Source organism: Paralichthys olivaceus, chromosome 12 (genome assembly GCF_024713975.1).
Source record: "Paralichthys olivaceus isolate ysfri-2021 chromosome 12, ASM2471397v2, whole genome shotgun sequence".
Lineage (NCBI taxonomy): Eukaryota > Metazoa > Chordata > Actinopteri > Pleuronectiformes > Paralichthyidae > Paralichthys > Paralichthys olivaceus.
Genome location: NC_091104.1, coordinates 19,471,262 through 19,543,350, shown reverse-complemented (window position 1 = coordinate 19,543,350; position 72,089 = coordinate 19,471,262). Strand labels below are relative to the sequence as shown.

The 72,089-nt window shown below is 42.3% G+C and overlaps 2 protein-coding genes across 5 annotated transcripts; both read right to left on the bottom strand.

Annotated features, from left to right (window-relative positions):
• Window positions 1-41,533: 41,533 nt before the first annotated feature.
• Window positions 41,534-47,910, bottom strand: bsdc1 (BSD domain containing 1). 4 transcript variants are annotated; one of them, XM_020085160.2, is made up of 11 exons: window positions 47,819-47,910; window positions 47,165-47,219; window positions 46,364-46,480; window positions 46,100-46,267; window positions 45,791-45,845; window positions 44,932-45,047; window positions 44,773-44,841; window positions 44,146-44,230; window positions 43,562-44,053; window positions 43,292-43,395; window positions 41,534-43,051 (listed from the first exon to the last, which is right to left on the bottom strand). In XM_020085160.2, the coding sequence occupies exons 1-11, from the start codon at window positions 47,827-47,829 to the stop codon at window positions 43,022-43,024; spliced, it is 1,302 nt and encodes a 433-aa protein (XP_019940719.1). In that variant the 5' UTR covers window positions 47,830-47,910; the 3' UTR covers window positions 41,534-43,021. The 4 variants fall into 4 exon arrangements, with proteins under 4 accessions (XP_019940719.1, XP_019940718.1, XP_069391711.1 ...); XM_020085159.2 differs by lacking the exon at window positions 47,819-47,910 and adding an exon at window positions 47,373-47,685; XM_069535610.1 differs by having other exon boundaries at window positions 46,100-46,480.
• A 3,984-nt stretch (window positions 47,911-51,894) lies between these two features.
• On the bottom strand, window positions 51,895-53,230 carry olig4 (oligodendrocyte transcription factor 4). The gene has a single exon (XM_020084784.2). The coding sequence runs from the start codon at window positions 52,991-52,993 to the stop codon at window positions 52,220-52,222; it is 774 nt and encodes a 257-aa protein (XP_019940343.1). The 5' UTR covers window positions 52,994-53,230; the 3' UTR covers window positions 51,895-52,219.
• Between the last annotated feature and the right edge of the window lie 18,859 nt (window positions 53,231-72,089).

Genomic DNA, 72,089 nt, shown 5'->3' with positions numbered 1-72,089 from the left:
TTAGCAGAATTAAAACCTTGTTCCGCAACTGGTTGACCCAAATCACATCTGTGTGCGTGTGGCCTTGTTGAATTGTTGCAGTTTTGCATCGCAGACGTGTGTTTATGTGCACGGCTGTGTACATTCTCCACTGTCATAATCCCGTACAATCTCCCTCTTACGTAAAACGCTTTATGATCCACATCATCTTTTTTTTATCACTAGGCGCATCAGAGGTTCATCTGGGGAAAGAGCCGAGTCACACACTGTCTGCCCTCTTGTCCAAATATCTATTTCAAAAGTGTCCAGCACCAGCAATAAATCTCATATACGTGCAATGGTGCTCTCAATAGTCGTGTAAGCTGCTGATGAAAAAGGCTTTGGATAAAACATATTGCGTAAAAAGCACATCGGTGGCTCATCAATGATCAATTCAGACGATGTTTTCTCTACACACACTGCAGGGACTTCTATTAAAGTCAAGTGCAAGACAGATGATTCTGTTTACTGAGCTGAGTTGGTGTGGATTAAAACAGACACTTCAATTTGACTTTAGTTGGATACTAATTCCTCCTATGCTCAATCTATTGGTCAATCAATGAAGGTAAATGCTTTACTCACTAAAAGTGCTTTGACTTTGATAAACATGATTTCCATTGGGAAATGAATCATTATCATGAGTAGAAGTACAGTGTGGTTGAGTCTGTTGATCGGTTTTTCTGTCCCAGTTTAACTGTACTCTGCTTCAAACTAAATGTCGATGTAGGCATGTTCACAAACTAACAATACTAATGTGCAACTAATCTTCACCAAGTCCATCATCTTAGCTGCAATTTACAAACTCCAAATGGGACACAGTCGAGCAAATTCCCTGCCAGTTTAGTGGAAATGTTGGTGATGGGATTGGGCTTGGTTTAGCAGTTTTGGCGTGAACAAAGAATTAGCCAACAAACTCCTCCTTACCGAAGGTATTTAGCACTAAAAGAAAAGCTGCAGCTAATGGGAATGTGATTTTATTCCTGTATTTTATCACACACCTGAGGTACTGGACAAAGTGAAAGTTTGACTTGATGGTGGCAGTAGATAAAGTAGATGCTTAGCTATCTACATATATATATATATAAAAATATCTGTTGATTTGGAAAGCATGTTGTGAAATGTTGAAGCTCAGTGTTGTCAGCACTCCTGACATTCTGTGATGCCAATGAATCATCTTTCCTGACAAAACAATCTTTCTTATATTCACTATCTAAATACATTTATAAGTAAAACAACTATATGACAAATGTCTTATATAAGATTAAAATTGAAGCATGGATTTAAGCAGCCATCAACCTGGATTATGATTTTGTATTTGTTTGTAAGCAAATCTCCACATCTTGTTATTATGTAATGAAGAATTTTTGCAATGGAGAAGTTGAAGTCGTACTAAAATATCCTCATTTGACCTTACACTTATTATAAGAACATAAATAGAGTGTTTGTTTGTGATGCTTCCTCACATGACTGGATCTCACAACAGTGAGTGTGTGTGTGTGTGTGTGTGTGTGTGTGTGTGTGTGTGTGTGTGTGTGTGTGTGTGTGTGTGTGTGTGTGTGTGTGTGTTCCAATCTCAGCAGCAGGCTGCATCTCTGCCACCTCTGCTCCCTTAAAACACAGAGGTGACTGCTCAGTGTCACACAGAAAAGTTAAGAGCATGAGCGAGATAAAACCTGCTCCCATCAGAGCTCCATTCAGTCAGTAATACATATGCAGTAACACATATTTGCCCCCCCTGCATGTCTGAAAACTATTTATCCATACTGCAAAAAAAGTTCTTCTTAAAGTTATTGTTTTGTCCTACCTTGCCTTTCATTTCCTAATTAGAGCTGTAATACCAGAGTCATCCACTGAATGTAAATAAATTATACATTAAAGATCTGTACGACGCAGGTGTGTAGCACTGAACAGTTCAGGAGGCTAAATCATGCCCCTGACAAACTTCTAACCTTCGTTGAACTTCACCTCCAGAGTGACTGTAAATAAACTGCAGGAAAAAGTTGAAATGATATTGTAGGCAAGTGTTGTATCAATGTCCAGCCCTCTGCTTCCCATGTATATGAAGTATATATATATAGTGAACAACACTAACACAATAAACATCATAGTTGCTTTTTAGTGTGTGTGTTGTTGTCGTGATATTAGATCTTTAAACTCAATGCTGGCTCTTAAGCCACTCTCAGAGACTTGTTGAGTTTCTACTATCATGAAATCTTTTGAAAGATGAGCTGCAGCTTTTAGACCTTCACTGAAGTCCTTCCTGAAATTTTCCATAGTGGCTGTATGAGAGAATTAAAATGTCTGAGTCAGTTGCTCCAGAGATTTTCCAGAACTTTTGCTGCCAATCCTCTAAGACTTGAGAGCTCTTGGCGATCAAGGCCGAAGCCAATGTCAATGTGATGAAAACAAAACACATGAATATTCGGGACATTTTCCTGTTGTTGTGAACATGTCTGACTCATACGATCTCCGAACCGAAAACATTTTCCAGAATTCACCACGAAAACAGCTGAAGTTTTGGTATGTTGAATTCAGATTTCTGTCTAAATGTAATTGCTTCCTGGACATGTTCTGTGTATCATGCACTACAAGTGAAATGCTACAGTTTTACAAGAATAGGGAACTTAAAATACATAATCATCTGTAGGGCAACACAGGAAACGTGTGCTGCCATAACCTCCCTCACGTCACTTCCAGTCTTCAGGGGCAAACCATGGACAGACTAAAGCGACGACGCTTGAGGAAATCCACTCGAACTGAGGGAGCTGACTCAAGTAAAGAAAGTTTACTCTGGAGCAAGTCCACTGTCATCACTTCCCCCTTCTTCTGAGATGCTGTGTCTTTCTTTAGAAACGTAGGAAAATCTTGAGCTCAGCAAAAACTCAAATGTGGTTCTCTCGTTTCCTTCAAGATTGGCTGCACCAGTGGAACGGGACTGGGAATGGCGAGTGTTTGCTTTGGTGGTTTGAAAATCTGTATCGTCAATGGGTCCCTGGAGGAGTAAAAACATTCTACGTATGCGTTAAAAAAAGTTGAACATCTAGTGAAAGAATTCATTTGATTTGCAGCAGATGTGCAATGAATCAACATTTCCCCAATTTCAATGTATAAAGTTTTTTTGGATTTGCCCTCATCATTGAACCTTGTGTGTGCGGCTGCTAACAGGTCTGTTATAGCGGCTATGTGTAAAGACATCTCTGTGAGATGTGGAGATAGCGTTGCAGTTGGAGCCAGATGTGATCACGCTGCCATCGTGTCTACTATGTGTCACTCTTTAAAACCATCTGAGCGTTGCAATCAGAGAACAATTGAGTTACATTGGTGACTCTTGTTTCTCTGAGCTCCGAGAGGCTAATTTCTGTCTCTGGGTTGTAGTGTGATGTGTTTAGCTCACCCTCTGCACTCTGATCCTCTCCCTTCTCTGTCAGTCAGGCCTGCAGAGGTCAGGGGGTTCCACTAGTGCTCAGCAGCATCATCCATTACCTCACTGTCGGCTTATAGAGCACAATCAATCCACTGCAGCCGCGCATCGGTGCACGCTCACTCACACACGCACCCAGAAGCTAAAACGCTCTTCAGAGAGACTAATTATAGCCTCGCTGCAGCCCAAAAAACACGCGTGCATCAAAGTGTGCATACACGCAAACGAGCAGCGAAGATACGTCTGACCTCTTTCTGGCTGTGCCCCCTTGAAGCGTCTGCTTTGTAGCGGCCTGTTGTACAGTAGATAGTGACTGGGCTCGGTCTGTGTGGTGTAATGAAATGAATGGGTCTGTCGACCGTCCAATGAATTGCGCTGTCTCTTTACAGGGAGGCTGAGGGAGTCCACTGTCCGCTGAATAAATGTCCTCGCCGCCTGCCTGTGAGGATTCCTCCTGTTTATTAGGACATCAAGGAAACACTCCACGCTGCTGTGGTGCAGCAAATATTAAAGGTAAATACCGCACACGTGTTGTCTTGTAGCCTGGGGCGAACACTGTCAACACTCTATGCATTAGTTAACACTTCTTCTAAGAAGCAAGGTTGAGAGCAAACAATGGAGTAACTCCTCTGATTATGTGATTGTAAAACTGCTTTCACAAATGCACTGAATGCCGGATAATCACCTGACATTATGAGTTTCTCCTGCCAGCTCCCTGGTATAAGCTTTAAAACATTGTAGGAGATCCTGTGCATGATGCACCGTGAGGGAGTGAGCGTGTTGATAATGTTTCTAACACACGACTGAGAACTGAAAGAAACAAAATGAATACAAATATCTCAGAATGAAGTAAATGTGTTTCATACATAGACGATGCTGACGAAGATGTCAAGAGAGCTTTTGGCGATAACGGCCTTCGCTGGTTTTCATATGCTCTAAACAAAAACACGAACAAATGAAATGTTTACGTTACCTCCTGCCTGAGTGAGATTCCTGTTCGAGCAGAGAATCTCCTGCTGGGTTGTTCATGTGTGAAGGGCAAACTCTGTGGACCTTCTCCACATGTCTGAAAATGGCTTTTGAGTGTTTAAAAAAAAATCTACATTCACTAAATTATATCCAATGCTGTGATAGGTACTCTAATGAGATGAAAACAGTAAAATTATGTTTTCATATGGAGAAATTAGAGGCAAATTAAAGAGGAATTTCTTGACAGTTAAGTAATGGATTGTGCAAACATCTTGTATGGAATATAGTAAAAAAAAATTGGCTTAAATTCCAGAGCAGTTTTAAACAGGAACATCTGTTAACATTCCCTTCAAATGAACCTGTGGCTTTCACTGTTTCATTAAAATATTTTCCAATTCACTGCGTGGAAGAAGCAGCTGCAAACTTTGTTCCCCAGCAGCCAAACACACTGGGGGCTAAAGAGAAAAGCACATTTCAAGGCTGATGTTTGGTGGCATCACACTGGACTGAGATTAATGGCACTTCAACAGAGAGAAAGTGGTGCATGAATCAACATTTGGCATTCTCAAAAAAAGGTGATTATAGGTCTCAACAGAGGGGGAAATGAAATGTGGTACATTCACACCCGTATGTACTGCATTGCACCATATACCCCCCTGAGTTTTCCAAATTATGAACTAGTCAGACATGTCAGGACTCTGACATGACTGAGTAGTTCAAAATAAAAAATATAGTTCATAAGTACACAAAGGACAGAAAAAAAACATCTGCCTGAACACTCAATTTGTGAACAACCTCTTTTAGGCACATTCGTTCTATAGGTGAAGTGAAGAGGTAAAATTCTGCTCTAGGGCATGTACAAAAAAGTTGTGTAACTGGTAAAATATGTATTTATATAAATTCACGGGTACCGGCACAGGTGAGAACTGAAGTATATACTTTTTCTGGAGAAAACAGGAATTAAATTCATTGTGCAATATTTTTAATATCTAAATCAGCTTATATGAAGCCTCAAGGATTTGTTTTATTATGAAAGCTTATGACACCACCTTTGACCATTTCACTTAATGTCTCTACCGACAGCGATTCATCAAAATGAATTGCATGAAGACAAAAATAGCCAGCGATGAATATGGTCTCAGTGGTGTTGCTGCATGTAAAAAGTGCAAAGAAGTATTATAGCAACATGCTAGGTAAGTCGTTGCATAGGAAAGACATTGACAGCTGCAGGAGCACAGGTGCTACAGTTCAGATATTTTTCTAAGAACAACTCATCCACTAAAACAGGAGGGGTTTGGATGTGAGTGTGGATGTTGTGTGTGTGTGTGTGTGTGATGGGTCGAGACCAGTCTGGATTTGACTTTGAAAATGGTGGGTCGAGGGTCAGGTTCAGAACAGAGATTGGCAGGTGCAGGCGGGTGTGGGTTTGCACAAATGAAACCGTGCTGGACTTTGATCTAATCAACAATATTGAAGTATTTTGATTCAAAGTATAGCTGTATTTAATTAGGTGCTGATTAATCCTTTTATTTAAAAGTAGTAGAAGAATAAAGAGATGTTACAGATTTTTTCTCACTTTACTAGACCTGGATTTATCAGCATTAATCAGTAAAAAAAACAGCCAACGTATAAAATACAGACATTCACTTCAATCCTCAGGTTATATAAAGGTCAAAGCCATTTGATATGAGACTTAGATAATTGTCCCCATTTTTGGTTTGCAAATAGTTGGCTCAATGCAGAAAAACTGCAGTTTCCCATAGGTTGCTCAGGAGATCTGTGTGGAAACATGTGATAAGCTATATTTTTATTGGTCTCATTACTATTTCGTTATCCCTTCCTATTAATCCTCAGTCATTTATCAAATAACATGTCGCCCCCCCCCCCCCCCTGCCGGAGAAAAGCTTTGGATGGCCTCTATTTTTGGGGCCTAATCTTAATTGGAAACTGCTGTAGGGAAGATTGGTGTAGAGGGGAAAAGTGCGAAACAAGAGGAGGGAGGGAAGGAAGAGAAAAAGAAAAGAGACAGACAGATAGACAGAGAGATGACAACATAATAAATCAAATATGAGGATCTCTGTTAAAGCCAGACAAGCAGCAAATCACTTCTACCACACGGCTCTCTGTTCTGTGCTCTATTCTTTCCTCCTTTAGCGAGAGTGCAGCTGCGTCCTGGACCACATACCAAGTTTTTTTCTTTTAGTCGGAGGCCTGGTAGTGTATGTGTGCGAATGAATATGTGGAAAGACAAGGTCAAAGGTCATCCAGTCACTAAAGGTCAGAGAGGAATGATATGATGGGGACTGGCACTGGGGCGAACCCGATTAGGTGCTGAATGTCCGGGACAGACAGCAACGTAAACAGAGATTACAGAGGGGACAGAGACCCCCAGCATGTCAGCACCCAGGCCGACATCGGCCCCCAAAGCAATGAAGGGAAAGAGGAGCAGTGTGTGGACACCATGATAGGTATAGAGGCCTGGAATGTCAGTATTGGTTTGGTTTGATATTGGTGTTTTAATATAAATCACAAACTTGCCTCTGTGTGTCTTCCCCACACCAGTGTTCATCTCATTGTGAAGATGTTTGCAGATGACACTACACTAATAATGACAGTCTTGCATTTCAGTGTCTGTTAAGCTGTAAGCTAATGTCACTAGTGGGTGAGGATGTATCCAAACATCCCTTTTTATTAGCATCTTTTAATATAGGGTAGAAATAGTGATAGCAATGAATGCAAAATGAACATAGGCTGTGAATAGTCTGAATTTCTCAATGTTTGATCATTCTTTAAAACTAATATTTTCGGCCACAACACTGAAAAAAATCATATGATGGATTTAGCAAAGTTTAGATTGTCAATTGCTCGCACAAAATAAATTGATCAAAATCAAGATGTGAAGTTTAGTGTACACATTTTTCAGTTGATTATACTTATTATATATGTACGGTTCAGTAGCAAGCTAAAATCTGTTAAATGAGCCAAATAAAAACATGTAATAATTACAAGGGGTCAGAATCCATTTACTCTGTGTATGGGGAGAAACTGGTTGAAAGCACAACCCTGATGATTACATGCGGCAGATCTGAGAAACATCAGCATTTGTTAGAAACTATATTTGTAGCTGAATTTTTTATTTCCTTCAATGTCTTTTTTCGTCTCTAATGTGGATCATCAGCTGGTAAAAAATAAATACATTTATTAATGACCTATATTAAAGACTACAGTGAGTTTAAGCTAGTAGGAATAAAATTACAAAAATTTGAGGACTACAACTAAACAAAATGACCAACACCAATATGATGTAGGATATAATCTAACTCGAAATTTTTAGGGTTTTCACTCAGTAAAACGTGTAATAAAAACATGCTTCACCCTGCCTTAAGGCGCTGCTAACACAAAGTTCATAACTTTATTAGAACGATTTTCACTGCACAGTTTTATTGCTCCACAGTGGGCGTTAATGCATACATTTCTCCACCCTATGAAAAGTAAATTAATTTCTTGGATTTCTGGCATGAGATTATCTGTACACACATCACTTCTGACATTGGGTGTGTCAAACACAGTTTGGCTTCAGAGCAAACACACATAAATGAGGTTTTTTATGAGTGTGTTTGACCGTATCGCACAGCTTCAACATGATGCGCCCGATAGGCGAGCATAGGAGGTGTCTCCTAAATCTTGTGTTTCATATTACCCTCAGACTTTTATGAGATCATGCCCCAACCATGCTACAGATACGATCATGACTGACAGCTTTTGTTGCGAAAGAAGAAGAGCAGCCTTTAAGATCCATGTTTTTAAATCAAACTATTATTCCAGCATATGAGCTCCAGCTCGGCTTAACAGCTGCTGACGTTCAATCACGCTCCCTTTAATGGAAAAGAATTTGTGAGTTAGCAAACATGGACCCTGTCTTGTCCTGGCAAGCGCACAACTCGGCAGATCCAGCTTTGGCCTGCGTTAGCCGCCATCTGCTTTGAATTGTGAACAGTTGAGACAGGGCTGTGGTCAGGGGGAGGCGGCGGCGGAGAAGGCTCGGGTCTCATCTGGATCTAATAGGTGATGAGAGGAAACCGAGCCATTCTGAAGAGTGCCTGAGGGCCTCATGCCAGAAGTGGTCCGTGGAGGTGGGCGAGGGATAAACGGAGGGGTCACTTCTATAACACTGACGTGATACGTTACTGTACGAGGTATAAGAAGGAAATGACTTTTTAGCATCACAGTCCAAAGCCTAGAAAATATCGGCAATCAAGTATAGTGTCAGCTTACATAACTGGAGATATGTGCAGTATTTCCCCCATCTCATTTACAAAGAGCTTACTGCAGGAAATCCAATATCACTGCTCCAACAGAGTGAATACATCTTTAAATGAGTTTGCTGTCAGTTCTGTACACTCTAATAGATTCACTGTTTAATAGCCAGCAAGAATAAACACTCCCCTTCCCTTCAACAACAAGTTATCTACAGCTCAATGCCAACTCATTCTCCCATCTAATGCTCATTGCTTTGGAAAAGAACAAATAAGCGCGAGGAAACAGGGACAGTGGCCATTATACAGTCTCGTCAGAGATGTCTACGATTCATCAGTCGAAAAGTTCATCTCCATTAGTCAGCATTACCCTGCTACCTCAGCTGAGTCCATAGAGTAATGGCCCATAGATAGAGCCCATTCACAGTCATTACCAAAGGCAGCTCAGCCAAGACCATGGTGCCATACGTCACTCTGTGGCTGGCGGCGTGCCACGGGGACAGATAGGCTCCGATCTGCACCTCCCAGTCTACCTGTCACACCACATCAGAGGCATCATCTCTCTGACAACCATTCGCACTTTGTGGGATGAGGCAGACAGTGAATTATGTGAATATCTTGTAGATTTAGAACAAGGCCCTCTGCACAGCCCTTGGATGTGCATGAGATGGGATGACCTGACCGTCAGGGGCAGGGAGCTCTGCCTCGGCTGCTGGGACAGAGGAGGAAAACATTCCAGACAGGGCAAAGGGCAAATGCTTCACTTCCTGCCACTCTGGATGTTGGGACTGGAGGAGCATGGAGGGGAAAGTTGGGGGCGTTAAAAAGGAGGGACATGATATGATATTTGTTGCAGCTGTGACCATGCCCCCATCTTTCTCTCCTCTCCACCCATCCTGCCCTCCTCGTTTCCTTTTCTCCTGCTTGGGAGAACAAAGTCAGCCAGGATGAACTTTTGTGTAATGTCTGTGTCACGGTCTGCTGCCTCCTGATCTCCCAGCAACATCGCCAACTGAGACTTCATCCATTTATTAGGTTTGCATTTGAAAGCAACGTTTTCGAACTAAAATGATCTTTGTCCATATGAGGGATTTGGCCCCATATCAGAATTTATCTCTGTCAATACCAACACACCTGAAAACGCATCATGTGACCACTCACATACACTGGGCATGTGTGTGCTGGTGTAAACAGGAAGTGCTCGAATAACAGCTTGTCTCCTACACATGTAAAAAGTTGTATTATTGTAAAATGCAGAGTTGAACTCCACAACTGCTGCAAAGACGACAGGGTCAGTAACGCTTGTAATTGATTATCTGTGTTACATAAATAACTGCTATCCGAGGCTAATGCTCGTTGTTTTCTCCCAGAAGGGAGGGGTCATGTGATAGGAGCCTGACAAATCAGCGAAGGAACAAAAAGTGACTTATTGTCTATGTCATTGTTTCCAAAAATCTCCAGACTAAAACGAGGCCAGCAGCATTTCCAAACTTCTCAATTTTAGCGTCTCTAAAAGTGGTGGTGGTTGCTCGGCGTATCCTTTGCAGACTTGATGCGTTTTTAAACAAAACATATCGTACTGATGTGGCCTAACAATATGTTTCCTCAGCTTTATTGCCGGGACTTTGGGCCCCTCCGCCCTGGTCCTGTGAGTCCTCCGCCCTGGTTTCTGTTTCTCACAGGGCCTCCCAGTGCCATCCAATCCCCAGTGAGCTGCTGCGGATGGAGGTGATTTACTGGTGGCCCCTGTGTTTGTTTTCCCTTCCCCTGCTGTTGGTCCTGCTAAGCACCCTGCTTAGCTACTTATCTGGCGAGGGGTGCCTCTGTGTGTGCATTTGTGTGTGAATGTGTTATACGTTCCACTCGTCTCCCCCCATGAGCAAATCTCTCAGCATATGCAACTTATTTACAGTAAACTTAAGCAATTGCGTTTCCAAAATGGCTGAAGTTGGAGGTATTCGTTCTTTTATTGAAATACCCTGGTCTAATAGAGGATCCATGGAGCGTGACAAATTTGATTTAGCTGACAAAGCTGGCTCACACACTCCGACAGTATAGACCTCAGGGTGGTCCTGTGTATCAGCCGTACAGCCAGTGGTCTATAAGAGGTGCTAATGTCATCATTTGACATATGCTGCCCTGAAAGTGTTTCCTGCGCAGGTAGCAACGTCTCTATGAAGATCTACACACTAACACACAAAACTACTCACACACGCATGTCAACGTAAGCGCTCTATCTATTTCACACAGAGATAAACAGAGCGGCACTGCATTACCCAGTGTTCATCTAATTGGCCACATAGCCAGAGGGGAGGGGCTGTGGAGGTCACGCTGCTCTCTCTGGGCACCCATTACTCGCTCAGTTAAGCCCAGCACCACGTGGCACGGCCTGAGAAGGCTGTGGATACACTTGTCACTGAGACAGCCTAATTAGAAGCAGCCGCCCAGTGCCTGAACCCCACACCCCACCCTGACACCACCTGAGAGGCAGAGCCCCGACCCACCTGTTCCCTGCGGACACGTCGTCGAGAATGAACAGTTCCTACAAGGGTCGTCTGTCTCTCGCAGTCTGCCTCATTAAATATTCAGTATGGTTGGAGTCAGGTTGATGGATTCTCACTGATGCAGCTCTTGCTTATCTAAGATCACTTATTTAAAAAGTCATAGTTTATAACGGCTCTGTAAATTATATTTAATCTATTAATGGTAACTCTTTTTAATGCTTTATATATGTGTAATAAGTCATTAGCAACAACTTCTGAGTTGCCAGGTAAATATATAATGCATTATACATTTTACATTACATATTACACATTAGCTGTTTCATTATTTCCTTGAGAATATCCATTATTAATTTAGCTGATATTGACACAGTAGCTGCAGAAGGTATTGATGTATATTACATAGAGTGAGTATGGCATCAATAAAAGGTCATGATCTGTTATATTTTATTTTTTACAACCTGTTAACTCAACTGTTATAAGTCCAATCAAACACAAACCAAAGATATATACATTGATATAAAGGGTCATAAGTGCTTCATTCATCTTAATTGCAGCAATGAGACACAGTGTGCTCAGTTATAAAGATGGCCTCATAAAAACTGGTAGCTTTTGCTTTAATGAAGATTTGATATAAAGTAGAAATTTTAACAGCTGACCAATAAAAATCAGCTGATATGAGCCTGTGACAGATTTATTGGTATCTTTATTACTATGTATTATGTAGAAGTATGACAAATTGGATGTATAATAAATAATAATAATATAAAAGAAAACAATAGCAAGACACCTAGTTTGATGACAATGTGAAGCAGTGTGGGATTATGGAAGCTGTGGTCTTCACCACCCTTGGCATGAAAATCTTCTGGATGTTACTCAAGAGTAAATCATGTTCACGGATGAGTTAAAGTTAAACTTGCCTGGTTATAGTTCAAGTGTTATTCATGTTAATGTACAATCTTGATCTATTATGAGTGACCATCAAAAACTGTGGGAGGAAAAACTGTCTTACAGGCAAGAAGAAGTTACAGCAGAGACCGACAAAGCCACGGGCAAAGCAGATATGATACAATTAAAAGAGGACCAAATTGTCTCCCCACAATTTTGAATTCAATTGTGGATTTCTCTGGGTTTGGACATTGTTGGAGACATTTTGGAAAAATCGTAAAGTACAAAAGTCACCAAAATATTTAACATAGGTCTATAGTCCTTATAAGACGTTTTACTGAAGAATTGTTAAATATTATATTTACATTTAAAATCTGAATATTCGGTCGTACTATATAAATATTATGATTACACTGCAACTGTTTCTATGTCTCAATGACATTTATTTGTGTAAAGGGTTTGACAACAACAGGAATCAATACTCAAACAATCATATTGGCCGGCTTCTGGTTTACAACTGTCATGTTGAGTGTCCACCAGAGTTGCTGTGATTGGTGGACAAATTATATCCTTTGTATTTAGCCTCTCTGCTTTGTTGTAAAAAGCCTGCAGCACATTTACCTTTGATTTTTATTTTCTCATTTACCACTGACGGTCGCACCGTCTCTGCCGCTGTGGAGCCGCGTTCTGAGGACAACCAATTACTGATGCATGAGTCATTTCTAAAGGAGCACTTTGAAATAATGCCAAACATGAGAAACTTTCGCCTGCTCAGTGGAGCGAACATGATACAGAGGCACTGATGCGTGTGGAGGTAAACACTCCTCTGACTTCGGGTTGGCTGGATGAGACACAGGAAGCAGGAGCTGACTCCGGCTCAGAGTCAACTTTGTGTAAACGCTGCGACATGCGTTTACATGCCAGCAGTCAAACATACATTCCAGCGTTGAGAGGAATGCAAACATGAAAACACACTTGCACACTGATGCCTATAAGAAGCATTCATGTGTGAAGTCAATGTTCATAAACCCCCTGAAAGACCTGCATACATCAACTCTTTGTTCTCGCTTTTATTCATCAGACTCTTAAACTCATGGAAAAGAAAAAAACTCTTGCTTCTTTGCAGGGACGTGCAAGGTCTCACCTCCTCCACAGTCGTTTCCTTTGCATCATCACTCGCCTCCTCAAAAGAGAGGAGGTGTTTTAAACATGACCACGAGCACATTTGAAACCAACAAAAAGGTTACAGGGTCATCAGCACTGCACAGGGATGTTACAGAATCAGGTAAACATGAGGAAAAGCCAAAGAGGAAGAGAACTTAACTGCACTGCTACATCCTGCTCTCCTCTGACTTCTACCCCTACAAACCCCCTCGCTTTCTATCTGCTCCACAGATGCTGCTCTGCCTGATGTGATGGGACATTTATTAAAAGTCCAGCTTCCAGGATCGTTGATGGATAGATCAGTGGTAAGAGGAAGCAGGAAGAGGAGGAGGAGGAAGGCATGTGCTGTTTTCAGACACAAACTTTCACACTGGACTTTCACACATGAACAACAGTGTCAGTGTCTTCTACATATATATGGCTCCTCTTTTTCATCCTGAGATGTATGTATTCTTTTTATTTTTTCAGTTTAGTGTTAATTGCATATTAGAAACATCATCAACACCCCCACTCGCTGGGGGTGAATCCCCCAGAGGATCTCCTGCCTCACATTCTCACATGGGCTCATTCTGACAGATGTTTTACTAGGGAGGCCTCTCCCCTGAACTGTTGCATTCTCACAGACAGCCCCTCTGAAGAATGTCCAGAGATTATCCAGAGTTCAGTGCATATCTGAAAGCAGCTATCGAAAGAAGCAAGGTGGTCACTTATCAGTCTTTTTACAGAGGAAGGGATGATGAAAGAAAGAGGAGAAGCAATGGTGGTGGATATGGATCGAGCACCCAGGAGGAGGAAAGAAATTATTAGTATTAAGTATTAAGATGGTGTGGCATAAGAGAAGAAAGACATCAGTGTCTAATTCTTGTGTGCAAAAGGTTAGGCTGTATCTGTGTGTGGATGTGTGTGTCTCGTTTTGTTGATGAGCCTCTTCATCTGGTTCTGCTGGAGAGAGCAGGGGTGTCGAGAGGAGAGAAGGATGGAGATGGAAGGAAAGGAGGGAGAGGTGGTGCGGGGTGAGTAGATCGAGGTTCGGCTCATGGTCTGCCGAGCCTGAAAGCAGTTTCCCTCGAAAGCCGTGAATAATAAGAGAGACAGAAAGGAGGAGGAGATGGGGAAAGAGGAGTGGAAGCCAGACAGAAAGCCAGACTGAAACATGCAGGGAGAAGAGGACTAGTGAGATTAAAATGAGAAAATAATAATGGAGTCGAGAGATTTGAAAATAACTGAGATAAAAACTGATGTGGCAGCTACTGGTCATATTCTTTTATGTGGCTCAGCCGGTTTTAATGCCCGCGACATCTCAACCATGTAATATGTCATGTTTTTTTTTACTATGGGCAACATGCCATTTATTTTTATGTGCAAATTCGTTTTCGTACCAGCGCACATCCCCTCATGGTGAAGTCGGAGAATGTGGGCTGCATCCCTCTTATTTTCTGCTGTCTGGGGTTACATTCGAGCCAGGACGGTGCGTGTGACACCGCCGACGCTCACCACAGAAAACTGAGTCATCACTTCAGCCAGTTGGCTCGCCCCAGATGACCGAGAAGAACTGCCATACGGCAATCTGCCTGTCAGATTCAAACTTGACTGTGATTATTTCTCCTCAGCACAATCCAATTCTGTGGCGTGGAACTGGGAAATATGTGACCTAATTTATGTGTGTGTCTGTGTGTGTACATGTTTTGTTTTACCCCCCTCAAACCTCCCTCCCCCGCCCCCTCTCTCTCTTCTTTAGCTTGATATTTAGGTCACGAGGGGACAGCGTTTTCCAGGCAGAGGGCGAGAGCTTACTGTCCACTTGCTCCCCCAGCCCCCAATATGTAATTGAAAAATATACAAATGGATTAGCTGGAGAGGGTTCAATGCCAGCGGGTGCGTTGGGTTTTTGGAGTGGCCGGTGGACTCGGACCCTCTAATACCTCAGAGGGTGAGGCGGGGGTGGATGGGTGGGTGATAGAGGACAGGAGGAGCGGAGCAGATGATGGACAGATCCACGGATTTAGCTTCTTGATCAGATGGAACATGGACGAAGCAGAATTAAAATCGACATGCGCTCAGGGGGAAAACATTCCTGTTGATTATGACAACATTGTGCCACTCATCAAATGTATCAGCAAACACAAGTAGTCAGACATGCATGTTTCAAAAAGGCTTTCAGGTCACGTGCAAGGAAATTACACTTAAAGAAGACGTTTTTACATTGACTTATAGTGGGTTTGGTCTGAGTAATTGTTTTCCTGCCTATAAAGAGCTGCTTCTCTATTAACTTCTAAGAGTTCACCGACCATATTCTGAGCTAATGCACGAGCAGTGCATGACCAGACATGTTTGAGCAGACTTCGGTAAACCTCAGTTAAACAATCCATACTCCTCATTTCAACAGAGGTGACAGACTGATAGCTGATACTCCCCCTCCGACATGACACATAGCCTCAAATTTACAAGTTCTTTCTTGTAATCTCAGATTTTTTTCGCCTGGTGGCCCTAATACCCCAATATAACTGTCTTACTGTAAAGTGTAAACAGGAATATGAATGGAATATTCACATTTAACATCATAATGGAATCATATCTTCTCCAGAATAAGGTCGATACTTGGAATATTGGTGTCTGAACATTGTCAGTGAGTTCAGTTGTTTCCATGGCTGATTTGATCAGTTGTGTTATACATAAAACAAATGTCAATGTTTTCTTAACTGGAAAGAGCCCGGAGGTTAACGTCTCCCGTTGGATCTCTATCAGACTTTGCTATAGCAACGTCACTGTTTGCCCAGTAATCATCCTGTAAGACAGACAGACAAAGAGCCGGTGTCCTCCATTTGGAGCATCGCTCTCTCGTCTTAGAGCTCCTCCAGCCGCATCTGTCTCACCCTTGCAGACACCATGGACACACTCACAAGGTCAGCCGCTGCTAATGTGTTGCTCGGTGCGTCACAGTGAGCTTGGAGATGGTTGTAAAAGCACTGACAACATGACCTTCTCTTGACTGATGATGGTCAAGAGGGCCATTACTATGAGCTACTGGCTCAGCTGTGTGCAGGTGTTACTCTGTGGTTAGACGTGGATGCAGATACGTTTTTTGGATTTCCTGAGACTCGCGTTGTAATCTTTCAAAATTTGCTCAGAATCATATGAATGCACAGGGAGAAAGGTGTGAACAGATGCCAAATGGGAGTAAAAAAGACAAGATACAGAAGAGAGTGGAAGATGCAGAGGGAGACGAGTGTATGGAGAGATGAGAGGGCAGAAGATGAGAGGAGACGGGGAGTAGAGGAATACAAATGAGAGGAGAGGAGGGGGGAGCTGATGAGGGAGAGAGGGAGATGACGAGAGCGACATGAGAGGAAGAGAAGAGGGGAGAGGAGAGGGTGTAGAGACTGAAGGGAAGAAGACAGGGCTGTGAAGAAAAAAATGAAGAATATAGAGTGAAAGAGAGATTAAAAAAATAGAGAGCGGCGTAGTCAGCGAAGCAGCCATCTCAGACACTAGCCAGCGCATCCGTGACCTAGATTCTCTGCTTCTCCCTAGATCCCTCTGCCTCATGAATGTTTGATTACACCTCCAACAATAGCTGTATTTACACCAAACGCTTTTTTAAATTACAACTTAGCTGCTGCAGCGATGGAAGAGAGAGGAAAAATAAAGAAAGAAAATCCAATCCATTCATGGTGGAGGGAGAAAGTAATTTGAGAAATCTCACCTCAGTGGAGAGACGAGATGTGAGTCACACACACACACACACACACACACACGCACAGAGCAGACTGTTGTGCTGCTAAATTTGAGAAAGTGTTTTCTGAATTTACAACTTGAATCTTGGATCATGCTCCATTCACCGTCCTCCTCATCAAGGTGTGGCTGCCATCGCCGGCCCTCCCTCCCTTACCCCCCCCCCTGCCTCCCAAAATCCATGACGAGCCACATCACATCGCAGAGCCACCACCATGCAGCCACTGATAAACCTCTGTCTGTGTTGCTATGGTAACCATTCTGGGGGGGAATTTAAGCCTGCCACTATACAACTGCCATGACAGAGACACCGGGGGAGAGCCATACACGCCACCAGACAACAAAATGGCGGCAAGATTAAACAGGCGATTCTGGGCTAAGCCACATTTATCAGGCCAGACAACAAAGGATGCTGGGAAAGCACAAACACACATATTCTTGCTCTCTCTGTGTCCCTATCTCTCTGTAACACTTTCTCTCATTTTTTCATATGTGCATGGATGCATAAACATGCACACACACACACACACACACACGTATATATAAACACAGCAGCAGCAGTTAATCCCATTCCAGTAACCAGAGAGAACTGGTTCAGAGTTGGTAATCTCCCAAAAGCCCAGTTTTTGGAAGCCGCGTTACATCCGGCTCCAAGTAGAACAAGCCAGACAGCCAGAAAGTCTAAAAGCTGTCACAGCCCCGTTGAAAAAAAATCACCTGTTCACAATATAAAAGAGATACGCAGACTGTGAGAGAGACGAGTCAACAACTCAGTGAAACCTGACGTCATCCAACAGAGAGAGGAGACACTGAAACATATTTAACCACGTGAGAAAAACTTTGCAGACACTTTTGCTACGTGGGTTGTTCACTCCACTGTCATCTGGTCAACACCCAATAACATCTGGATTCTGGATATAAGCAGCATTCACTCCCGGGTCAAATGGCTCTGCTGTAGACTAGGGTTTTTATCGGCTCCAGCTCTGATCGGCGATAATGGAAACGTGAGACCTGGTTGAAAATGCTAATTTGGCAAGACAGCGAGGGGCGAGGGTACCTCGTTTTTTGTTGCATTTGTGACGTCGAATATGACGCACCGGTAAAAAAAACAGAAAGACAAACTCCTCCACTGTCAATACGAAAGGAGTCAATCGTCTTTTTATGCCGGTTAACCGCATTTAAAACACTTGTATACCTGTGCATTTTGGTGTAACAGAGGTATTATTGAGTCTAATGTGCCTCCTCTATCTCCCTCTGACTATTTTCTCTCCACCATGGACCAGTGATGCCCAGCACCCCACCCCCTGCACTATGGTGGAGGCCTCGTCCCCCTCGTCATCATAGTCTAGCTCGCTCTGTAGACCAAATCATTCTGTCTACCCCCTGCACTACAGTTGCCACGGAAACCCTGTGTGTGTGTGTGTGTGTGTGTGTGTGTGTGTGTGCAGGGTACTGCAGGGGGATTGGTTGCCAGGGGCTAGATGCTTTCCAATCAAACCTGTTACTGGGGTGTGTGTGTGTGCGCCCCCCCTCTGCCTCCATGAAAACGAGGGAGAGAGAAAGAGAGAGTGGAGGGGAGAGGCTGCCGCCTGTTGGGGCAGAGAGTGTGTTATCACGTTATGGTGACGTTTGAACAGTGGTAGCCACGCTGAGCCGTATCACATTACTGCTGAATATTGACACTCACCCTGAAGCTGTGTCTATGTATTACTGATATCAGGAATTTTGATGAGATTTGTAATGGTCCAGTTCAGATGCTGGTTGAATGTGTTGCTGTGCATATCAATATCAAACAGACACTGCAGTGGATCTAAGTTGTATATCAAGTTGTATATTCACATGCAGAGATCGTGTGGAAATATAAGTCTGTTTCTACTCACAGCTCCAGCAGCACATGATGTCTGTCTCATAATGTTTGATGACCACAGCAAAAACAAGCCACTGGTGTTCCTGCTACTCGTGTCCACTTCAACATTCTTGTCTCTGCCCCCCCCCCCGGGATGACGAAGATCTTGGAGCTGAGCCGTGCTGCAGTGCACTGGGACGTGGCCAGAAGACCCCGTTCTTCAACTGTTCCTGCGTCCCGGCTGTCTGAGACACACAGGGCTGCGCGGTGGAGAGTGATGATGCTGGTGGTGGAGCAAGGCCGACAGGGTGAGAAGCTTCGAGCCATGCAGGGTGAGGTTGTAGGTGGATCGGTGGGAGTTTGCTGGCAAAACAAATGCACCTGAGCAAACTGAGTGGGTGCATCTCGGTGGTTTAATGGTCATGCCATTCATAACTGGAGCTGTAGATTCAGACTGAATTTCCATATAGTTTTACTTCATCCTTAAGTTGATTTCTGTTTATGGAAAGTTTTATTTCATAGAAAGAAATCAGCGGGGTGAAAACATTGTATCCCTGCACAATCACATCCATTTTCATCAATTTGTTCAGCTTCATCTGTCTCAGCATTGCTTATTACCATCTTTATCTTTTCCACAATTTTGGGGGGAATTTAGATTTTTTACATCCTCATGACATGTTTAAGGATGATCCATTCTCTAAAGATGAACTCTGGTGCATGCAGTTCTATTTATATTATACTTGGTGTTATTTGGCACAAACAGCTAGCAGCTAACATTGTCTACTCACCACTATGCCAATGGAGGGGTGGGTGAATTGGGAGAACTCACGATAGCTGGAGTAACTGCAGCAGTAACTATAGGAGGAGGATAACAACTGAAATTTAGGCTAAAAAACATGGTGTAAATGATGCAGTTTCAAGTCGAATTTGAATGTTGGGGCTTAGTGGACACTTGGATGACACCCCAGAAGCACTATAGAGACATTTAATGTTTTTTTATTTTGTTATTTTAACAAGTTTGAGGAATTGAACACCAGTTACTTCAATTGTATATAACATTGTATTATGTTTGCACTAGTGAATTACTTCTATCTATCTTAGAATGAGCCATTTATATCCACATTGTGAGCAGGTCCTCTTCCATGGAGTCAGCCATCTTGTATCGCTGTATTTCTACAGGAGCCCAGAGTGGACAAACCAAACACTGGTTCCAAAGAGGGTCTTTCGTGTTTGTATGTCATCTGAAAGCTACTGTTTTCTCTCTCTGGTTTTTCCTCTAAGTTTTTCTCTGATTCTTGACACACTCACAAGGGGAGGGGTCCAGTGAGGACTATTCAATTGGTTGCAATCTACAACTTCACCACTAGGTGTAACAAAAGCCTTCACACTGAACCTTTAAAGTTAATACTGCACTGACATGAGTTTGTAACATTGACTCTTAGTAGTGCTGACCTGGAACATACTAAATTCAATAAAACTATATATATGATCACTATGGATCAGAAGCCATTCAATTTTCCAGATCCATGGTTTTTTGTTCACTTTCTGTAACATTTTAAAATGTTCAGTTTTCCCAGGGAAAAATTCATGGATCTTGATCTTTCATTGAAGGAACTGAAATCTACCAGTGTGTGAGATTTGGTGCCGCTTGACTGTTGAGCTTTGGAAGAAGATGAGTGCCATTCTAGATTTTTTAATGTTTTGGCAGCACAATTTAATTCAGAGGACATGAACCCGGCAAAAAAAAAACGATCTTCACATTAATTCTATGGATCCATAACCCCTACTTTGTACAAGCTCCGTGTCTTGTCTTTTCAAAATGGTAACTTCATCCTTACCAGCCTTTCACCATCTGAGTTCCTAAGATCAAGAGAAAAAAAAGAAAAACTGTTTATTTTAGGGCATGTAAAGTTTTTCAAGACAATCGGTTGATGTTTTGACTGTGATATCAATTAATGTCATATGACGTTTGGTCCTTTTTATGGTCCTAACACTTACATCCTGCGTGACAATGTGGACCTTGTGATGCACTCGCCGCGGGGCCGGAACGTCTGGAATCCCCTCCAGGAGAAACTGTATGTTGTCGTCTGATTAACAGAGAGTCTTTAAGACTGAGATGAACTGAGTGGCTCTAGTGTAACTTTGTCCCTGTGGGCAAATAACAAAGACTGTCTGTCTGAGGCTATTGATGTCTGTCTCTCCCCTTTGTATCCATCTCTCCTTCTCTCCTTTATCTGATCCACTTCTGCTTTACTATACCAGGAGTTCTGCAGCCACTAATCACTGCCTTTGTGTCCCTGTTTGTCTTTGTCTTCCTTTTCTCTATCATTCTCTCCCTCTCATTGTCTCTCCAGTGCCATCTCTCTCTCTCAGGCCTGCTGCCTTCAGATACCATATCTCCTCTTAATCTACTCCTGAATTACAGCAGAGCCAGCATCCCAAAGGAGCGCCTTAGATTACTTGCAGAGGAGAATGGGGTGAAGAGAGAGAAAGTGATTGAACAAGGTTCAGATAGAGGGAGGAAATCTCATTTGCAACAAAAGATGAGTTAATGAGATAATTTATGTTGTACATAAGAGCAAAGAGGGGCTTTCGCTGATCCTGAAGACAGCAGTGTTATTAACTGACCCAAGAGAGACTTATGTATAGACTGATTAATGCAATGACACAGCGTCTCATATCTCAACCTTCCATTCATGGGCAACCCTGACAGTGTCTTTAAGCAGCCGGCGTTATCCCCCTGATCGATGCATGACATCAGATACAACTATAGCACACTCCATTTACCATCCTCATGCCTCCTCGCGGGACGAGATGATGCTCGGGATAATTGCATTGTTTCTGGGCGTGTAGCCTGTTCGCTCCGTCATAGTCACAGACAGCCGGCACCATCTCTCACTCTCCTGACATTTACAGGGAGTAATGTTGCCAGGAGCAACCACAGGAGGATGGTGGGTGGGTCGCAACTGGTTTATCTGCAATGAAGATTTGAATTAAAATGACCAGATTATCAAAATGATCTTGTGGCAGTTTTGAGCTTCGGTGTCACCCAGTTGCTGACCACTACTGTAGTTTATCTGAGGACGTAGAGGATTCAACTCGTCCCGAAGACCGACGGCCCACTGCCCCGCCGGCACTGCTGATACAGAGCGCTGGTTACCTGTTTATTAATATTGAACGTATTGCATGTTCAAATCAGACCAAATTCAACTCTGCACTTCCCTGGGCCATACACAGAGCAATGTGAAGCCGATTAGATGAATGGTTCTCGAAATATGTGTTCTACATCCGGACAGATGTTTGTGGAGTTAGTAGGTATGATAGAAAACAAAGTCAGGCTGACTTTGTTTTGCTGCTAAACAAAACCCAATAATGCTGGAAAGTGTTGGTCAAAATGCTTTGACAGCTGAGTTTTCTGCAGTTTCAGGATAAGGTGTCCAGTGTTTTGCCCAGAGTGGAGCAGCAGGGGCACCAGAATGTCACTACCATTTCCCTCCAGCCCTGAGGTCAGGTGTCAACTGTCACTAAGTGTGAGTCATAGTGTGTTAAACAGAGGCTGGGCTTTTCATAGCGGGGCACCCATACAAACAATATCGCCTCAAATTCTTGGATAGCCATGTATTCTGTGATATGAGAACAGTGACAACTGAAATAAGTTGGACACAAGTAAAGTAGTGGAATTGATGAGTGACATCAGAAAAAATGGCAAGAGAAGTTGCTAGGATGTTTCTGAGAGAACAAGGTGTCAGTCCTGATTTTCAGGCTATTAATTTAGACTGTTGCTATATCCATGCTACTGTGTTTTTCTTTGAAAAGGCATCAAATCATTTACAGATACAACTGGCGTAAGTTTGAAAACCCTGCTGGCTTCGTTTTAGTCTGAAAACCCCAGGGTAATATTATAGTCTGGACGTCAGAAACAGAGATGTTTGGAAACGATGACATAGTCACTCGCAAACGCTTGCTGAATGGGTCTTTTCCGTCGCCTTCACTGATTTGTCCAATCCTATCACATGACCAGCATTAGCCTCAGCTACCACACAACATGGATCATCAGTTACAAGTTACCCCGTTGTCTTTGCTAACAGCTGTTGTGCAGTTAACATGTGATGATGAGCTAATACTCAAGCAATTCCTTAAACTGGCGCACACATGCCCAGTGTACGTGAGTGGTCATGTGATATGCATTTTCAGGCATTTTATGGACAGGGATTAAAAATGATATAGAGCCAAAACACTCATTTGGACAAAGATCGTTTTAGTTTGAAAATCTTATTCAGATTGTTGCAGTGGTGTTGCAGTGGGGTTGCAGTGGTCGTCTTGTTCACTCTGCTTCACCTCTGGCCTGAAGCTGTGTCTTCCAGTGGCCAGCTGTGCCATATGGCCCTACACTCCAGGGAGCCAGGGAGTCAAGGAACACCAAATTAATTCTATGCACTTAAGGATTAAATCGCCTGGCCTCTATCGCACTAAAGCCAGAGAAAAATGTGACAGCTGTCTCTGCACCACATGCACGTAATTTAAAAAAGTTTTTTCTTATTTATATGAAAAAGTTACTGAACAAACTGTTGATTCTATGAATTTTTGTATATTAACCAATATTTGAAATTGTGTTCATTATCTTACTCAGTAAACATGTTCCCAGATGTGGGAAGTGATGAAGTACAAATACTTTGTATCAGTATTCAAATACTATTACTATCAGCCGATAACCAAGCCACTTTCCCTATCCATGCGGCCTTATTTCTATTAAAATTCTAAATTTAAAACATAGCACTCATTGCCCCTTGGATGATTTTTCATACTCACAAAAATGTTCTTGGTTTTTTAGTGTTGATTAATTTAAGTTAAATTGTCTTTGAACTATTTTTAATGTGAAACACGTTGTGTTTGTTTTGCACAGATACAGTTAGTAAACTTTGAGTACATTTCAGAGCCTGTACTTTTACTCTTACAGAGGTTGAATCTTCATCTACTTGAGATGAGAATGTCTGTGCCACATCTGCATGTTCCACCATACAGCTGTTCTGCAGTTAGAGCCCAACTGACAAAATCTTATGAGGTTAAACTTTTGTTGTGTAAGAATGATTAATGATTTTTGATTTGATTTTGTTGAAAAAAAGTATCCTCGTGCATTAACATGCAAAACAAATGGAGACTGCATGTCTAACAGGTTTTAGTTTCATATCCTGGAGGAGATATAACAAAATCCTGCGAGTGTAACCAGAAGGTTACACGACCTGCAGTATGTCACCTGAACAACTTTGTCCTGAGGCAGGAAACACACAGAAGTCGAGGAGCAGGTGAAACCAAAAAACAGCCTGATGTTGGACTCATCAATCATTCTCTGTGATGCCTCAAAGGGTTAAATTATAATGACTTAACAAGTGATGACATATCAGGCTCCTGTCTGTCTGGCATCAGTCAGACGTGAATAACATGTTTAGTTCATGTGAATTATGCAAAGTTACACAGAGGTACACTCTAACAAACAGCTAATGATGTTACTGTTATGCAAGTGTCATGCTTGTATCAGTTGTAATCTGATAAATTATGGTGTCGTAGCCACTTATTTCTCTAAAAAAGAAGATCAGTGCTGAATGATTCGAAAAAATCCCCAAATTATGGCAGTTCAGTTCAAAGTGATGCCAGACTCAACAAAAACAACATAAAACACAATTCAGAGAGATGGCACCCCAGTCGTTGTCCACTGTACCTCTGTAAACTCGTCCTCATCACTTGCTGCTGAATCTGTGCAGGACGATAGGGAGTGTTTTTGCAAAGAAATAGACAGATTTTCCGCAGTTCCCCTGAAACCTGCAGCGGAAGTACCTCAGTGATGTCGGACATTCCTGAGACAGCATTGAGGGTCGACCAAATTAGATTAAAAAAACCTACATCAACACCTCTTAGCTGTAAATGAAATGGACTTCTTCCTGTGGAAAATCTGCATCAACCAATTAAAATCAGCCTCAGGTACTGCGGTTGCCAAAACTTTCAGGACCTGAACTCACATCCACTTGGCCAGCGCCCCACACCCTGAAATATTATGTGTTTAGACAGAAATTTACCAAATGCAATTTGAAAACTTATATTGATATATTGGTCTACCGAGAGCATTGTAAGAGTAAACTATTATTATATAATTAAATTAAGTTTAACATTTTTATACAGGCTTTTTTATCTCAGGGTATACTAGAATGTCTTGCATATGCATAATATTTCTACGATGGCAACTCTGATGCCTGGGTCAAAGGACACCAGTGTTTTACAATCAGGCCCAAACCTCTTCAGATTGTGTAGTATGAGGGAAGTAAAAAAAAGCCAGCACTTAGCCTCTACCTTGCAGCTGTTTAGGGCTTTGAAATCATAACATGGCTCATGTGAGTCCACCTTTTCCCACTTAGACAATGATTTGCAGCTTGTGCCCTACATCAAAACCAGATCACAGAGGGAGCTCTGCAGAAAAGTGCAGATGGTACAGTATTTCTTCTCCGCTGGCACACAGAGTGGGCCAAAATTTAATAACAAATTCTCAAAGAGTTAGCCCCCTCAGAGCATGCCCACCAGCCAATCAGCGTAATACAACCCAGTGGACGGCCATAACCAAGTGTTATTGGTTTTTCATTGCATTGTGTAATTACTTTCCTTCTCCCCTAAGAGAGCTGCGGCCAAGACAGCTGTGGAGAGGAGGAGAAAAGTCAGATAGATAGATAGATAGATAGATAGATTCGCTGCTGATATCACATCTTTAGCTGAACTGTTGCAGAAGAGCCAGTGTTTAAAGATCAGGGACTCAGGGACCGGAGGGGTTGGAGAGAGGGATGGAGGGATTGAAGGTGGGGTTGATCTGCTGTAAGGGAGTCTTCCTGTGGACACTGGAGAGGACCCATTACTCACAGTCGATAAAGCCATCCAAGTCACTCCTGCACTCTCAGTGGACCGACCCTCCCGCTCGTCTCCGCAGCTCCGTACATCTGCCTATAATCTGTGAAAGGAGCAGGGTGTAGTGGGCCTCCAGAGAGTACAGTAACACTAACAGTGTGAGACAGTTTGGCTCGAGACTCCCTGACACTTCATTGCTCTTTCTGTTCCATCAAAACAGCCCAGAGTAAAATCATGTAAAATAAATGTAATTTGTCTGATGTGGGTCGATGTGCAGAATCATTCTGTAAAGAGATGTAGTCTATCCAGGCTGCTTCAGAGCCTGGAGGACATGACACACAACCCTCTCCAGTGCTGCTCTCCAGTGACGGTAAACAAACTAAAGGTCATCGGAGCTAATCAGTTGCACCTCAGCTCGGTAATGAGATCATGGAGATTCCCTATGAAGAATGCCACGTCCAGTCAGGGCTGAGACGAGGCAGGCTGAATAAGAAGAAGCCCAGGTAGCGTGTGGACAGCTGGCTAATGTTACTATTACTGCTGTGACTGGAAGCCTGGGCTCAACCAGCTAGAGGATTTCAGTCCTGCTGGTGGTGGGTGGGGGGGGGGGGTCCAGATAGCAGAGATAAGGCGAGGGTCTCTCCTCACATCACATAAAAACACAACGACGACAGCTCTTTTCATTCAGAGAGCCGGGCTGGAGATAAGGATCCTCATTTCATTATCCATTACTGCAAACTGTGAGGGGGGGGGGGGGCTGACGGAGAGCAATGCATTTCTCAGTTCTGTCATCACAACGGCGATGAGCACATACCAGGTGGCGAGAAGCACAAGTGAAAACAGGAGGGGAGATGGAAATCGAAGGGGCGTTGTAATGAAGAACACATGCAAGATGAGGGTCACGGTCAAGGGGGAACTTCAGGAGGACATCATTCCATCATTTTTTTGTGTGTGAAGTGTGAAAAAATGTAGCTTTTGCACCATCCCGCATTCGATCCCAGGCCTCGAGTGGCTCAGAACAGTTATTCTCTGCATGTGAACACTTCCATATGTGCGTAAAAGCATGTTTAGGTGTGGACGCTCATAAGCAACTGCAATTCTCTAAAGTGTGGACGTCCAACAAAACATCTGTGGTGATTCATAATCCAAGTCTTTAGTATGCATGCAGCACCGTGCACATGGGGATGGATAGTTTGCGAGTGAGGGGATGAGGAAAGAGAGGGGCGCACTGAGAGGGGGGACTGCTGGAATAAAAAGTGTCTTGTCGACAAAAGTGAAATATCTCGGGCTTGGCCGGGGACCAGGATTCGGGGTTGGGAAGTTTATTGTGATATTCTGCTTTGGAGAAACAGCTCTCTCTCTTTGCTGTGGAGTGTGGAGTGGTCAGGGAGGTGAGGCCTGGTGGTTAATGGGCTACGAGGCTGAGGTTTTCACTAAAGAGCACTTTGATTCTTTATACTGAGAGTGTTTTGTTTGCAGTGTAAAACCTGGGATGGGATCGTGGGCAGCGATGCTTTGATGCTTTGTGCTGTACATTCAGGACTGAGACGTTTGAGCGGACACAAAGCTGTGGGATGCAGTTTGATCTGGTGAAGGGCGTTCACATGAGAACTGGCAGGTGTAGGCGGCCGCTTTAAGTGACAGGTCAATGTCGAGGCCCAGGGATGTTAGAAGATCTGAACCCACTCATGACAAATCACCATCAATATGTGCACATTAAGGCCGAGCTCAGGGAGACGTCAGCCATGAATGATAAAATGCAGCCCTGTCATTAATTTCCAAGCCCCATCATTAACACGCCATGTGCATGTCAACACAGAGGGCCCCGGCAACAAGAAAGAAAAAAGACAAACATCCATTCTGGACTTGTCACATCCAAAAAGTTAACTTTTTAAAAATATTTTCAGGCCTAGCACTTAAAGGGAGCAGGGGGAGTATCAAGGCATTTTTTTTTTTTTTTCTGTATTTTTGTTCTTTTGTTTGAAGAATCAGTCACTATTTACTTCAATTGTATTGGTTTTAAAAATGTTTTGTGGACTCAAACACTTCACTCACGCCTCCATCGGCACAGTGATGAGTAGATAATGAGTGAATTTTCATTTTTGGGTGAACTATCCCTTTAAAGCAAGGGTTGGTAATCCTGGAAAAGCGACCCTCTCCCATCTGCCCTCTCATCAAAGCTACGCCCCCCCAAAATACATGAGCACTCACTCGGTCCAGATGAAATGATTGGTTGAGATCAGAACAGACTCCTTTGTGCCACAGACACCAACTTTTTTCTTCTTCTTTTTCTGAATGTTGTTTGTTGATGGCCAATGGGTCAGACATTTTGCTTTCTCATATGAACAAATGAGTAGGAGCTTGTCTGGGTCAGACGCACAGTCAGGTGAGTAGGATGGTGTAAGTCCGGATGTATGATATAAAGTCCCTAATACATCCTGTGCTGTATCTCTTGTATGTTCTGGTACTTCTGTGAAGCTCTGGGCCCTGTAAGTTATTCAGGTTTCTCCTTGTTTTCTTTACCTCTGACTATTGCACAGTATAAAAAAAGTACAACAAATTGGTTTGAGTTTGTTACTAGCTGCCATATATGTCAGTTATTGGGAGCACAAGAAAAAGAAGAGTATTAAAGGGAGTGTTGGTCTGAGAGGCTCTGAGGGGATTAGACACCCATCAATCAAACAAATAGATCCCTACAAATATCCCCCATTAGGTCTTTCATCTCCATAATGAAAAAAATATTTTTAATAATTCTACTTTCCGGCACAGAAAGTGGGGAATTTATCATTGATGTGGCTTTTTTCTGGAGTCAGCAATCATTAGAGGATTTGCCTCTTAAAGCACTTCTCAACTGGCTTCACTATTGAGCCCTGAGCTCGATTGGTGTGAATGCGATTACACTTCACTTGTTTATCATTTATTAAACTCGTCAATGAAGAGCTCATGAATCACGCGGCCGGCTGAAAGAGAGGACACGCCAAGGAGAGAGGCAGAAATTCAGGACGCCAAAATATTCTATTATGCAAGTGATTGATGGGTTGGTTTGTGTATGTGTGTGAGTGCCAATGTGGGAGGACTGATGTGTCTTAAAGGTTCAGTGTGTAAGATGTAGGTGAAAGGAATTTTTGGCAGAAATTAAAGATATAAAATAATCCTAGTGATGTTTTCACTTGTGTGTAATCATCCTAATTGTATGAATTGTTGTTTTCTTTATCATAGAATGGGCCCTCCTTTATATTTAAAAACTTTATATTTACATGGAGGGGGTCCTCTCTGTGGAGGCAGCCATTTTTTTTATTGTTGTCTAATACAGGAAAAACTAAAACCTTTTCAGTTTTCATGACAACTGGAGTTCACCACAGGTTCTCTTTCATGTTGGGAAGGGGAGGGTGAGATGAGGAGTATTCAGCTGCAACATGCAACTTCACCTCTAGATGTCACTAAATTCTACACACTGAACCTTTAAGGTGAGGACATGTTTTAATGTAAGGTTGGGGATACAGTTGGCTAAAGCAACTGGTCCCAGATGAATTAGATACGGTTTGACATTAAACAAATATGGCTAAGGTAAATCTAAATGACTGTCAATCTATGTAATCCCCCCTCAGATGACCAAAGTAAACATAGGTGTGTTTTGTAGGGAGAAGAGCCCCTGGATTCCTTAATCTTATTTGCCTCCACAAACAAAGAGCGACTCCAGGTCCGTCTGCGAAATAAACACAAAAATATTACACCTCATCTGTACAACTGGAACATGGGATGTATTTAATACGCACTCATACCTCTAATTATTTATTGCAGAGAGAGAGCAACAACTGACTTGTTAGTCAAATGATTCAACTTGTTTAACTACATGTCAACTACATCTATGCAGCTGCCAGGAGCAACATGCAAAGCTTGATCAAGGACGTTTTTATAAAAGATATTGTAATAAACATTAAAGCTGTATGATTAACAATATCAATAATTATTCCAATTTAATTTTCATCAATAGCAATATAAATTGATATACAGCTTATGCATTGCACTAACACTGAATGATACACCATTGATTTACCTCAGATCTGTAAAATATTTAGTGTTTGTTGAAAGAGTTTAAAACCACAACCTTCACCAAGGAGCAAAACTAAGTCCTTAAACTTAAAAGAAATGCTTATGTGACATTTATCATGATAATTATCAATATAGATGGATAATATTTTTTTAAATTTTGATATCATTTTCAGCCAAATTGGTCAGCCCAATCAAAAATAGAATATATGTAATGGTCATTGTTAAATTAGCATTAAATTAGCATTATCCAGATGGAATAAATTTAAACTAAAACATCTGTAACATAATGTGTGATGTCAAAAAGTGGTGGAGCTTATCTAACAGGGTTACAGGGGGTGCATCTTGCAAAACAAAAAAGCAATGGTGGAACATTTCCACTGAGCAAAATCAAATCAGACATGCAGTGGGGATGTGAGAGGGAGGAGGAGGAGGAGGAGGAGGAGGAGGGGGAGAGTGGCAGGGAAATGCAAAAAGAAAGGTCGGATTTCATGTTGTCATCCATCATTTTTACAGTTGGGGATGCAGACTTTGGGTTTTTTGTCCGTTTTAGCAACGTACAGTGGGTGGGGAAGGGGCGGAGGAGGTGCCAGGAGAGAGGCACGCAGGGGGGGGACTTTCAAGACAAACTGGTCTGATGAAAGAGAAGCCCTCGGCCTTGCAGTGGTCCCCATCATCCATCTGGTGAAGTCAACGGCAAGTGTGTGTGTGTGTGTGTGTGTGTGTGTGTGTGTGTGTGTGTGTGTGTGAGCTTGGAATTTCAGTCTATTACAGTAAGTGACCCTGCAGTGAGGCCAGTAGGAAGTGAGGAGGGTGGGTATGGGTTGTCAGGGGCGAAGGATGATGCTTCTCTACTCTCCTCTGCCCCAAACCTATTTGTTTGTGTATGTGTGGGAGAAAATTGTTGTTCATGCACATTTAAAGTAGAAAATTGTAGTACAAAGCACTTTGTCACAGAGAGACCCCACCCATGTTCAGCGTGACCCTGGATCCTCTCCAAACATCGTGGGAGGAGGACAGGAACAGAAGAAAACAAGAGTGGTGCAGACATTTAGGGGCCCAAAGAGCCAAAGGTATCATTACCTTTCCATTTCGCTTGATGAAACCCATTTGGCTGGATTAGTTTCACACTCTCAATGGGACCCTGAGGTGAAGGGAGCCTCCGATCAGGATTAGCGAGCTGCAGTGGGGCTCAGACAGCCGGGTGATGAAGAGGAAGAGGAGCCTATGTGCGCTGGCTCCGCCTCTCCTCCACAACAAAGGGACACTGCTTGTTTCTGCAGACTAACGGAGGCGGGGCTTCACGCTTGGCAGGCAACAGATGTGTGTGTGTTTGAGCAAAAGAAAGTGTATCTCCATGGAGAGCCAGCCAAGTTGCCAGTATGAATGAGAATGAAGGACGTTGATTGGACTTGCCAAATTGGAGGGGATATTAAATCTAGGAAGCAAAACCACTTGATAATGAGTTTTTGGAGCACAGTGTGTGTGTGTGTGTGTGTGTGTGTGTGTGTGTGTGTGTGTGTGTATAAAGGTGTGTGTTAGTGAGTGTTTGAATGAGTGTGTGTGTTTGTGTTAACACCTGTTGGCTCTGTCATCTTTGCTCCTAATTATCTGCAGCATAAATCAATGGTGGTTGCGTTGCCATGGCAGCCAGCGGTAGGCTGGGTGATGATGCTGGTAGTGGGAGAGCGCGCCAGAGCTATTTCATTAACCTTTAAAGGACTTGATATTTATTTTAGTAGCAGCACTATGAATATAAATTTGTCATTTTGAAAAGGGAAATGACCAGGTAATAAAAAGTCTGAGGACCCTGATAAGGTCTCTCTCTCTCTCTCTCTTTCTCTCTCAGTTTCTCCCTCTCTCTCTCTCTCTCTCTCTCTCTCTCTCTCAGTCTCTCTCCCTCTCTTTTGCATGAGACTACTTTGTCCTGACTCAAATATCTTATCAGTTAGCATATTACAAGGATTGCCTTTTTTGTCTTTAGCGCCACCATGAGGCCATCATTTGTTTTGTGTTTTTGAATAAAATTAATCAGCAACCTTTGGAATGCAGTGCCATGAAATGTGGTGATTCTCTTTGTTCTTCTTTTTTGTACTGTTTGTGCATTTTAGAGCTAATTTCTTAATGTTACACATACAGATTAATTTAGCTCTGTAGAGTTTACAAACCTTCTGAGAATCACAGGGGTGTTCCCGACTGGAGGTCAGTCAGAGCCGATTATCTCCCCAAACTATCTGGAAATAATCTTAATGCCACTGATTGAGTTGGACTGATCAAACATGTATGACATTTATGATAATCGATTCCAACAATGAGAACAAGCTTCTTCTTGACTGGGGAGCATCACCAACTGTGACAAAAACTACAATACATTTCCAACTCACTGCAGCTCGTGCTGTAAAATGTATCAGCTACAGACATAGTTTTTTTTCTTTTGTCTTTCCTTGCAAAACTCATCCAGACTCATTAGACTCATTGATTGACCTTTTATTTGATTATTTGGACCCCACCGTATTCTGTAATATTGTTTTACATATATTGTCTGCCTCTATTCTTATTATCTTGCTATATTCTTTCTTAAGTTTTTTGTGCACTGGCCCTAAAATGGATGGGCCAGTGCAAAATGATTACTGTTCTTTAACATGTGTATTTACAGTAATGAGCCTAGTCTTGTCTTGTTAGCATCAGAATCTAACCACACATTTTAAAACATAAGTAAAATGTATTTTTCTACTATTTGTTTACTGTTATCTTGCTGTTCTATCTGGTAAATGTACTCCATTTATACAGGGCTAAACTACAAGTCTCATTCACTGATAAAGCACTTCTATATTACATCATTCACACACTGATGGAGGAGGGACAATTTGGGGGTCATACTGTCTTGATTGTATTTAAAGATAAAGTTTCTCCTCTTCCTCCAACTATCCAGAAATGAAGCCAAAACATCCCAGGTATGAGCGCTGCCATCTTGCACATTTGGAGCCGGAGTCTTTGCAGCAGCTATCATGAGATGGAGCTGCAGTAGTGAAGTCCAGATGATCAACGTCCTCAACCAATCGTGAGTCAGTTTCAGCTGTCAATCATGACGCGTCATCCGGGTTTTATATCACTTGAACAATCAGTGTGTTACAAACCATCAGAAACCATCTTTGAGAAAAAGGAGGCGATCATGGAGCACTGATTTCACTTTTTTGGGAGCTATCATGTTTTTATAAACAGTCTTCAGTATGTCAGCTGGGGATCAAACCACTAACATTCTGTTTTGTGGATCACCCACTCTACTGAACCAAAGCCATCCACAATCTCCTGTTGTAAAAATGTTTGTTGTAATGCCTCTGTTCTTGCAAAAAATTGAATAGTTTGTTAAATGTGACAGAAGAGGTCAAACTTGTGCGATTCTCTTTCAATGCAGACATCAGTTGTTACTTGTTGTACATACAAAGTGCTCAGAGCTGCAGGTAAATAAGAAATTCAGACAGAACATCTGCTCAGCCATGGATGGAGGCCAGTGAGTAATCACTGCTTCCTGTACTGTAAAGAAAAAAGGGAGAAGTAAGACAAAAAAGAGGCATGAAGAAAACAGCCTTATAAAAGACACCTGAGAATCCATCACTTAATGTATTAAACTGAAAATGTGGTATCATAAAAAGTAATGGGAGCCATAACATATTGTCTGGGCCCTCTGCATAACTCTCTCTTGTGGATGTGTTAGATTCTCCTGTCTAGGCAGAACATGGCCAGGAGCAAACAAAAAGCCAGCGTTTGCCTCAGGGGCAACAAGGACAGTGGAGAAGGGTGTCTTTGTGTGCCGGGGTAGACGATTTGTCTGTGACTGGCTGGTTAAAAAGGGCATTCTCCAGATGCCTCAGTAGCAAGTGAAGCCTCTGTAACCCCTGGTAATTCAATTTTGCCACATGATTTCTTGATGAGTAATCCACAAATGGGTACTCAGTGAAAACAGCTCGGCGTCCAGGCCTAATGAGCCAGAGGTAGTGAGGAGCAGGAGTGGGGGTAGTGATGTGCTGTGAGGACAGACAATGAACACACAGCCTTGTCAACAGCAAACACACAGAACTAGTCAAAGAATTGCCATTGAAAATCTGAGCAGATGAGATTTGCTCACTCACCAGGTATGAGACGTTAACTGACAAAAAGCATACACACACGCACACACACACTGCTTCAACCGCAGCCGTGTGCAGAGCTGCAGAGCTCTGAGGCTGTAATGGTTGTGTGGTTCTGGATTGTATCAAGCTATGTGATGAAAGTCCTTTCTGAGGCAGCCAAGAGATGACACCTCCTTCCTTCCATGGTTCCTCTCCAGGCGCATTCAGAGCCTGCCGAGGGCTCTCATTCATACAAACAGGAAGAAACTCAAAAATAAATGGGTGGTGGAATCCCATGGACACACTTGATGTTGATGGCCCACTTTAATGGCCCTGAGTGGTGCCACACTAATGGTTTCTAATCACACTGTGCAATCACATGCACATCAGAAGATCCTATTTCCAGAGTAGCGAAGTCGTTGCTCCCACTTCAGTGTGTTTATGTGCTTTGAAGACGGGATGTAGAAAAATCATGGGTGCTGTAAACAAAATGTGATGAATGTATGTGTTTAGAGTGTTTAAACAACACCTTGATACCTATGTCTAATATTAACATGATAACAAATAGCAAACAAAAGGCATCAGGTCCACGCATCCATTATCTGTACTGCTTATCCTTTCAGGAGGGCGGGGGGGGGGGCTGAAGCCAATCCCAGCATACATTGGGCGAGAGGAGGGTTGCACCCTGGAAAGGTTGCCAACATATTGTATTCACACTCACGCCTACGGCCAAGTTACAATCTCCAATCAACCTTTGCATACATACACCCACCCAGACACGGGGAAAACATGCAAACTCCACAAATCAAGTCCACGGCCCACCCAGGATTTTAACCAAGAACCTTCTTGCTGTGATCTGACAGTGCTAACCACTGCACCACTGTGACAAAAATTTGAAAAATAGAGATTAGAAGCTATTATTTAAAGTGGATTGTTAATTTTATAGATTGGTTTATAAGTGATGATATCAACAACTCGACAACTTGTGTACCTTTGTTCACGCAAAGGTTCTTAGTCTCGATTATTCCAACCCCACATGAACGCACAATTAATCTAAAGCCTGAAGGTTTCTTCCATGACAGAAGACAGAGCTGTGTGAAGGGAGTGAATCCTCACATTGACCGAACTTAAAGGCAACAATAGTAGGATTCCCAGTGATGATTATTTCTACAGAGCACTCCCAAGTGATCGCTGCAGGCCTGTATGGAAGAATACAGGACGGTGGGTGGTGCTAATTTGTGCCCACTGTTACAAAAAAAGTGTGACTCCAAATGGACCAGTGAAGAGGAAAGAAAGGAACAGTTTCCATAGTAACCATTTTCAGACAGTGTCTGCTGTCAGATTTCTCTTGATTTGCTCTCTTTTTTCCCTCTTGGATAAAATCAACCACAAACGAGTTTAGTAAATAAACAGTGCAAAGGTGGGGGATTTGACTGCATTCATTAAAATTCAAAGAGACGAGAGGATGAGCTGCGTTGTTTCTACAGGATTCACATGATTACTCACACAGTATCAAAAGCACCGACACACAAAACCCACTGAATGACCGACTCAAGCAAATCAAGACAATTCCATATCCAGACATACCAGATAGAAAGAAAAAGCTTTTGGTGGCGTGAATATGGAGGGGAAACATTGCACAGCTAAATCTAGACATTCAGCAGCACAACTATTCCTGCCCTATATTTCATATTTAATCTGCTGTGCCGGGGGATTTCTTGGACCAGTGCACTGTGTAATCTTGTCGAAGGGCAGATGGCACTCTCACACTGTCAATCGGATCCCCTGGATTGGGACGGTGGAGGAGGGTTCTCCAGGGGCCGCCAGCAGCCGTGCCAGGATCAGTAGGTTTGGCTGACCAGCGGTAGCATCAGCAGCGCGGAGGCAGACAAGCCCTTCACCTTTTTTTCCAGACTAAGCCCGGACCTACAAATGACTTTCAGCACATGGGTTGACATTGGACACAATTGCAGGCTAGGATTAGGATTAGCCTAGGATCCTATGTTTGCTTGTACTTCTTATACAAACACATACACACCTTTCAGATTATCTCTTACTCTTCTTCACATTTAGACTGCTGTTTTGCGTGCTTGCCTGAGGAAAGATGCATTATCCACTCCAGACAGCAGATGTAATGAAAACCTAGTGGCCATTTGCCATCCTCTTGTGCTAGTTAAGGTTAGAGTCACTGTTGGAAGAAAGGAGTTTTTGCCTACTACAAATTGCAGCATGTATTAAAAGACACAGATTTTTGGGGTTGTAAATGGTCTGTATTTATAGAGAGCCTTTCTAGTCTTGATGACCACTCAAAGCACTCTACAGTACAGGTTTTTTTTTTGCCATATACCCATTCTCACACACATTCATATACAATGCATCTTTCTCATAGAGCACTTTCTACATGAGAAGGGGCAATCTTGGGGTTATTGCTTAGGAGGGGGCTCAGCATGTTAGCGTGGTAACATTTGCTAATTAGCGCTAAAGTACAGATGAGACCTTTTGTAATGGCTTGAATAATTGGATGAAATTGATCGCACTAGGTGAAAAGTTAAAGGATCATCAAAGTGATTATAATATAATACCGAATGGGGAATAGGATAAGAGGATTGATAGCACTCATACAGGTATACTAAGTATGACTTTACTGATGCAGTCTACTGGTACTAGCTAACATCATCACAATGAGTCAGGACCGGTTGCTCAAAAATGGATTCAAAGAAATGACTGCTCCCAACAAAGAAATTATGAGGTTGGTTTAAAGATTGAGAGCTGTAGCCGCTAGCATGGCTAATAAGTAGAAAAAGTAAAGACTCGCAGCAGGAAACCACTGAGGGCGAACAGTAAAAACAGTAGAAATCACTAGTAACAGTATGAGAGACTGGACTTTTTTAAACTACTAAACTTAGCCCAGCAGAAGTCCTCAGCAGACCCTTCGCCTCGTCTCAAGGGAGCGGTCTGCAGCGGTTTCCCTCTTGGATGCAGTCATTTACAAGGCAGATTTATATAACAGGCTCACAAGTGTCGACTTTTATTCATAAAATAATGGACACTACCATGAAGTTTTGACAGACTAATTTGCATGACTGCACACAGTCAAATTTGCTCCAGCCTCGCCACTAAAACCATCTCACCTTGAATTAACCAGACATCAGATGATGGGAGGGGGGTGTGTGGTCCTCTGATTAGACAGGGAGGGAGGGAGGGAGGAAGCGAGAGACAGAGAGGGAGAGATGAATGGGTCTGCTGGTGTCCTGGAGCAGCGGAGAAGGCTGAGGATAAATGAAATGAAGGAATGAATGGGACAGTAATGAAAAGAGGGGGAGGCTGAGGGGAGAGGCGACGGAAGGGAACAGAACATTCACTGTGGTTTGGTCTAGTTGTTAAAAAGAATTGGAGACAAGGATGAAATGACACAGCTGAGTCAGAGGGTGAGGGTTTTATGTGCTGTCTGTTGGGTTCATCCTGGAATAGATGGGTTCTAAAGAATAGTTTTAAAAATCCTATCCCACTGTGAACCAGCTAAACAATTAAACACATGAATATAACCTCACTAAATATACCTCCTCATATTTATGTAAGACAAAAAAAGAGATAAAAACAAACTTAAAGTCATTTAAAAAAACTTATTTTGAATATATAGACCTGCAGGGTAACACAAGAGACTATCTCTTCTAGTTGCATTAGGGCACTGGTGGCTTCAAGGCTTCAAGTATCTTATCCTCTAACATTATTTTTGTACATTTTCGTTTTTATCCTATAATGCAATTTTCCCTGCTTACTTTAACTGAAGGGAAATGCACTTATGACGCTCATAAATGCTAATTATGAAGATACCGCCAGCAGCTAGTTAGCTTAGCTTCGCAAAAACATTCAAAACGGGCTAAGGAGGCTAAACAGGCCACAGCTCATCTGGGTCTATCACATCTTAAGCTGCTGTATAACTAAATAACACGTTTAAACAACAACTTCTGTTTTACGTCCTGTGTGATCATTCTCACCCTGAGGTTGTCAAACAATGGTCCTGTTTGGCAGATTTAGCGCCTGTCAATGCCTCTGCGTTGGTCCGGCTCAGAAGTATAAGACAAGCTTTCGACAGAGTCACAATTGCTATTTCATCCTATATGTAGTCATTATGCTTAGCTAAGTGTTGACTGTGGGTATATGTGAAAACGTGGGTGGCACAAGGGTGCAGAGGTTACCAATGCTGCCTCATTGCAAGAAGGTTCTTGCTTTGAAACCTTGTTCGGCAGGGGGATTTTTGTGTGGGAGTTGCGTGGGTTTTTCACTGAGGATTCCGGCTTCCTCCTATAAACCAAAGACATGCAAATTAAGGTTAATTAGAGTATCTAAATTGACTGTGACAGTGAATGGCTGTTTGTCTCCAGGATGTACCCCACCTGTCGCTCAATGTGAGCTGGGACTGGCTCTAGCTCCCCTTGACCCTTAAAGAACTATAAGCAATAGGTAGATAGATACTGGATGGAATGGAAGTGAAAATAGTATCAATTGTTCTTTACAAAGGAAGACTTTTCAAACCTCAACTCTCATAAATATCTCATACAAAATGTAACCTATGCAGACACCGACTACACAGTCTTGAAATTCAATCATTTTGGCGAACTCCTATCAGATTTTGAACTTAACCTATATCCCATTGCAGCTCTTGTTAACACACAGTGTTGAAATATAGACACAAATGTGCTGTATGAAAACTTTACGAGACAACTGCTGCTCACATTCCCATACGATAGGGAGAGAGAGAATCACACACACAAAGAGGAGAAAGACAGAGACGGATGTAAAGAATAGCTAGCGCTTGTTCGACCAAACATTTGCTTTGGCAGGCCCGGAGTAGAGGGGCGGCGTTCTCCTATTCCCCTGACATGCATCCAGAGGAGCCCCTCTGTCTTGACCATAAATCTGAATGGAGTGGGAGTTATCATGCTTTCCCCCCACTGCCATCCCCTCCCCGGCTAAACCCTGCATTCCTCCCAGACACTGCTTCATCCAAACAAAGTGGCCAGTTCCCACCACTCGACATTGGGAAAGGCGATGGTTTGTCATGGAAAAATCCTGAGGCATCTCGAGAGTCCTTTTTTAACTTTCCTTTTTTTCTTTTTCTTCCCCCCCACATGGATCAACGCTCAGCCTGGTGGCTGCATTTTCTCTCTTTGTGGCCCAGTGGAAAATATGCTGGACATGCAGTTAACACGTAGATGTAAGTTCCTATCAGACAGAGACTGTAATAACCTGTCAGGATGAGTGAAAAGAGCATGCACAACTTCATGACACTAAATGGGACACACACACACACACTGCATGAAAGGACAAACATGTAGGGATGCACACACACACACACACACACACACACACACAAAATGAGTGTGAATTCGGAGGCCGGTCGTTATAGAAAACCCTGGTAACACATTCCATAAGAGTCTAGCCTCCTCCCTCAAAGGGAGTCTTTTGTGCTTATTGAAAGGCAGAGGGGGTTACAGGGTTTCTCCCTTTAGGGTGCCGAGAATAATACTTGCCCTCAATTCAATGACCTCATCCTGACTCTTTGCGTGTTTGAGAGACACACAAACATATACATAGACGTGTATATGACTGATCCCCTTTGGATCGATAACGTACGTGGACCGGGGTTGGAAAAGAGGGAGAAAGTCAAAAAGGCAAAAAAGAGAGAAGGAAGCATTAGGTCAAGGATGGATTACGAGGAGGGAGGGGGAGGGGTGGAGGAGACGCAGCATGGATCCTCAGGAGGGACGTATTTCTCTCCCCGAGTCTGATTGGCGTCCACCCCCTCATTGTGTTGCGGTGAAATGATCTGTACATGACATTTGTGAGAGCTGCTAGTAATGTAAAGCACACACACACATATACATTTACAGCGCCAGGCCCAGGGAGCGGTGGGCTTCAACAGGAAATTCCTTTACAGCCTTTCTGCTGACTAAGGCGTCCGAGTGGGAACAGAGTAAGAATGAGTGTAATGTATATGGTGTCTGTTATTTGGGGTCTGGTTAGGGCAGCATATGCACAAGCCATTAACATGAGAGGGTGAGAGGGTGCAGAATTTCAGAATAAAGGAGCTTTTACTATTATTAAATAAAATAAATAGGATGCGATTATAGCCACAAAAAAATGGACCCTTGTGTTTAGAGTGCAGAATTTTATTTTCTTATTCTTTTCCAAATATGTACCTCAACATATTCTCAGGAGATCAAGGTCTAGGGCTGTGTTTGTTCATCCATTATATCCTTTCGTCGTCTTGACATTAGTAGACATGCATCAGAATAATACTATCATCAATTCAGCTTACGACCACACCCACCATACCCCCTCACTGCTGTGTGAGTGTGTGTGTGTGTGTGTAGACAGTAGCCATCTTTTCAGGCAGCGTCAGTGATGCACAGGTGTCTCTGCACTGTGACCTACATTAGCCGCCACAAAGAAACCCATCACCCCACCAGTGAGTCTTCACTTGAGGCATCCAGTGATGATGACTTAAAAGATTCTGTGCGAAGAATGAAAGAAAAATGCAGGAACATTTTTTTTAAGCGAGTGATGATGAACAATAGCGTGTGTGTGGGGGGGGGGGGGGGGGGGAACATGTGGCCTCTCCGTGTGTGAGATGGATGCTGCAGCTGAGAGAAAAGGAGTGGCAGGTTGTGAGTGCGGCTGCAGAAATGGAGCAACAGCGCTATCTGGTGAGCAATTCCTTACACTGCAGGCCATTTCTATTATTTGCAGACGTTTTTGCACACAACCAAAAATGTCCCAGAAGAATCTTGGACACATACACTTTTGAATTTTCTGAAACCTCACCGACCACGGGTGGTTGTCCCAGTGCTTTTGGGGGAATGTGTGGACAAAGAAAACTCAATTATTTCCATGTGATATACTATAGCCATAAAAAGAAGAATCTTGGATTTGAACAGGTTGTGCCAACTACTCTTCAGCGTCATAGAAAACTAAACAATTCTATGAACAGAATATTGAATGTGTGACACAATCAGACTATTCTAAACTGGAGGATTTTTTCCAACCACAGCTACTTTTTAATGTTTCCTCAGTGAGACAAACCAGAAACATGGTTTACCCGAACTGGGTTCTTACACTATTATGAATTCACATCCTAACTAGTAGCTGCAGCTTTCATTTCTTTTCTTTAGCTCTTTCTTTTCTAACTCAGTCTGTTTTATTCTTTTTACTTATTACTTTAACTTAGTGTTTATGTTTACTCTTTTAACTCCTTGGCTGCTGTAACATGTTAAATGTCCTCATGCTGAGACTAATAAAGGATAAACTTATCTAATCACTAAAACCAAGGTTGTGCATTCAGTTGTTTGTGTTTGTGACCCACCTCCTCTAGTGTAGAGTCATTTTCAAAGAGAAAATAGAAAAGGCTGTTGAATGTGTATTATCTTTGTGGAACTCAAATCAGTTGTGTTTGACATTTTACTTTCATTGTCACATTCCACTGTCTTTTTCTTGTTTTTAAGCGGTTGTGTTGTTTGCACCAAGTTGCCAAACTTGTCGGTTGGTGATCACGTAAGTCATCGTATGAACCAACAGTTGTGGTATGAATAATCTCCCACTGAACAAGCTCACACTAATTGAAGCTGAAGCTCAGCACTTGACTAATTATAATACTTTCTGTGGCTCGATCTGCTTTCAACACACCAGACTGGTTTTTCCTCTTTAGCCATGAATCCTTTAATGACAACGATCAATTCAAAAATATAGTGAAATACTCACTTAAAAAAAAAAAAAAAAATCAGACCTTTGACAGCTCTGGAAATCGATGTGTGCAGAACAGCTTTGATTAGTTCGTAGTGTGAATGTAGAGGAAATACACGGCTGAGAAGTACAGACATGCAACACGTTTGTCTGAACACAAAATCCTGAAGAACAAGCCGATGTCTTTACCAGAAAAACGTACAACTGAACAGTAACTATCTGCATAATGTTATTGCACAGACATGCAATCCAAAGCACATAATACAATAATTAAGCTTTTATTTTAGTATAAATATTACACCTCTAGGGTTCATTTTTTCTCAGCTACATTACAGATGATGGAAATGAAAATCATAAAAGCATGGAGCGTGCTCACGTTGCTCGTTCTGTCAACTTTGTCAGCAATTTTGTTCCTAACATGAGCAGACAGAGAAATGTAAAACATCACAGATTTGTCATTTTCTCCTATTTGTGTAAATAAACAGATGCTACCCTCTATCTCAAGCATAGGTTCATGTCGTGTTTTTTTTTTCTCTCTTAATGTGTGACAACTGATGAATTCCCTCTACCCAAAATAAGACAGACAGAAAGTAATAATAATAACATGTAGCCAGCGACAAGCCCATATATTCAAATCAATCACGCTATGACACAGAGAGGGGAAAAATAACTACAGATGAAAACATTAACTGGTTGTGTTTCAGACTTTACAATAAAAATCATTTGGATAACATCACCACACTACTGTGTGTTTTACAAGGCCATATATCTAGAGTTGGGAGTGAATCCAAAAATGAAAAGCGCTCTGTGAATAAAGGCCAAAATATCTGTTTCCATTTTGAAGATTCACTTGCATAATAAAGACGAGAAAGAAAGAAAGCTGGGCACAGGTAGAATCAAATCAATCACCACCATTTCAAAAATCACTTAGAAAAGTTAGAAGCAGCATTACAGTTTATGGCTATTGTGCAGCCTGCAGTTAAGTCATTACCCAACTTGAGATACACTCGCAACATATATGATGTATTTAATGGCATAAAGAAAAAAGGGAAAACAGCTCCTCCCCTGCTGCTGTGGATATCTCACATTCTGACTCATCACTGCGTCTCCTTAGGCTCTAAGGTCAGAATGATTACAACCTCTTGTCAGTTACTAGCGTCATAGGCTCTAAGTCAGAATTTAATCCCAAGTAATCGCCAAGATCTGAGTCGTTACACTCGCTAGCTGACGGAGCGGTCTAATTCTTATTGCCTTGGTCGTCCCGCTGCTCGCTTCAACAGGTTTACCAATATGGTCCAAACCACCCGCCAGAAAAAATCCCCTACTGACAATCATGACATGGTGACGGTGTGGACAAAGAGTTTAAAACACGTTTAAGCATGGTTCTTCTGCCGGGAACTAGCTTTGATGGCGGGACAGAGTTCGTGTCGCGGTGGCTCTCAGTTCCAGTTCTCCCACTCTTCCTCCAGCTGGCAAAAGACAGACAAAGTTTGGGTTTTTACTTTTACTCTGGAAAAGCTAGTGAGGGCAGGCTACATTTTCAAATATGCATCTGATACATCGCACCATGTTTAAACGAATTTGTCACGACATGAAATTTGCTCAAATATATTTGATCGGGACGTGAAGAGAATTTCCGCAAATGAATGTGCTTCAGAAACAATTGACAAGCCATAACTTTAACCTTCAACGCACTAATTTCCACTCACCTCTCCAGAGTCTTCTATTTTGGAGAGTGCCAGTTGGACTTCTTCCTCTGTCATGTCCAGGTCAAAGTCTTTCTCCCAGTCCTCACTCACGTCGGTGCTGGACCCTGGGGGGAAGACACAAACTCATGACTTTCTGTGACATTCACACTCCTGCTTTTTCTAAGCCTACAATCATATCACTAAACATAATCCAGTTTAGAGTTAACGTCCCAAACCAGAACAGGTAGAATCTCACTGCCAGCAGAAAATAAAGCCCTCCGGTTAATGTACCTTTCTTGCCGTTGTTAGAGGGCGTCGACTTCCCACTGTCAGAGTTGAGCTCAAACACTCTCAAGTCCTGCGGTCCTTCTTCTTTTGTTGGCTCTGGTTTAGAAGCAGGGGTCCTCGACGGCGCACCATCAACAGTAACCTCTGGCTGGGATACAGCCTCCACCTGAGGCTCGGGAGGTAAGTCACTCTTTGCAGGCTTCTGATTTTCCTGTTTCTTGTCTGCGACATCTTCCAAGCTAGCTTCTGTCAGTTTGTTGGCCAGCTCTATGGCGACAGGCTCTGGCCGCACCTCCACCTGTGTTGGAAGGCTCACGCTGTCGCTGCTGATTGAGAGGGTGGCGTCACGCTCTTCGCTTGGAGACAGGACGGGACTCAGCAGAGATGTTCCAGTGGGAAGTGTCTGGGTCGTGGGCAGCTGGGTTAAGGTGTTGTCCAACAGCGGTGGGAAGTTGAGTTGGGATGATGATGATGATGAGGCGCCAAGGAAGTCGTCTGAGTAAAAGAGAAAATATCAGATAGACGACATGAATAAATGCATTTAAAGTTAATGAGTTAATTGTTAATATATAACTGAGACAACATACCCTCCTCTTCCTCCTCCCAGCCCAGGGTCTCTGAATGTGTTGTCTGTTCTGCTCTCTGCTTCAGTGCTACTCTCCTCGCCTCCTCCTGGAAGACACAATCGCAGAGATTTTTGCAATAATCCGAAAAGGTAAGTTTGTCTACCACATAATTTTAGTTAACTTAACTCTAACTTTGTAATGTAATGAATGAGTGTTATATTATTTTCCCTTAAAATTAAAAAGCCAGCTAAAATTCTGTTGTTTCATCTCTTTGACATGGTGTCAAAATCCACAAGCTGATGCACTCATCTTCACAGAGACAGACTGAAGGATCAATATCTGCTTTGGTTGCTTGTAAAGACTCAAATGTATGTAAACGTTTTTTGATTTACACGTTATAATTGATCAGTCGACAGACGGAGCCACTAACATCAATTAAAAAAATGTCCTGCTAAACTTATCAAAATTCAGCAGGTTACAGTTAAGGTTTCCCTATTTAGGAAAGGTCCTGCATCATGACTGTGCCTTCAAATTACAAATCAAAAGCAGCTCTACAATTGGTCAGCGGGTGGCACCAAAGATTCAGAGAATGTAGTTGAGGGGAAAGGAAACCTGAAAATGGAGAGGATAGAGAACAGTTGAGATTACCTGGTCCAACTGGAAGACTTTGTAGAAATACCTCTGCCAAAATTCAGAATGGGATACAGCTGCTGGCACCTGCAGAAAAAAAAAAGTGTTTATCTGGTTTATTGATTTAAAACAACAATCTCAGTAATAACAAGTGTTGACAAATGCAACAATATTTACCATTTTGGTGTAAAGGGCTCGTATAGAGGGACTGTTGACCAAAAGCTCAGAGATTTCTCCTTTCTTATCCTCCAAACTGAAGCTGGACAGCCAGTTGTCAAACTGCTCTGCTGGCCCTGGACAAAAGAAACTTTTGATTAAAATACACTAGAAACACACAGACACTGTGTTAATGAATAATTGTGCATAATTCCACTGGTCTCTACACTCATCTCATAATTACCATGTATTACATGCAAACATCAATAGCATATATTTTGCTGAATTAAAGGTTCAGTGTGTAGAATTTAGTGATATCTAGTGTTGAAATTGCATGTTGCATCTGAACATCCGTCACCTCACCCTCCCTTTCCAAACATGAAAAGAACCTGGGAAGCTTCAGTCGTCATAAAAACTTAAAAGGTGTTTAGTTTGTCCAGTCTGGAGTACTATTCAAAACATGGTGGCCTCCGTAGAGAGGCTAAAGAGGCCTCAATGTCAATATAAAGTATTTAAATAGAAATGGCTTTTTCTGGGGTAAAGAAAACTACAATTCAGACAATTTAGATGAAAAGAACTAGTGAAAACATCATGAGGATTATTCTACATTGAATTTCTGCCAATAGATCCCTTTCACCTAAATCTTACACACTGGACCTTTAAATAGTGAGACACAGCACAAATCCAGCAAATGCCCTGGCTAACAATTAATTTGGTTATTAAAACTGAGTTGATGCTCTCAAAAAGAGATGAACAAAAATGAAAAAGGCAGCCAAGACAAGCGCCATAGCAGAAGAAGGAAGAATAAAAAATAGATGGAAATATAGATAGAATACACAGAGTCAGCCCCCACCAAGTACTTGTCTGTGTGAGGTCTTACCATCAGGCTCGTTGCAGTATGTAGCAGGGTCGGCTTGCAAACTGTAGAGACGTGCCTGAAGGGAAAACACATGCTTAGCTATGTTTTTTTTGTTACTACAAGCACATCATGTGCTGACTTTCCTGTCCTACAGTCTTGTTACAAAGCTACATCAGTTCTGAATCAACACATTGTTTCATCTATTATACAAAGACATCAACACATTAATGTGGCTCAGGCACAACAACAGTACTCAGCTCTGTTTATGATCATTTAGAAACTAATCATTGAGTGGTTCTGTCAGTCTCTGAAGTCCGTATTTCAGCTAACCTTGGAACTGTCGTAAACCTCTGTGGTTCCTGCTGGTGTTGCCACCAATGTGATGACATCACAGTCGATGGTTTTATCAGGGGGTGGAGCGAGTGTGTCAGAAATGACTCCCAAGAAACTAGAGAGGCTCTTCTTCACCTTTTCTGTGGTTTCCGAGGAGCCTTCCACCTGGGAAGTAGCAGAAATATACAGGGTAACTGTCTGTACGTGTGATAGTGACACAAATACATTGTCAGGAGAAAACAGAAACCCAGGAGCACTTACTGCAAGTTTGTTTCTGACAGCAGAGGCTGTAGCTGCAATTGAGCAGGCGGTGTCATGCTGCACCACAGTGGAGAACTCTGTCAGGTCTCGCTTCAGGAATTCTAAGGCTTCAGAAGACTGTGAAGAACAGAGCTCAAGATCAAAATCCAGATTCAACTTACTATTATTTCCATTGGGAAATTCTCAAGTCACTTAAATGCAATCCAGAAACAGTTCAAGATAAAATTCAAGTTGAAGTTTAGGGAGCACAGCAACTGTTATGCATCGTAGATTATCTGGATTGTCGTTTCATCACACTGCTCGACCTCTTGCTCGATCTCTTGCTTCCACCGACACATAGCGACACACAGACACATTGTCGTCTGACAGATCTGTAAACTTACATATTTTGGCCTTCACAAGCACAAATGACGTACATGTTTATTTGCATATAGTGCGAGGAAGTGAGATCTGATAACAAGTGGTCACAGGATACTAATTCAGGATGCATTTTACTACCAGGTCTGAACAAGTCTGTGTGCTAATTCTAACTGGAGCTCTGCAGCGCTGCCAGTATTTATTGATGACGGAGCCTCACAGACATTTCTGTAGGCTGCTGCTGAGCACTCACTGGGTTTCAAAGCCTTTTCTGTGACAGCTGAATAGTTACTGAGTTGTTTTTTTTTCTATAATCCAATATTTTTCAGTTCAACATATGTGAGTTGAAGAGTAGTAGTTTGGGTTGATGGAACTATCCTCTGAGCTGACAAACTATTAAGTAATATAAGAAGTGCTAATGTGCACGATGTGTACGAGGATTACCTTGTCTTTGACGGCCTGATAGCTCTGCTGAAGCCAGCCTCCCCACCAGCCTTCTCTGTGGACACACACAGTCTGACATTAGCTTCTCCACACAGAGAAAGCACCGAGACAGAGGAAACCACAACCATCACAACACAACTACGCGATCAACGCTCATGAATTAACAAGTACAACATGTCCCGTCGATGTGGCGACGCCTGGCACTCACTGGCTGTCAGCTGTAGACTTTCTCATGCTATCTTTCGCTAACTTACACACACGCAGCGTAGCATGCTACACGAGTTAGCGATGTTAGCTATCGCTGGAACACACGATAACTAGGCGAAACAAGTCGCGATTGCGTCAGCGGTGGGAACACACGAACGATCAATGCTAAGATAAAGTCACGTGTACGGCCCACCGGTGGCTACTGCGTGATTTCAGCTGCTTCACAACACAGCTAACCAGGCTATGCTAACGCTAGCCATGCTATGTTTTGGTAAACAAATGCACTTCCTGAACTGATCGCGACGCCTGAAGAGTCCAACGTGCGAACTCAACCATTACACCGAGAGAGTTTAGTCAAAGAACAGAAGAAGAAACGCGACGTGTTCTCGCGGTGCTAATAACAATATTTTGCAAAACTAAAACTAAAAACTGCGAGTTCACTCTCACCCTTCAGCCATCTTCAGACGATGACATCATCAGTATTTACCCCACTCACTGTGGCTGTGAAAACACACACACGTGACGAGTGACTTCCTCCTCCTCCTCTGGTTTAATAATAGTAATAATAACAATCACAATGCTTTTCAATAATAGCAAAGACGTGAAATAAGATGGATCTATAAGAACACGTTTGCAATAAAACAAGGACTTAGGATAAAAACATAAACTAGCAAAAGGTATGAAAAGAAGTAAAAGAAATAAAAACGGTGGTGTTAAAAAAAATAATTAAAAGCAAGATCATAGAAATAGGTCTTGAGTTGTTTCTTAAAACTATCAACAGAAGTAGCTTGTCTGATGTGTGGTGGGAGAGAAAAAAGGGAAACAAACACTGAAAGTTTTATGGAATCAGATCTCTATATTATGTTTTTTCTCAAAATGTCTTCTGTGACATCACTTGAAATTTGATTTACACACTGTGTGGGTCATCCTGGACAATATTGAGGTGCATATTGTTTTTTATATTATTTAATAAGAGCAAGATGTAGATGCTAAAATGAAAATTAGCTGACTTTCCATTTATTTTTCTCTGAATTTCTACAGTAAAATTACTTTAAACTTGACATGTAGACAGTGAGGGTCCGCTCTTGAAGATTTAAAAAAATTATGTTAAAATTAAACAAATTGACTTTCCCTGTAGTTTCAAAAAATGTCTACTCTTGAAACTTGACATACACACAGTGGGGGTAACCGGGAACAAGAATGAGGGGAAAGTGGTTTGACACCTCTTTAGGATAAAAAAAAATTAAAAGTCAATAAAAGTTGAATTTATGAATTCCATAATTGAAATTTAAGTGATGTTCCTTTTCATTTTCTCAATATTTCTAAAAAAAAAGGGGATGAACACATACAAGCTTACGAATAATATTAACACAGGTTTAAAAGATGCAATAAAATAATGTTTATAAATGTTTTTTTTAATCAAAAATCAGGCTGAAGAGATTTTAAGTTGGGCATTTAAAGATTTCAGCACTTCCGGCTACACATCAAAAAAGGAGAAAGTGAAATATAATATCTTCATGGGGGAGTGAGTGATTTATGCATATGCAAGCTGTTATCTTTCCATTAACAGTCATTTAACCAATAAACTGTATAACAAACCAAACTAATGTATCCAGCCCAAACCTCTCCTTCTTGAGCCATTATGCCGGCTAATCAGTGTTTAGTAATTCCAGCCTGAATCTCCTCATCAGTCTCTGTACATCTGTGCACGCCCGTGTGAGCTTATTGCATATGAGCAGCTGTGCTTTCCCCTCATCAGTATTCTGGGTGAAAAAGGAGGCTGTGGGCTTCACTGAGCACAAAATGTAAAAAAGAAAAGAACAGGCAACAAGCCTCTAGAAGTGTTCTCTCTTAATTGAAGTCCCCTCTTCATCCAGACGCTGCACAATGTGTGCGAGCGTCCTGCAATATGTCTCCTCTGTCCGGACCCTCAATCCCTTTAATTGGATCTTTCAGTCCCCTAATTAACTCTGTCAATGCAGGCTGCACTGAGCCGAGTTGGGACAAGTAATCGTCTATTGATCAGTATCTGAAGCAGTTAACTTATCCATCTGTCCACATGCTGTGATAGTGTGTGCATTTGATGCACAAAGAGGGAATGTATGTTAACATCATTCCATTCTTTGTGTTGTTGAAGACTATAGTGTCCAGTCCAGGGTTGGGACCATGAGCTTAAATGAAGATTTGTGTTTTATAATTAACCTAAACGTTTACAGACATAAACTGTGGAGAATTTTCTTATTATTGGGACTGGACTTTCTCCAGAGTTTGTCTTTACATATTTACAATGAAGCAGGAGATTCTCTGGTCAGACACATTTACAACAACACAAAAATATCTGGATAAAGTCTGGAGCTACTCAGTCAGACATTTGTGTCTGAAAGCATCTTGATATACATTAAAGACATGGTATTGGTTTGATATATAAATCTTCGTTGGCTTGCTTATACGTCCAGCAGCATTCGAAGCATCTCTAGTAGAACATCTCTAATTTTAAGGACTCAGTTATCAACAGAAATGTCTTTATAACATTTAGGGTTTGTATATTAAACTGCCCAACTCTTAAAAAAGTGTTTAAAACTGGCATCACGATCAGCAAACACACATGATAATTACACATTAACGATAATAATCCTGTTATTAATATATGACTCTGAAAAGGGGTGTGGGGCAAAACAAGTTCCTTTACTGGAAGTAAAAAAGTTAAATGCAGGACTTTTACTTTGACTTGAGTATTTAAACATCACAGTATTACCAGTTTTATTTAGAATCTGAATACATCCCTCAGCCCTGCTGAAATGACCCTTCTCTGTGTCATTGTGTTCAATCTTCGGAGTTAATTGTGCACAACATTGTGACTTAAACCAGTGCTGCCACTGCTGGTTAGCGTCTGCTAAAGAGCGCCGTGATGACAGCGGCGGCTGACCATAATGGCACACAGAGGACCTGCCCATATTGTATGATTTAAGAAGCATATCCATTACACAACACACTCATCACACCCACCCACACACACACACTCAAGACTGCCGATTCCGTACCGTGGGTTAACACCATCTGGTGCCGATCAGGAAACACCAGCTTTGCACAAGTCAGTGTCACTAATTATCTACCTCGACCAAAGGGAGGCCGATCCCCGCTAATCTCCACAATGTGTTCTGCTTCCCATTCCCACCTGTGCCCCAGTGAAGGGGGGGCTTGTGGGAGGACCCCGAGGTCTCTGTGTCAGGGGACCAGGGACCAGGTGACGCTGCAACGCCGGTCCCCACGACAGAAGCTCCGCCGCTTGGTTTGGCTGGCAGCTGCCTCCCCCCACTGAGACATCCCACAGCTGACAATCCCCCAGCACTGACAGGGGCTCTTTACAGTGTCAATAGCCTCATATATTAGAGCTAACCGCCTTTGTGGTGAGCGAGGGTGTCAGGCCTTTTGGCCCGACAGCGCTTGTTACCATGATGAAATGTAGATTGAATGGAAGGGGTCTGTGTCCCAGGCACGAGAGCTTGGACTCCCCCGGCCTTTGTGTCCCACGCATGGCCATTGTTCAGACCCATTCAGGGCTCTTAGGAAAGGGAGGAGGAGGGAGGTGGGTGAGAATGAGTGTTACATCTCTTCATTTCTCCCCCTGATCTCCAGCTCATCTGTCAGCCGTGGGAGGATAAGCATGTATTTTACACGCTTGATTTGTTGCTAAGTGAAGGCCGGCCATTGTTGGGTTGTTTGACTAAATCATGTTCATGGCAATCAGTGTGTATAATAGTTATGCTTGTGGTTTAGTTGAGTAATCGTTGTTACCACTAAGCAAGAACTAGATTTTTCAATATATTTATAGAACAAAGTTTGACTGAAAATGTGTGTTACCACTACAAAGTATAAAAATATCCATTAATAAGGAAAAGGGACTTCTGTATGGTTTTAGAGGAGCTAGTGTTGGACTGACTGCATTGTGTTAAATTGGCCTTTTGTGCACCTCGATCCACGTTCTTATGAGACAGTGACAAATCTCTGGCGTAGAGCTAAGAACATGGCTATGTCTGCGTCAGACAAAAGTGACGGGCCTTCCTGGCGCCTGTGTCGCCCTTTCATCTCCTACACCCTGTTGAGGTGAAGATGGATGGTCCCTCTGCTTAAGAGAGCCACATTCAAGCCTCTGTGATGGCGTATTGTCTCCCCTTCTGTCCCTTTTTTATCTCTCAAGGTTGGTCTGTCCAAGGCTGGTTAGCAACCAATGACACCCTCTCCTAATCATCATTTTTTGTCTTACCCAGCAGCAATAAAAGCCCTTCTGTTGAGTTAAGAAGATGCTGCTGTGCTATTCTCACCCAAGCTGATGTGTAGTTGTGAGTAAAACTGAAATAAACAACTGCCTTGAAATAAGAAATGGTACCTGAGAGAAATTGTTCAGAGAAATATGACACAAACCACCAATGACAGAATAATCAGCCAGAAAATGTTTATACAATTTCTAAAATGTATTCATGCAAAGAAGAAGGCAAACATGAGTTATTATTTTAAAAAAAGAATTTAATTTAGGAAAATAGAAATCCTGCACCATAGGACACACCAGTTCACTTCTGACATTTTCTTTCACATCCCCACATATCAGATAAATTACAGTCTTTGCTCCTCTGATAAAATCCATTGTGCATTTAGAATATTTCTGTATAAACAATACTGAAGAGATACATGGTAAAAAATAGCAGCAGTTTACATGGTATGAAGGTATATATATACATTATGTACAAGTTGTGGCACCAGCCATTATTTTATCAGTTCTTTTAAACAATCTTCTGTGAGTTGTTTGGTGTTGATCCAAACATCACAGGTCAGTTTTGAGAGAGCCCCCCCTCACTTGTTCATAGACAGGCTGTGCAATGTGGAGGTAGTTGTGGGCAGAGGCTGGCAGAGGGAGCAGGGGCAGGGCATGCCGGGGAAGTGCCTGTAGGAGCTGGTCAGGTGCAGGGGGTCCTTCAGCAGGCCCTGGACTGGTGCATGAAAGCCCAGGAAGCTGGCAGTGTGGGTGGAGTGTGGGGCTGGGGCCGAAGACGGAGAAGACGAGTGATGGTGCTGGAGCGTGGATGGAGTGCCACCCACCAGGGAGTGCAGGGAATGTGCCAGAGGATGGAGAGGGTGGTGGGCTGTGGGAGCTGAAGGGGTAATGGCGGGGTGGCCTGCGGAGCGGCTCTGGACAGCAGCACTGCCTCCATAAACATCCCCCACCAGCTTCTTCATCTCCTCCAAAGAGCTCGACAGCATGAGGATGTAGTTGCGGGCCAGGAGCAAGGTGGAGATTTTCGACAGCTTGCGCACTGAGGGGCCGTGGGCGTAGGGCATGACCTCTCTCAGGCCGTCCATCGCCTGGTTGAGATCGTGCATCCTCTTCCTCTCCCGGCTGTTGACTTTCAGCCTCAGGTCCTGCACCACCTCCTTGTTGACCTCAGACCTGATCTTACCGCCGCCACCGCAGCGCTCCATCCTCCCCTGGCTGGCCTCGTTGTCTGCTCTGCCGTCTTGGCAGTACGTCTGGAACATCTTGTTGGAGAAGAAGCTCCCAGCTGAGTCATCCACCACCAGGTCAGGGGATGAGGAGCGGCTGCAGGTGGAGCCAGCATCAGAATCCATCTTGGCTGGAGCAGGAGAAATGGAAAAAATTGTCCAAAAATACAAAACAAGAACCTGAGAGCTTTAGCTGCGGACTTTAATTCTACAGATGCTTCTTAGTTCTTAGTTTTTAAGCTTTTCCAGTTCCCTGCGTCGGCACTGTCTTGCTTCTGTGAGTGTGAGCCGTTCTCACTGATGATTAGTCTGTCCACAGGAGTGAGTCTGTCTTAACTGTCACCCTCTGGGCCAACTGGGGTGTATTTATACCGCTGGCACAACAAAGGAACAATAAGTCGCATAATGAGACACTTAGAGCCACAGCCAATTGCAGAAGGGACACACTTTCACCCCCTTCTTACACCTCCCTCCTGCAGCCCCCACTTCACCTTCCCACACCCACGATTAATTCCCCCCAACCCAGATGAAACCCCTACACATTAACAAAAAACCACGGGTTAACCTGCACCCCCCAGGAGTTCACCAGAACTTTCATCTAACTTTTCTTTAAAAACAGAACATTTTTGATGCTAAGAAATTGGATAAAAGATAAAAACACACGATATTCAAAGTGAAGTTAAAGTGAGTGAATGTGAGTGTGACCCCCCAGAGTGAGGCAGTTTTTTTACAGCCCTGCTCCATAACACCAGATATATGATGCCTTCCAGGGCTTATTTACATATGGTATCCATGAGACACTTTGGGGAAAGGTATGAAGCACCATATGAGGTTCTTCAACATGTAAAGAGTGGCGTTAATGGCAGACTAGGTACAATTCAACCAGGAGCTCGAAACAAAAGGGGGTCAAATAAATTTGACTCGGCTCCCCAAACACTCTGTGAAATCACATCACTATCACTGGAAGGGGGTCCTCCAGTCAGGGAGGAGGTAGTTAAAAAGATACTAAAGAGTGGGCATGGCATTGTCTTCCTTTAATTCAACCGTAAAAGCTACTAGCACTTTCTCAGGTTTCCTTTTTCACATATTCTTTCTGTTGAAATGAAACAGAGCTGTCAGGAATACAGCATAAACTTTAAAGAATCTCTATTAAAGACATTTCCATTTGTGACATGTTAATTCTAACCAGGCTCGATGTCCCGCGTGTAATTGCAGAGCTGGTTTTGTGGCTGGATCAAGCTGACTTCCCAGCATCTCTTCCTCTGTAGCGTTCGGAGGCTGGAATCTGCTTGGCTCAGGAATTTCCTGCCTCATCTCTGCCAAGCAAAGCCTCCAGTGAGGCAGTGCTACAGGGCCAGAGGTTTCAAACTATAACAATGCTCTTCTCATGTTTTCCACCATTCCGGGTTGCAAAAGAGATTCACAAAAGCACTGTTTTTATGTTGTGAACCTTGGATGCAGCATTGATTCTTGCCTGGAGTACAATAATTGCACATACAAGATTTTATTGAGTTCAGATGGAGGAAACATTTAAAGAGATGTCATGGCTGGAAGGTGTCATGTTTCAACATCACTCAGCTCTGCTGAGAAACTGTTTGCTTTTCTCATCTTGTGCTCAGTAGGACACCCTGGTTTATATTTACCCAACTCTACAAGACGTTCTCCTCCAGCCGTGGGCATCTGTGCAACTTCAGGATTGTTGCAGAAATAGTCATTTAAGTAAATTAAGATGGACCACTGACTTGAGATTTATATGTTTTTGTATATTTTAGATGTTGACATTCACACAACTTTTCTCCTGTGCATCATGCTTTATTACTCCACCAAGGAATGTATTGTTTTTTGCCCCTGTCAGCCTGTTTGTTGGTTGGTTTGTTTGTTGCCATGTTAACACAGAAACTATTGAACAGATTTTCAGAAAACTCATTGGAAATATGAGAAATGGGCCAATAAAGAACCCATAAAAATTATCTACCAAAGATTTATTAGTGCATCTTGATAAAAAACATCTTACATTTTCAGGGGACTGATATACATGAGTAATTTTGCGGCTCAGGCTGCATTTCTTTGTCTGAGTGTCTGGTTTTATTTTTTTCCAGTTCCTTTGTTATAGCAGCTTATTAAAAAATGAAAAAAAATCCTTTCTTGATAATTTATAGTGAGTGCAATTATCCGTTCAACAAGAGCTAGTACAAATCCAAGCAGAAAACTTTTACTAAATATGCCTGATTTTGAAATGTGCCTTCCAGGCAATCTCCACATAGTTCTGCTCTTTGAGAGACACACTGCATCAAACTCTCTAATGTAACCATTTAATTTAATCATCTTACATAAATGACTTAATTGCAGTTCTAGTGCTGAGTTTTACTTTTTTGAGATCTTTTCACCTACATATCCTTTTCCACATCGACATGTATGTATGCAAATGACACGTGTTCACTATGAATTCACTCCTCTCATTTGTGTTTTTCTTGTATGTTGATGGTTGAACCACCATGTTTTAAGGTTGCTTAAACATATATTTATATAGATATAGATGGATATTGTTTTATTTTTGATGGAGTTGCACTGAAGCTCACAAAGGTCTGTAGCTTGCTGTGTGCTTCCTCAGAGGACCGACACAAACGAACCTACAAAAAGTTAGAAGTGGGAATCAAGAGGGCCCTCAGGACCCCCCACCACAGCACCATCAGGGGGCCCTGCAGGGTGCTTCGGCTTAGCCAACATTCAGTGATATTATAATTGGGAAACCTTGGGAGCCAACACGGGCCATTTATTTGGAGCATATGGATTTTCCCATCGTTAGGCCCGGAGCCAACATGGCTGCTGGACTCTTTTCTGTTAATTGGGTCAGGTCCTAATTAACTGTTTTGGACACAATGGTCCAAAATTTTATCCCTTTTTCCCATCTTTCAGACCTTTTAATGGCTGGTTCCGTGCCACACCTTTCATTGTGTTTGATATAATCCAAAGAGAAAAAAACGATCAATAAAGTTTCTGTAATGCTATTAATAAATGATATGTACTTTGAGAAAAACAAGGCTTCTTATTAACTGTACATGAAGCTTGATTAGTGAGATTGCAACTCATGCAAAACAAATGATACTGAATTAGATGAGAAGAAACAGCACAGAGAAGTTGAGTACTAGTATAAACTGAACCCTAACCCTCTGAACACATATATGGATCATTGTAAGGGGCGTAATCAGTCCTTCTCTTACTCCATTATTATATGCATGAGCCAGATAAATCCCATTCTCTTGCTCATTCGTATGTATTCTCATTCATGTGTTTGCAGAGGCAACGGGCCACACAGGGAGACACAAGGGTCTCTGAGCTTTGCGTTTTACAAATGAAAGCGTAGCCACCCTCCATGTTTCCACATAATCCTTCAGTTTTTAACCCGGCATCAGTGAGTGTTTGACTTTCTTCTCTGGACGGCACCTTTCAGGGGCCTTCATCCAATTCAAGGGCTCCTTGACAGACTTGTTTTTAGGCTATAGGGAGCCCCTTTTCTATCGCCTCACGGGGTGCACTCCGATGAAAGTGCTCAGGTGACCAGAAAATGAGGGCATTATCACAGGCATATGCTTGTAGTGACAGAGGATCAGGCCAGATTAGGGCTTATCATGGCTCAATAAAGCGCTGAGCTGAAGAGCAAACCTCCGCTGTGTGTACTGTAAGGCTTCCTTCACTCTCCGCTGGTCATTCTTTAACAGGATCACTGGCTAGATCTTCGTTACACACACACACACTGAGCTTTAATCTGGGCATGTGGCTGAGAGTAGAGGACGCTCAGCAGCTTTTGTTTACCACCATTATATCAATGTCGTTCTGATATCAAGAGTCTGAGATCCAAATCATTGCAGCAGACGCTGATATGTGGGACTGGCTTGGTTTTGCTTCATCTATAGATCTAAATGTCTCCCTCTGAAGACCAATGTCTGTGAGGAGAGATATAAAATTGTTCCACAAAGTGCCTGAACGGGACTGACAAGTGTTTCTGAGAACTGGGAGTGCTGCCCTTTGTTATCTCACACCACTGGGACAAACCGCTCGGTGATTTATTCATTTACTCCGCCTGAAACAATTGCATTATCTCGGCCGGAACAAAAAGGCACAAAGGTGCTATGAAAATCCTCTAGGATGTTTATGAGTCACTAAAGAGTCCAATAACTTTCCCCCTCATCTTTAAGTATCCACTGTGGATCGCATGCTGAGGAGCGCTGCAGGGCGAGGGGAGTCAGGAGGGGCATCCAGGCCCAGGGAGAGACGCTGATTATGGTGAGGATAAAAGGAGTCCAGGCCCTCTCCTCTGGAGCTGAATGGGGCTCGGTCAGCAGGCTGTCCCATACACCGACCTACTCCATGCTGCTAGAACTTCATAAATTACCCCACAATTACCCCGAGGGGGGACACCAAGGGAGGAAAGACAGGGCCAGAGGGGGAGAGAGTGAAAGGGGAAAGAGCAGAACCGGTTGCCGAGCAGACCGTCATCAGGAGGTGCAGGGTCCCGGTCCAGATGTCGGCCTTCAGGTTGCAAGGACCCAAATGATGATGGTGTCCTGAAAACTGTCACCACCTAAGGAGAAATATTCGCCACTTGCAGTAAGACTAGGTCAATTTGTAAAAAGAAAGAAATACACTAAAAAGTAAGTAAAGGTAGGAGAATAAAAAATCATTTCTACACTGGGTTTCTGTTTTTTAAACAGACGACTTGAAAGTTTGCAACATCCAGTATTCAAGAACTTGAAGCTTCAAAGAGTGGTTCATAGAAAACTGACAAAAATAGCAAATCTTGTAGATTTCTGATTTGATTTGTCCACGTTTGGAAGGTTAGCTTTTTTCATCCACCCCAAAACAGTGGTGATAAATGTCATTTCATTGGTGGTGCAAAAACACTAGAAGGTATAAAATGATTCATCATCTTTTCCAGAATCTGTCTCTGCATAGATAATCAACCTAACGTCATAATAATAGTATTATAATAATATAATCCCGAAAATCACATTTACAACACAGAAATTTTGAAACATTGTGCAAATTGTCTATATTATCAAATGACAAGAAGAATTAAATAGTTTTTCTTTTTGGAGCTGGGAAGTACATTGTTATGGATCCAGTCAATTACAAGAAAGTGTACATGTATTTAAGCGAGACACAGATATGAAAGAAAGTCCCAATCATTCCAATCACATTATATACACAAGCCTACAGTGACGCACACACTTAAACACAACACAAAAGACAAAGTGTATCTGTTTGCCATTGTGCTGGCCACACTTTTGAACAGTTGGCCACTCACTGCTGCGTGGGGGTGGCTTTGTGTCGGCGGTCTGCAGACTTCTGCCGCGCCGTGCCCCCTTCCCTCCTTCTGTCTCCCTCCACCCCCCCTCGTCTCTTGTATTATCCAGTCTGATAAACCAGCTCGCCCAATAATTTCCCTCCCTGAAGTCCAGGCACGACTCCTGCCTGTCATCAGCGCCATTGTTTCAGTCTGTTACCTCCGCTTGTGCTCCTTCACCACGGCAACACGCGCACAGCACCCCCTCCCCACCTCCTCCCTTGTCCCCATCCCATCTGTGGATAGGCCCGCCATGTGCCTATTCACGAGGGTGCCAGCGGCAACGACGCCACTGTATGTGGAAAGTACATGATGCTGTCCTTTTGTGTGGGGCTCAGTCCTCAGCTACTTACCGCTGACCCCGGGGTCAACGCACACAATAACCCGAGTGTTGGTGGCCACTGGCGATCCTCATTGGCTTGTGATTGACGATCTGATCAATTTTGAGAGTAAGTGTGTGTGCCCACATGTGCTTGGTTTTTAAACAGCCTCTGCAGACACACTGAATGAAGCGTGTCTGTTTTGTGAGTATTGGCCTTTTAAAGCCTTTAGTGACAGAATTGAATTTGGCTTTTTGTTTTAAAAAACTGGTGCATTGCTCGTTCTAAACCTGCCTGTTTGGAATGTTCTTATCCCTTGTCTTGTGTTAATGCTGCAGAGCTACTTGATAATTTATTCTTTGTCATTGGTGAGTCATCCTCTACAATATAATATCACTATTGTGCTGGATGTGTTGTGCAGATCATTTTATAAACAGAGTAAAGAGAACTGTGTTCATCCTACCTGGTTTCTCTGCCATGAAGATTTTGAAGTTGTAGTTGTGTGGTTTATATATAAGTTTTATTGATTCACTGGTATGTTTTCAAACATTGCAGGTCGATTATATTTTATTTATTTATCTGTTAAGCAATCGACTGAATTTTCAGACTCAAACTCACTTTTTTCAAAATGAAAGTAAGTCATCGATATATAGCATTGCAGCAACAAAACAAATGCAGTGCTTTTACTTTGAAGACAAATAGCTGAAGAATAAGTGATCTTATGAATGTTGCCATGATTGAGAGAGCAGCACCAATAACACCAGTTAATGTCTTTGTCAGTCCGAGACATTGACACAAAAATAATCAATCAAAATAATCTGGGAGTATGCAGCCAACAAAGACCAGCTCCTTCACAGGCCAAGTAGAATTGAAGTGTTGGACATCTTGTTGCTTGCCAGCACCATTACCTCTTTGGAAGATGGTTCATCACTGATGCGCAATAAATCCTGGGATAGGTTAGTATGGGGAGGATCCACTCGTCAGAGCCTTTGTTTCTTGGCGATGGAAGGACGCATTTGTCAGCCGCACTTCAAGGAGCCTTCAAAATGGGTCTAGTCGCACCCTGTGACGCAATGAGAGGGAGAAAAAGAGAGAGGAAAAGGAAGAGAAGAAAATACAAGGGGGGAGCGTGTAACACACTTTATGAAACTGTATTGCTTCAATATTTTGGGAGAATTTGTAAATTATGTCGAATCTCCCAAGTCTGTCATTTTCATTTTATTTATCTTCATCCTCTGCCCTGGTCTTTTTTTTATTGCACACACACAAACACACACACACACACACACACACACACTCACACAAACCCGCACACACACGCACATTCACTCAACCCTAGGGCTCAGGTGGGCGATTACGGACGCACATTAAACCTTAATTCACATATGGCTGGATGTGAATACTGATGAGGAGATCTGCTCCTGTGACACATTATCACCCAGTGTCCAACACGGATGAAACACGGACGTCTCCTGCAGCACAATCTGATTGCGTCCCTTAAGAGTGACGGATGAAGGAAAAACACACGAGGTGACTCTCGGACACATAATCAGGGGGTACAAAGTCAGAGCGCTCGTGCTGTTCTTCTCTGCTCTGCTGACAAAAACCAGGCCATGACCCTGTGGTTTATAGGCCTCCTGTTGTTCAACTATAGAGGAGGTGGGGAGGGGGAGATGCCAGTCTTGACCTTTCTCCATCACAGCAGACCTGTGTCACACCGCTGTCGTTCAGTAGATACGTTTTTATATTATCATCTTGTATGCAATCACGTGACCGTCAATCCCTACTTTTCAGCATGTGTTCATAACCTGAGAGCTTCTATGTAGCCCATCCTCATCTGTCCTGAAGCTATAGAGGCTCAGCATTAAAAAACACCTAAATCTCTGACTGAGCTGTCATTGGTGTGTTGTTGTGGGGCATTGTGGGTAATGTAAGCAACAGGTTTTCAGAAAAAGAACTGGTTTGTGGGAAAGATGACAATGGTTATAGGGCTTGTAGCACATAGACAGTTTTTCTTCATTGGGGAAAAACACATTTGTTTGACATAAGAATTATATTTGCTCTGTTTTGAATAATATAGAGTTTAAATATAAAAATATGTGTATATATATCAAACATAAAAAATTAATAATCTGTTCACCATGTCAGCATAGCCATGAATTACTGGATTACATTTACATCAACCAAACCTGTCTCAGTCTACAGACTGATAAGTCTGCATTCTTCTTCAGATCTCTGTATTTCAATAACACTTAAATAATAAATATCACAGTCATAATTCATCTTTATTATTATTATTATTTTCCTTATTTCATTTGATATATTTGATTATTCTGGAGTCTCATTGAATGTGCTGCTTGTTTATGTCACTGCACACATTTTAATTATATTGTTGCTTGGATTTTATTTTCGTGTTTTATTAGTTTTCTATAAAGCAACTCATTTCAGAGCTATACATTTATACAACTTGTATATACACATCAGCACAATCTTAAAATCTATTGTAAAGCAAAGTGGGAGCCACGCAGTGTAAGGAGGCTAACACAGACATGATCGAGTCTCTTAGTTCTGGTTAGAAGTCTGGGAGTTCCTGACAGTCTGTTTAGTCAGTCGTAGATTTTGGATTCAGGAAAATACACAAATATAATAATAGATGCTAAACCAGACAGGGGATGTTAAGTTATATAGCACCCAATCATACATACAGTTTATTCAAAGTTTAAATGATAAATCAAAAACAAAAGTTCAATAAAGGTTTCCAGTCTTTTAAATATGACCCAGATCAGCTGAGGACTCTTCCTGTGACGCTAAACTAATTTGATCTATCCAGATGTATTTCATGATCCGCAGTTTTAAAAGCGGCCCTAAGATGCAAGATGCAATTAGTGAAGTACATTACGACATCACAACATACTGACAGTGCACTAATGAGCTTCTCTACACTAATACAGTGAAAGTCAGAACCCAGCATCAGTCTGCTCTCCTCAGCAGTACGATACAGAGATGACCCCACATTTTTGTAAAAGAAAAAGTTCACTCTGAGATTTCTTTGCATCACCACCTGTTTCTCAGCTGCCTCCCCAGCCTGCTGTCATCTGGGCTGTGTGGCCTCTCAGTGGTATGAGGCCTGAGTGTAGGTTTATAGCAACCTTTGTTATTGATATCATTCTTTGTCTCACTTTTCCTGTCTCTGAGGGGCACAGGCCTCTAAGTTTGGCCCGACAGACCCTGCCCTGCTGAGCGCAGCATTAAATATCAATACAAGTTTACGAGGGCCTGTAAATACTCGATACAGGAGAAGAGGAAAGAAAGAACCAAGCGCCGCATATCTCCCAGGAGCAAGAAGATGGGAAGTAGGGCAGGGGAGGAGAAGAGATGGAAAAGAGACATAAATGAAAAGGAATATGAAAAGAGCCCTGCAGGGCGTCAGGCGACTCATCCACCTGTGGCAGCTGCGGTCGGTTGTGTGTCTGTCTTTTTACATCCTAAATCCTATTAAACTTCATGATCTATTATGCAGAACGTCTTTAATTTCCAGCGAGCATGAATTAATGATTTTATTTATGTTTTCCGACCAGAGGCACAGAAGAGGGCATAGCATCCTTTTAAGTTTTCACTAGGCTTCATTTTCCAAGTAATATATTATTCATGATGTGTTAATTCCTAAAAAGATTTACAGATCGGTGGGTAATGAAGCACTGTAGCGTTAAAAGGCAGCGCATGCAGCACTTGGACAAAAGGTCCCATAAAAGTACAGCTCTAGTGACTGTGTGGCAGTATATTTGTGGGGCAGTGGGCAGGAGGGGGTGAGCCCCTGCTCCGGCCTTTAAAAGATTAACCCTGAGCCCACAAAGGCACAGGGGGCTATGGGGCCGGGCCAGGACGTGAGTGGGCCACTCGCTGGTTAAACATTGGCCGTCGTGGATCCCCCATCATTGTCTAGTTAGGAGCTCTGCCTGGGCCCCCGTTAGCGGCACAGACGCATATCTTGGCAGCCGGAGTGAGCCGATACAAAGGCTGTCGGTGCCCGAAAGGCAGAGATGGAGATGTATGGGTCCAGGGTGGGGTACTCGCCACGTGGGGCCGGTTGTCGTAAAGCCCAAAGCAGGACAGATTGGACATAAGAGCCCCCCCCTCTCCTCTCCTCAGTCCTTGTCTTTTTGTGTGTCTCCGTGCCGTGACAGTGATAAACGGGACACACAAACTTCCAGAACAACAAACAGACACTGCCTCATTTTCCCAATGTGGGCGAGGGCAGGCATAAAGGAGGTGCCATCCCATTAGAGCCTGGGCTCAATGCTGCTGAGGCTGAGGAGAGGGGCCACTTGACCAAGGGCCCCCCAACTGAGAAGGGACAGCTCTGCTGTTTTGTTTTCTCCAAAAAGTGTCATAAAAAAACTCTCCTTAATTGGTGCTCCATAAAATTAGCATCTCCAAGCTGATTAGATTTCCTCTCTCCGCAGAGACCATTGTGTCTCTCAGTGACCCTGTCCCTGCCATTCACTTTCAGCCCTTTCACAATTTTATTGGGCATCAGAGAAAGAGGAAACTCGTGTAAGATTGTGCCCTTTGCCCTCCGCGTCTCCTCCTCCCATTCGAGTTAACCAAGTCCCCTTTTGAAACAACTGCCTTCTGCTCGGCCTCTGAAAAGTAAACTCATGACAACACAATGAATTTTGTTATGTTAAAGTGGTCAGAGGGGATGCCTCCAGTCTCATCTCACTCTCTGCCTTTGAGTTTGTGCAACAGTTTGAGAGGAAACTATTGTCTTTTTGTTTATTTATGATGCAGAGGCCTCATGCCTTTTTTTTTGTCTTCCCCTCTAAACCAAACTTTAGCAGAATTTGTAATGGGGGATAAAAAATACATCTAAATAGACAAAGCACACTTCCTGGATGTGGAGCCATTGTGTCTCGCAAAACCTTGATTATAAACAAAGTTTTACCCTGAGCAAAAAAAAAACTGTTTATAGACATGTCAGAGCAGCACAGACTGAGATATAATCCAATTAAATGAATGGCAAGTCCATTACTCTGTTGCATAATGTGTCTCTCACGGCATGGATAATCGCCATCTCAGTAGAAATGGCGTTGAGATAAAGGGATTTGTGATTCCTTGACATCTTTATGGATGGAGTAATGTGGTCGGTGGGACCATAAGTACCCAGAAATGTTTTTGTCAATCTATGTTCTGACGATCTGAAACGTTTTACAGGGCGATTGAAGTCTGACAATATGACTTCATTATAGGTTGTGATGTTTTTACTGAACAGATCTGAATTACACATTCAGTTTTATACAGAAACAAATTGGGTCTTAAGAGAGAAGTTTATGAACACTGATCAGAAGTTATTGCATCTCTTAATGAAGGATCAGCACAAGTTAAAATACAGTTTACGGGCAGCGCCTACTTTTCTCAGTAACAATAAAAAGGAACATTCAGATTAGCTGCAGGATAATCAGGATGGATTATTTTCTCTGTGAGCTCGATGGAGGCAAAGTGGGCAGATTCCCGACATCACCATTATCCACACAGTGCTTTGATATCCTGAGTATTCTTAGCAGATTCAACATTAGCTCCAGTGTTGTTGTGACTTTTTAACAGCCTCCTTTAATCAAGGTCAGATTTCCCTCCCTAAATGAACAGGAGTGTGATCTGTATGTGTCGGACGGCGGTGGGAGGGACACGAGAGGTCGTTAGGGAGGAAAGGGGGGGGCATCATTGATATACGCATATCACGAGGAAAAGTGAGGGTTAAAGAGTGGGAACGTACCCTGACATTGTGATGCAAAGGCCACGGCAGGGTTAAACCAGGTTCTAGTCAACCCCCCCGACCCGGGAGCTCTTTGATGCTGCAGCCCTCAGGACATGGGCCCCCAAGGTGGCGGGGGGATAGTAGCTCAGTGTGGCGCAACCACTGCTGCAGAGTCAGTGGGATTCAGGGGGACACGCTTTTGTCCCCCAAAGAAAATGTACGTGACTTTGGGTGGGGCTGGGGGAAAGGTCACATACAGGGAGCATGGGGAGAGAGGGGTGAGATCAAAACAAACAAGCTGAGGAAACACATCAGATCACACTCACTGGTAACATTGTCAGATATTATCATATATTATCATGTGCAAATTAAAACGCCCCATGATAATGTCGGCACTACTTTAATATCTCAAAATTCATATTTGTGGACACTATTCTCTTTAGTACAGAGATCAGTGGAGCTCAACAAATGGAGCTATGTATATTGTTTTCCCTGAGAAACATTCGGCTGTGGACCAGGAGGTAGAGTGGGTCGTCCTCCAGTTTAAAAGGGTGATTGCTGGAGGTTGGCAATTCCTTAAAGTGTGCTTGGGCAAGATACTAAACCCCTCATTGTCCCAGACTGCCGTAGCAACGGGTGTGAATGGTGTGTGATAGAAAAAGTGCTTTGTAGAATTGGTGTCTATTGACTAGAAAAGTGCTAAATAAATACAGTCCATTTACCATTTAGTATATACTATCAGAGCAGAACACTGGTTAAGGAATTAGTTCAGACCATACACTTTTCACCAGCACTACATTTCACCCAGAACTTCAGTGTGTGGCTGTTTTATTCATTGGTCTTGATCTTAAAATTTTATTGATTTTATGTCCTTGACTAAAAACCGCTGCAGCTCAATTTGCAAACCAAACCTCCTTAGGGATAATATAAAATTCAAGTTGAAGTTATTTTTTTGTTTTGGGGGGACTTTTCAAGATTACTCTCTTGATAGTTATTTCAACTTTTTAAAACAAGTCAAATAAAAAAACCCACAAGAAATAAGGACCTTAAATCAAACATTAGTGAGTTTTAAGAAATCTGAAACAGTTCTGATGAATTGGAAGCAGCAGAAACTTCCATGAAGCTTGTAGATATATCATGTTGAGTGAATGTTTTAACAGGAAGCTGTTGATTTTAGTCATTGCTCCCAGGATATATGGAGAAATCCACTGAGATATCACTGTAGAAAACTGCAGCCTGTCATTTAAAGCAGATCATTTAATCCAAGAGTAAATTAGGATTTTAAGACAGCAAAATAGAACCGACTGAACACATACTTTGCTTTGGATGATTTTGCTATTACTACCGTAAAATTTAGTGCAACTACATATTAATATTTCAATTCTGTTTTTAATCAGCTTTTCAAATAAAAAAATTATAATTATGCAAAAAGGAAACTGATTAATTGACTGATTGATTTGTGTTATTGTTTCATGTATTTGCCCAGAATAGAACAGGCTTACAAGACACCATTATGTACAAAAAGAAAGAAAGAAGCCATAACTGCAATAATAATGATACTTAACAAATAAATCTACGCACTAGTATCTGGATTTAAAAAAAAATGTTTCTTGTCTCTTTCACTCTTAATTCACACAACCTGTTCGGCATATTTTTAAACTGATTAAGTTGGAGGGCCATAGGAGGGATTGCTGTTCTAAAGACCTTTAACGCTTCAATAAGTTTGCTGCAACATAACATTCAGTGACATGTGTGCTTGATTTGAATATAATGTTTGTAAAAAAAATAAAATTCTTTGAATATACCAAGTAACTTTCATCAAATAATCCAAGGCAGGCACTCTTGGTATAGTGAAATGAAAACGCCTTTATGAGTGTAGCTAAAGCTTAAGGAAGATTCTAATAAATGCACCTACTTGTTTTAACACACTGGCCTTCATCAGGGTGAATAATCAGAAGTAAAGGACATATACAGGGTTGGGAGATCTCAGGGAGTTGTAAAAATAGAAAGAATAGGGGACTGAAATTACAGGAAATAGCCACAATTAGGCAGCATGTATACACTGCATCAAAAAACACAATCAACACAACATTTCATACAATTATCTATGCACCACATTTAGGAGACAAGAACACATAAACACTTCTCCTCAAAAATCTAACTAAGTTATAATAAGGGAGAATAATCTATTTCTTCCTTAAGACCACAATTTATCATGGCCTTTAGTCGTAAAATCCAAAATATGTAATAGCCCCAATATTTTCTACATTGCTTTATATTCTCTTTTTGCACCTGTAGGGGGGCCTGGTATTAAGTGAGATCCCACAGATAACACTGCAAAAGCACTTTGTTGTCAGGAATTAAAGCGCCTTCTAGTGGTTGCACTCAAACATGTCACCAACATGTCACCACCCAGACACAGGACAGGACTCTCCAGCCCTTAGCTAATGTATCTCCAATGTAACCCATCGAGGGGTGAGGTCGGAGCAAGTGAAGCTAAAAATGTGATTCATCCAATATTTATTTAATTTACTGGATCATATTCATGGGAGTCTGACGCATGATAAAACACAATCATTTTAACTTCTACGACTCCATGCTTTCATCTCCCGCAGTAAATCGTATGCATTTTTCGATTTCCTGCCTTGACCAAACACACACACATACACACACACACAAACACTGCCAGCTCTCAGCTCAGACCTCATTGCGTGCTCTGCCAAAGGCTAAGACATTCATTTAAGATAGATGGAGTGTATACGAGTCAGTCACTTCCACTCTCTCCATGAATAATGCAGTGCAGACTGCTGATGAGGCACACTTGCTTGTCAAGTTGAGAGGCAGGCGTACAGTTACATAAGAGCGCTGTGGTTGAGGATGTGCCTGACAAGACTGGCTTTAAAGAGAGTACCCCCAGAACAATCACCTGCCGCTGGGATTCAACATCGACCTGAGGGAGGGCCTGGACTCCTCACTCAGCTGGTTTAGAGAGGAATTATGAAAGAAGAAAGTAATTTAAATATTACCCAGAGGCTAAATTATCCCAGGGGATATAATATTGTTTCAAACCTCTACATTTCACATATCCCGGATGGTGGTCCGACTCTCTCCCTACGGATCACATGGTTATTTATAGGATGATAAAAGCAATACAGGCCCTATCTCTCCCTGAGAATTTAAGATTTACATCATCCCTACACGGTACCCATTTCCTCTCATATCGATGCAGTAGATGTGCTGCCTTTTTTATATTTAATAGCATCGCTGTGTTTCGAGAAGTGGCTAAGACCAGCCCCGACACGTGCCTCCTCAATCATTTATGAGAGTTAATGCAGAGAGCGAGGGCAAGCAGCAACAACCTGATCCCCCAGGAGACCTGAGGGCGCGAGGAAATTACAAATCAGCAGCGCTATAAACCTCACTGCCTTCATGCATACTGTATGTGCCGATGAACCATAAAAGACTGACTCTCCTGTTTGTGCACAACAGGCCCGTAGCAATAGTAGTTCTCAGGTGCTGATCTCCTGCATTTTCTGATCAAAGAACACAAACAGAAAACAACCTGACGTCTCTCCTCACAGAGGGAACGTGTTATTGCAAACCATAGAATGTAAACTGTTTTCAGATATTAATCTCAAACTTTCACCGGTATTTGCCTCTCACAACAGGAAACTCTTCGGAGCATTCAGGTGAAGGGTGGTGTCTGGGTAGAGCAGCAGGGGGCAGGTCGTGATTGATAAATTCTGCCGTGAAAATCATGTGTTTTTGTTGTACAGCACATTGTTTGCAGCACACAGACACTGGCATCAGCCTAATCACCTGTTCTCTCTCCAACTTGACATCTTTGTCCGCATCTTTAATCTGTGGCTCTTCTCCTTTTCATTCAGTGATATTTCAATTCTTTTTGTTTTTCTCATTTTTGAGTCTGTTGCTTCACGTCAGTCGGTCCACTTGTTTGCGGTGAATTCTTTTCCTGCTTTATTCTCACATGGGCTCACTTGGATATTCTCCAGAGTATTTACTTGGCAGCTGGCAGGAAAAACTCTGAAGAATATCTGGAGCAGCTTACTTGGACATTTGCAGTGCATGTCTGAAAGCAGCTGAAGTAAAGATGGATGATGCGTTTCCACTTCTCCCTCATCTTGCATATTTGCAGCCAGTGTAAAATAAGTTGTTAAATTAAACTTAGCAGAAAAATGCACTTGGACATACATCAGTTATGATTAGAATGACCTAATATATCAGTAACCATCTTTGAGAACTATTTATAAATAAATTGTCATATTATTGCTTCCGATTTATCTCTGAATATACATCTCTTGAGATCCTCAACTTTAGAGAAAGAAAAAAGAGGTGATATCCTGGGGCAGAGTAAACCTTTTTATCTCCTCTTCTCTCAGTCTCTGAAAAGTAATCTAATTCTGCAGCTGCCAGTTTATCCTCTGAATAACAGAGATGAAGAGGAGGAGAGGAGAAGCTTGAGGGGCTCATGCATTAACATGTACTTCCTTTCACGGTACATAACAAAAGCTCGTAGCTAACAAGGATGTTCTGATCACAGCCGAGCTTTGTGAAACACACACATTTTTCATATCCTTGCCACTCATCGCAACGTTTTATAATCCAAATGTGACACAAGCCTTTAAAAGACACTACAACTGTCACAATCAAACTTTACTCTTCAGAATTACACCTGCACGAAACACAAAAAAAAACATAAGAGGACAAAGAAATTAAACTTTGAGACTTTCCACGTTTAGTATCAGTCATCATACTATGACCTTAACGTCTCGGGCGGCCTAGCCACGGCCTGACAGAAAAGGTAAGCGTCTGATTAATGATATTTCTCAGCGGTGGAATATTCATCTGTGTACAATCTTCTGGCTCCATCAGCACTCGCAGCAATGTCACTGTGACTTTGCACAATGTTTTGCTCACTCCACTAACATCTATTTTGCCGTATGTTTACTGATGAACAAACACTACGCACTGTTTCAGTGACTTCAGAGGAGACGGAGAGAGACAGACAGAGATGGGAGATGAGGTTTAGCTCTGGAGAGACTTATTGGACTTCTCGAGAGAAATTGCATCTTGAGTGTGTGTGTGTGTGTGCGTGTGTGCATGTGTGTGTTTCTTTACCTATGTCTTTAACATGTGCTAGTTACACTCATGGACTTGTCCAGGCTACATAGAGTGCATTAAAAGGGACATGACAGCTGCTTTGAAGAATCTGTCTTGTACTGTCCCCAGTCACTGACAGGGGGAGCTGTGGTTCTCCTCTCTGAGCCGCTGGTACAGGGAGCAGGCCTGACATGTTCAGACATCAGCATCAATCATGTGACATGCTGTGTGACACCCTTCACACTGTACTGTTGACGTGTTTGTGGTACATGCAAACATCCTCCTCAATCACCGGTTTTGACATAATTGTAATTGCTTAATGTGTTAATTGGTGGAGAGACATAGAGAGAGAGAGAGGGGGGGTGAGAGAAAGAAAGAGACTCAAAGAGAAAGAGGGGGGGAGAGAGAGAGAGAGAGAGACATGTTTATACCAAGTATCTCTCTGTGGGGGTTTAGAATCTCCAGAAACACACTGCAGGAAAGCTGCAGGGGGTCCCCAGAGGCTGTTTTACCTGTACAGTGTCTAACAGAGGGAGAGGAGCGATAACAGCTGTCAGTATATAAGACACAGAGACAAAAAATGAAAACCAGTTATTAGCAAAATGTTTCAAAAACCATATAAGAACATGTAGAATCAGTCAGGTATTATTACCAGGATGCTAGGGCAAAAAAAAAAACAATGCTAAAAAAATTATATCAGTATAATCTTTGATTTGATTTTAAACTAGTATTGCACTCAGTAGATCACAAATCACCTCCAAGGCCCAACAGTCCCCTTCAGTTGGATGAAGCTTCATCAAATTGCACACACTCATATTCACCAATCCTAAAACAAGCCAGGTTTTTAAAAATCAAGATCCATGAATTATAACATGGGAAATCAGTGACAATGTCAACAAACACCTTGTTTCAATGTTAAAGTCAGTACCCCCCTTTGTCCAGATCCGCACCAAATGTAAGGGGTACTTTCGTGGCCCATGTACCATCCTTCCATGAATTTTCATGGAAATCTTTTCCGAAGTTCTTGCGTAATTCTGTTTAAGCAAACAGTGATGAAATCAAAACCTCTTCAATGGTATCAATAAACTCTAATATGCTAATATGCTTAATCTCCCTAAACACTTAATACCAAGCTGGTATCAGTGGGAAATTAGCCTTGCTTAGCATAAAGACAGAAAACAGAGGAAGACAGTCCATCTCTGTCCATAATTCAAAAAGCTGACTATTTGTAACTTGATCCATAAAGAAAATGGAAAAGTGGTGAAGAGCTACTTAAAATATTAATGCTTGCTTGTGCTCTTGTACTGGAAATTGATTTATAAGCGCAATATATATATCTCTAATATGGTTTAATATCTAACATGGTCTTACCTGGTTTAAAAGGAAATCTTTGTGTTAATGTGACTGGATTTAGGAAGTCTTTTGTCTCTTTTGTATTTGATAGTTAAAGAAAGAATTTCCTTGAATTCCAGTGAATCCATTGATTAATACAATTAAAATTAAAATTGTGTCCTTGTGATAACAAATATCATCAAGGAGACAAGATATCAATTAAATTTGGATGTTATGTGATAATGAAAAAAGAAAGTGTGAGTTTCTTGCCTTCAACCAAGTTATAGTACAGGATGTATTGAACAGCTGTTGAGTTAGAATTATCAACAGTCACCAAAAGTGAAGCCAAAGCATATCGATTGCCCCCTGGCGGCTGTCACAAATCCAGTATTCTAGCTTTGTTTCTGGATAGTGGGAGGAAGTGGAGACGCATCTTTAAATACAGTGTAGAGTGAGACTGCTGTAGTTTGAAGCAGATGAGTTTCAGCCTGCATAGCTTTTAGTCAAGGCTAAGTTGAACTTTATTGGCATCCTGTAGTTCCTCAGGGCCAGGTCCTGAACAGAATGTCTTTAAGAATGAAAAAGGGATTCAGCCCACCTAGTGTGAGGTACTTGCAGTGCCTGCCATGCCTCTTGCCTCTTGGCTCTTGGCATCGTCACGTACATTTCCCGGCTTTGCACCGGGCCGCATAATAAAAAGCCCCCTCACGCTCACTCCACTGTGACTATCCCAGTTCGCTGAAGCTTCTATTTTTACGAGCCCGTTAAGCAGAGGGCTTTTCTTCCTCCAGTGGGCCAGCCTCACACACTCGCCAAGAGAGATGCAATTTGTTGGGAATCAGTTTCACAATTTTACAGGAATATCGATCAATTCTGGGTGAATGCAGCTGAGGAGATTTGTAGGAGAGGTACTGGAGCAGTTGTAATGTTCAGTGTCGACTTGGGTTATCATGTGCAGCTTTTAATGGCCTTGCGTCCACCAGGCAGAAAAAGAAAACCCTCTCTTCTTTTTCTGATGGTTTGGGTCAGCAATTCCCTGCCAGGCTGTGACTGTAGAGAACTGTCAAAATCATTTCAACAGTTAAATTATATAATTAAGTCTTGTATTTTAAAGATGGCCTACATCAAAAACATTTTGGATTATGCGATTGGATCAGACACCAGTGAGCGAGCCCCAGGCTTTGAATTCAGCTACAACTGCTCATTTCAAAGCTACAGTAGGACCCCTGGGTGTACTGTAATGTATGATCTAAACACGTTGGTGTCAGATAGCTGTGGGCTATGTGGATGATGGTATCAGAGCACATATAAAACAGAGCCTCGGTGGGGACAAATTCTAACGGGCACATT

Excerpts from the sequence above, each read along its gene's own strand:
- bsdc1 (XM_069535609.1), bottom strand. The coding sequence starts at position 47,398 with ATGAGAAAGTCTACAGCTGACAGCCA. Across the intron at positions 45,846-46,099 it reads AGGTTTACGACAGTTCCAAG|GCACGTCTCTACAGTTTGCA; the intron begins GTTAGCTGAAAT and ends TTTTCCCTTCAG. Across the intron at positions 44,842-44,931 it reads GAGCCCTTTACACCAAAATG|GTGCCAGCAGCTGTATCCCA; the intron begins GTAAATATTGTT and ends TTTTTTCTGCAG.
- olig4 (XM_020084784.2), bottom strand. The coding sequence starts at position 52,993 with ATGGATTCTGATGCTGGCTCCACCTGCAGCCGCTCCTCATCCCCTGAC.